General features: G+C 44.4%; 1 long non-coding RNA gene across 1 annotated transcript; it reads left to right on the plus strand.

Annotated features, from left to right (window-relative positions):
* Nucleotides 1-7851: 7851 nt before the first annotated feature.
* On the plus strand, nucleotides 7852-30900 carry LOC126106460 (uncharacterized). Its single transcript, XR_007523350.1, has 3 exons — nucleotides 7852-7883; nucleotides 14448-14495; nucleotides 30871-30900. It is a non-coding gene; the product is annotated as an uncharacterized LOC126106460 (long non-coding RNA).
* The last annotated feature ends 41189 nt before the right edge of the window (nucleotides 30901-72089 follow it).

The following is a 72089-nucleotide window of genomic DNA, read 5'->3' on the forward strand; positions in this document are numbered from 1 at the left end:
CGACCCAACCGCCCATGACCATTGCCCAGAACAACTCGAGCAGACTGGCGGCCTAGCACTCCGGACGACAGCCGGACACTGACTGTCCCACACTGATGGCTGACCAACTGACCAGACTCGCTCGGACTGACAGACTCCCTCGGCTGACCAACCGCCTCCGACTGCCGAACTGCCGAGCTAGTAGCGCCCCTTAAGGGCAGACGGCGGCGGTCTTGCACTGACATAATTGTAAATCCATATCTTTGCCATTTTTTGTTCAATCTCATTGAAATTTTGCACACGTATGTATAGAGATCTAATATGATTTGTTTTAAAAAATTCAGAATTTTTTAATAATCTAATGCAGTGAGATAATTTTGAATTTTTTATTGCATTATTATTTTAAGGTACACTTTCTCATAATTTCGAGGCAAATTTACCAAATTTTTCTAATGGTAAAATAATCTACACTAATAGGTGTACAATTAAGTGCAGTAACTTTTTGGTAAATTAATGCTATTATTTTCTGTGATGTTTTGGGTTCGAACGTTTTTTACAAGCAAACTTTTACATATATTATCAACCACAAAACTGTGTATAATATCTCGATTAAAATTTTGTTCCACTTAAATATTGCTTCAAACTAAAAGAATAGTTGTGCCAAATTTCATTGCAATCCTTCCAGTAGTTCCCAGAATGAGATTTTCACTCTACAGCGGAGTGTGCGCTGATATAAAACTTCCTGGCAGATTAAAACTGTGTGCCCGACCGTGACTCGAACTCGGGACCTTTGCCTTTCGCGGGCAAGTGCTCTACCATCTGAGCTACCGAAACACGACTCATGCCCCGTCCCCGCAGCTTTACTTCCGCCAGTACCTCGTCTCCTACCTTCCAAACTTTACAGAAGCTCTCCTGCGAACCTTGCAGAACTAGCACTCCTGGAAATTGAAATAAGAACACCGTGAATTCATTGTCCCAGGAAGGGGAAACTTTATTGACACATTCCTGGGGTCAGATACATCACATGATCACACTGACAGAACCACAGGCACACAGACACAGGCAACAGAGCATGCACAATGTCGGCACTAGTACAGTGTATATCCACCTTTCGCAGCAATGCAGGCTGCTATTCTCCCATGGAGTCGATCGTAGAGATGCTGGATGTAGTCCTGTGGAACGGCTTGCCATGCCATTTCCACCTGGCGCCTCAGTTGGACCAGCGTTCGTGCTGGACGTGCAGACCGCGTGAGACGACGCTTCATCCAGTCCCAAACATGCTCAATGGGGGACAGATCCGGAGATCTTGCTGGCCAGGGTAGTTGACTTACACCTTCTAGAGCACGTTGGGTGGCACGGGATACATGTGGACGTGCATTGTCCTGTTGGAACAGCAAGTTCCCTTGCCGGTCTAGGAATGGTAGAACGATGGGTTCGATGACGGTTTGGATGTACCGTGCACTATTCAGTGTCCCCTCGACGATCACCAGTGGTGTACGGCCAGTGTAGGAGATCGCTCCCCACACCATGATGCCGGGTGTTGGCCCTGTGTGCCTCGGTCATATGCAGTCCTGATTGTGGAGCTCACCTGCACGGCCCCAAACACGCATACGACCATCATTGGCACCAAGGCAGAAGCGACTCTCATCGCTGAAGACGACACGTCTCCATTCGTCCCTCCATTCACGCCTGTCGCGACACCACTGGAGGCGGGCTGCACGATGCTGGGGCGTGAGCGGAAGACGGCCTAACGGTGTGCGGGACCGTAGCCCAGCTTCATGGAGACGGTTGCGAATGGTCCTCGCCGATACCCCAGGAGCAACAGTGTCCCTAATTTGCTGGGAAGTGGCGGTGCGGTCCCCTACGGCACTGCGTAGGATCCTACGGTCTTGGTGTGCATCCGTGCATCGCTGCGGTCTGGTCCCAGGTCGACGGGCACGTGCACCTTCCGCCGACCACTGGCGACAACATCGATGTACTGTGGAGACCTCACGCCCCACGTGTTGAGCAATTCGGCGGTACGTCCACCCGGCCTCCCGCATGCCCACTATACGCCCTCGCTCAAAGTCCGTCAACTGCACATACGGTTCACGTCCACGCTGTCGCGGCATGCTACCAGTGTTAAAGACTGCGATGGAGCTCCGTATGCCACGGCAAACTGGCTGACACTGACGGCGGCGGTGCACAAATGCTGCGCAGCTAGCGCCATTCGACGGCCAACACCGCGGTTCCTGGTGTGTCCGCTGTGCCGTGCGTGTGATCATTGCTTGTACAGCCCTCTCGCAGTGTCCGGAACAAGTATGGTGGGTCTGACACACCGGTGTCAATGTGTTCTTTTTTCCATTTCCAGGAGTGTATATTCTGCCTCTGAATAATTGTAATTTGATATTTCGAGGTTGCTTTTCTGCTTATAATTTTAAATCTGTTTCGAAAGCGCTTTTAAGAATAAAATTCACATTTGTTGAATTGTGACTTGATTTTCGAGTGTGCTTTTCTGCTTATAATTTTAAATCTGTTTTGAAAAAGCTTTTATGAATAAAATTTCCATTGGTTGAAATTTAATTTGTTTCCATCAGTTACTGCTTGGCAACTACTTCCACGCTCACATAGTGTGTTAATGATCTTGATTAATCGCTAGTAAATAAAGTAGATTCTTTAAGAAAAGGTTTTGAAAGTAAATTTTCACGCTTCAGAGTAACTATAAAGAACTTTTAATTCCTTACGTACAAATCCATTTATCAGGGCGTAATGACACTGACATTATTATGTGCAAAATAAAGGAAACGTAACTATCAATTAGTACACAGTGTTAGAGTATTACAGTACAAAAGTCTTATAGCATTAACATCTGTTCGTTCCCTGAAGAGCGTACAACGTTGGAAAGCATTTTACAAACACTTTCCTTGCAAGCAGCACGCTGTGTTGACCGATAGTCAGCGTTGTTGCTACGGCAGCTGCACTGTATTTTCATTCCCTGCAATGGTGGCCCAGTTCTCCGGGTGTTTTCCTTTGTGCTTCCGCTATTTGACGTCACAATGCATTGCATCATCAATCCATTTGTTTTTCTAGAATTTTCAACGTCTTATTGTTACACCATTCACTACGACTTGTGGTAGTGACACTTAAGGCAACTGCACACGCCCCACATCATTAGAGAGCAGTCATCAAGGGTATACGAGTAGGCCTTCGGTGCCGGAAGCCCATATCGATGATGTTTCGTTGAATGGTGCTGACGCTGACTCTTGTTGATGGCCCAGTATTGGTATCTGCAGCAATTTGGTGAAGGGTTGCACTTTTGTCACTTCCATAGATTCTCTTCAGTCGTCGCTGGTCCCGTTCTTGCAGGATCTTTTCCCGGTCGCAGTGATGTCGGAGATTTGACGTTTTACCAGACTCCTGATATTGATGGTGCACTCGTCAAATGGTCGTGCGAGAAAATCCCCACTTCATCGCTACCTCGGACATGCTGTGTCTCATCGCTCATGTGCCGAATACAACACCACGTTCAAACTCACTCACATCTTGATAATCTGCCATTGCTGCAGCAGTAACCGATCTGACAACTGCGCCAGACACGTGTTGTTGTGTTTAGGCTTTCGACCGCAGCGCCGTATTCTGCCTGCCTGCATATCCCTGTATTTGAATACGCATGCCTGTACCAGTTTCTTTGGCGCTTACAGTGTAGCACCGACAGCATTTGGGAGCATCGATAGCGAATAAATTAATATGAGACGTGAGTGATCCCCCATGGTACGCAAAACAGTGCCACTAAAATGAGTTACGATGTTCGCTTCCCTAACCAAGTACATAAATATCGATGGGCAGTACACAGGACACACAGGAGCAGTAACTGAATTATGTAGTATATAAAAGTTCTGATGCAGAGCACGTATTGCTTGCATATAAACGTCGGATAGTTATGTACTTGATGTACTTGACGTACTTGAGGACAATATTATGGAAATGGAAGAGGATGTAGATGAAGATGAAATGGGAGATACGACACTGCGTGAAGAGTTTGACAGAGCACTGAAAGACCTGAGTCGAAACAAGGCCCCGGGAATAGACAACATTCCATTACAACTACTGACGGCCTTGGGAGAGCCAGTCCTGACAAAACTCTACCATCTGGTGAGCAAGATGTATGAGACAGGCGAAATACCCTCAGACGTCAAGAAGAATATAATAATTCCAATCCCAAAGAAAGCAGGTGTTGACAGATGTGAAAATTACCGAACTACTTATTAAAGTCACGGCTGCAAAATACTAATGCGAATTCTTTACAGACGAATGGAAAAACTGATAGAAGCCGACCTCGGGGAAGATCAGTTTGGATTCCATAGAAATGTTGGAGCACTTGAGGCAATACTGACCCTACGACTTATCTTGGAAGCTAGATCAAGGAAAGGCAAACCTACGTTTCTAGCATTTGTAGACTTACATAAAGCCTTTGACAATGTTGACTGGAATGCTCTCTTTCAAATTCTGAAGGTGGCAGGGGTAAAATACAGGGAGCGAAAGGCTATTTACAATTCGTACAGAAACCAGATGGCAGTTATAAGAGTTGAGGGACATGAATGAGAAGCAGTGGTCGGGAAGGGAGTGAGACAGGGTTGTAGCCTCTCCCCGATGTTATTCAATCTGTATATTGAGCAAGCAGTAAAGGAAACAAAAGAAACGTTTGGAGTAGGAATTAAAATCCATGGAGAAGAAATAAAAACATTGAGGTTCGCCGATGACATTGTAATTCTGTCAGAGACAGCAAAGGACTTGGAAGAGCAGTTGAGCGGAATGGACAGTGTCTTGAAAGGAGGGTATAAGATTAACATCAACAAAAGCAAAACGAGGATAATGGAATGTAGTCGAATTAAGTCGGGTGATGCTGAGGGAATTAGATTAGGAAATGAGTTTTGCTATTTGGGGAGCAAAATAACTGATGATGGTCGAAGTAGAGAGAATATAAACTGTAGACTGGCAATGGCAAGGAAAGCGTTTCTGAGGAAGAGAAATTTGTTAACATCGAGTATAGATTTAAGTGTCAGGAAGTCGTTTCTGAAAGTATTTGTATGGAGTGTAGCCATGTATGGAAGTGAAACATGGACGATAAATAGTTTGGACAGGAAGCGAATAGAAGCTTTCGAAATGTGGTGCTACAGAAGAATGCTGAAGATTAGATGGGTAGATCACGTAACTAATGAGGAGGTATTGAATAGAATTGGGGAGAAGAGAAGTTTGTGGCACAACTTGACTAGAAGAAGGGACCGGTTGGTAGGACATGTCCTGAGGCATCAAGGGATCACAAATTTAGCATTAGAGGGTAAAAATCGTAGAGGGAGACCAAGAGATGAATACACTAAGCAGATTCAGAAGGATGTAGGTTGCAGTAAGTACTGGGAGATGAAGAAGCTTGCACAGGACAGAGTAGCATGGAGAGCTGCATCAAACCAGTCTCAGGACTGAAGACAACAACAACAGTTATTGATTTTATATCAGTCCCACTGCCTAGTTCATCTGGACGACTTAGAAGAATTACACCGTGGACAAGAGGTGCAGAAAACGAGACGGGGCCGAGACAGAATTGGTCAAAAGTATTATGAAACCGGTTCTGGCGCTGCAGTCCGGAACCGCGGGACTGCTACGGTCGCAGGTTCGAATCCTGCCTCGGGCATGGGTGTGTGTGATGTCTTTAGGTTAGTTAGGTTTAAGTAGTTCTAAGTTCTAGGAGACTTATGACCTAAGATGTTGAGTCCCATAGTGCTCAGAGCCATTTGAACCATTTATTATGAAACCATTCCATAGGGACGATTAGAACTGTGAGGTCACCCGTGTGAGTACTAAAAGGAATATGTTATGTTTCGTTTAGACGATAAGTCGCGCAAATATAGACGCTGTTAATTCAATTAAATATGTAGTGATAACTCTTAAGAAGAGTTTAACTTGCAACGGTCGCAGAGATAAAGTTGTGGGAAAGCCGATGCAAGGAGTGCGTTTTATTGGCAGATCTCTCAGGAGATGCGACAGGTGTACTAAAGAAACTGCCTACACTACGGTTATCCCTCCTCTTCTGCAGTGTTGCTGCGCGGTGTGGGATCCTAACCGGACAGGACAGGCGGACGAGGAAATCGGAAAAGTTCAAAGAACGGCAGCTCATTTTGTGGCATCACGAAAGAGAGGAGGGCTGTCACGGATATGATACGCGACTTGGAGTGACAGTCATTAAAACAAAACAGTTTTTCGTTGCGGTGAGGTATTTCCATAAAATTTCAGTCACCAACTTTCTGCTCTCCGTGTGTTAATATTTTATTGTCGCCAGTCTAAACACGGAGACACGATCAACGTAATAGAATAAGAAAAGTCAGAGCTCGCACGGACAGATTTAGGTGTTCGACTTTAAAGCCCGTTCTGTTCGATTGTGGAGAACGGTACAGAAGTAGTGTGAAGGTGGTCCGATGAATAACGTGCCAGATAACTTTGAACTGTAACGTAGTTGAAAGGACCTGGCAGATTAAAACTGTGTGCCGGGCCGAGACTCGAACTCGGGACCTTTGCCTTTCGCGGGCAAGTGCTCTACCAGCTGAGCATCCAAAGCACGACTCACGCCCCGTCCTCACAGCTTTACTTCTGCCAGTACCTCGTCTCCTACCTTCCAAACATCACAGAAGCTCTCCTGCGAACTTTGCAGAACTGGCGCTCCTGACAGAAAGGATATTGCGTAGACATGGCTAAGCTATATCAGTGCACACTCCACTGCAGAGTGAAAATCTCATTCTGGAAACATCCCCCAGGCTGTGGCTAAGCCATGTCTCCGCTGTATCCTTTCTTTCAGGAGTGCTAGTTCTGCAAGGTTCGCAGGAGACCTTCTGTAAAGTTCGGAAGGCAGGAGACAAGGTACTGGCAGAAGTAAAGCTGTGAGGACAGAGCGTGAGTCGTGCTTGGGTAGCTCAGATGGTAGAGCACTTGCCCGTGAAAGGCAAAGGTCCCGAGTTCGAGTCTCGACCCGGCACAGAGTTTTAATCTGCCAGGAAGTTTCATATCAGCGCACACTCCGCTCCAGAGTGAAAATCTCATTCTGGAAACATCTCCCAGGGTGTGGCTAAGCCATGTCTCCACAATATCCATTCTTTCATTTCAGGAGTGCTAGTTCTGCAAGGTTCGCAGGAGAGCTTCTGTTAAGTTTGGAAGGTAGGAGACGAGGTACTGGCAGAAGTAAAGCTGTGAAGACTGGGCGTGAGTAGTGCCTGGGTAGCTCAGTTGGTAAAGCACTTGCGCGCGAAAGGCAAAGGTCCCGAGTTCGAGTCTCGGTCCGGCACACAGTTTTAATCTGCAAGGAAGTTTCATATCAGCGCACTCTCCGCTTCAGAGTGAAAATCTCATTCTGTAGCGTAGTTATTTAGTTGTTGGTGATAAATGATTTCTTTGTTTGTCTTATGTGCACTGTCACAGCAGATAATTTCACAAGGCAACGAGGAGTGAAATTCAGGAAGATGAGACAGAACTTGCATGTCTCCAAAGTGAGAGTGGCTTGTAAGAGAAAAAGACTCTGAAATGTGCTTCTTGATTAGTGTTGATCTCGTTTAACTATTTAACCCTGTACGACCGTGAGGAATTTTCCACAAATCGCTTTGTGTGTCCACTTATGACTGCCTGTTGTGCAATCAGGAAAGTTTTGCTTGCTTCGAATAGCATGATACGAGTTTTTCGTGAGATTAAGATAGCGCACGTGCTAAAAAACTGTCGAGATGGAATGAGGTACTGAGATAAGACACATATGAACTGATAGCAATACTGGATTTATCACAAACAAAGTGTCAGGGCAGCACTAGTGAAGTGGAAACTTGGAGCTGCGCAACGAGCCCAGTGCTGCCAAAGATACGACAAGCGTTCCACAAGTTCTCGGCGTAGAGGTGAGTAGTTTGAGAGAGTGTTTCCACTTGCTCAGACGGAAAACCTAGCCAGGTGATCCACAAGTAGGTTCCGTTGATGAAACGTGGCGCACTGCGGAGGAGTTTTCAGTGTGCGTCGCGTAAACGATTGGCTAGGAATTCAGACACCCACTGTGTCGTGTGTGAGGTTCACGGGGACGAAGCAGTCACTCAGTCTGCGGTATGCAGACTGTGGCTAATGTTCGTCGAAGGGTTTCAAAAATATTCGCTGTGAAGGCTGAAGAGCGGGCAGTTTCAAAATGACAGAGTAACCGTTGGAAAATGTTCTCTTATGACGCTTAGATGTCATACACTGGATGGATTACATTAGTGTCTTAACAGTTTAGTTTCTGTGTGATCTACGTAGCTAAAGGGTTTGTCCAGGTCGCAGAAAACGCTCACAGACTAATTTCTCTCGAACAGAAGCGAAATGCCTCAACGAACTGCACGAAGAAAGGCCGCGAAGCAGTATACACACTTGTGTAATCAAAATGAAATAAGATACTGAGCTGTGACAGATGTATGGCTACACTGCGGTCTTGAGACGAAAGTAATTTTAAGGAGCGAGTCAAGAGTCGGAAGCTTCAGAGGCAAACAGTCCTGCGACAGACACTGAAAGCTTTCGACAGTTTGCCGCCGCGGGGGTGACGAGTTCGAACGTGTGTAGCACATGGCCAGCATCCACTAACGCAGACGGCCAAACTGGGCCACATGATCCACAGAATGCATTTCGGATCGGTTTTGACCACGTGTGACACGAATATGCGGCTGTGTTGGCTGGGATTTCAGATATTCATTGTGACATCTGTTGAGATGTCCGTAGTACCACAGGCAAGTGTAATAAGACCGCTGGTTTTTACAATATGTATATAAATAATCTAGTAGAAAAGATCGGGTGCTCTTTAAGGCTATTCGCAAATGTTGCAGTTGTCTGTACCGAAGCAGCAACGCCAGAAGGTAGTAAGAATTTGCAGAACGACCTGTAGAGAATTCATGAATGTTGTGTTGACGCTGAGCGTAAATAAATGTAACATACTGCTCATACGTAGAAAAATAAATCCACCACTGTCCAGCTGCACTATTGATGGGAAACTGCTCGAGACACCGTCTGCCATAAAATGTCAAGGCGCAACTGTCCAGAGCGGCCTCCTACATCTACATCTACATTTATACCCCGCAAGCTACCCAACGATGTGTGGCGGAGGGCACTTAACGTGCCACTGTCATTACCTCCCTTTCCTGTTCCAGTCGCGTATGGTTCGCAGGGAGAACGACTGCCGGAAAGCCTCCGTGCGCGCTCGAATCTCTCTGATTTTATATTTGTGATCTCCTCGGGAGGTATAAGTAAGGGGAAGCAATATATTCGATACCTCATCCAGAAACGCACCCTCTCGAAACCTGGACAGCAAGCTACACGGCGATGCAGAGCGCCTCTCTTGCAGAGTCTGCCACTTGAGTTTGCTAAACATCTCCGTAACGCTATCACGCTTACCAAATAACCCTGTGACGAAACGCGCCGCTCTTCTTTGGATCTTCTCCAACTCCTCTGTCAACTCTACCTGGTACGGATCCCACACTGATGAGCAATACTCAAGTATAGGTCGAACGAGTGTTTTCTAAGCCACCTCCTTTGTTGATGGACTACATTTTATAAGGACTCTCCCAATGAATCTCAACCTGGCACCCGCCTTACCAACAATAAATTTTATATGATCATTCCACTTCAAATCTTTCCGTACGCATACTCCTACATATTTTACAGAAGTGACTGCTACTAGTGTTTGTTCCGCTATCGTATAATCATATCACAAAGGATCCTTCTTTCTATGCATTCGCAATACATTACATTTGTCTATGTTAAGTGTCAGCTGCCACTCCCTACACCAAGTGCCTATTTGCTGCAGATCATCCTGCATTTCGCTGCAACTCTAGAAAGCTGCAACTTATCTGTATACTATAGCATCGTCCGCGAAATGCCGCATGGAACTTCCGACACTATCTACTAGATCATTTCTATACAGGGTGTTACAAAAAGGTACCGCCAAACTTTCATGAAACATTCCTCACACACAAAGAAAGAAAATATGTTTAGTGGACATGTGTCCGGAAACGCTTACTTTCCATGTTAGAGCTCATTTTATCACGTCTCTTCAAATCACATTAATCATGGAATGGAAACACACAGCAACAAAACGCACCAGCGTGACTTCCAACAGTTTCTTACAGGAAATGTTCATAATGTCCTCCGTTAGCGAAGATACATACATCGACCCTCCGTCGCATGGAATCCCTGATGCTCTGATGCAGCCCTGGAGAAAGGCGTACTGTATCACAGCCGTCCACAATACGAGCACGAAGAGTCTCTACATTTGGTACAGGGGTTGCGTAGACAAAAGCTTTCAAATGCCCCCATAAATGAAAGTCAAGAGGATTGAGGTCAGGAGAGCGTGGAGGCCGTGGAATTGGTCCGCCTCTACCAATCCATCGGTCACCGAATCTGTTGTTGAGAAGCGTACCAACACTTCGACTGAAATGTGCAGGAGCTCCATCGTGCATGAACCACATGTTGTGTCGTACTTGTCAAGGAACATGTTCTAGAAGCACAGGTAGAGTATCCTGTATGAAATCATGATAACGTGCTCCATTGAGCGTAGGTGGAAGAACATGGGGCCCAATCAAGACATCACTAACAATGCCTGCCCAAACGTTCACAGAAAATCTGTGTTGATGACGTGATTGCACAATTGCGTGCGGATTCTCGTCAGCCCACACATGTTGATTGTGAAAATTTACAATTTGATCACGTTGGAATGAAGCCTCATCCGTAAAGAGAACATTTGCACTGAAGTGAGGATTGACACATTGTTGGATGAACCATTCGCAGAAGTGTACCCGTGGAGGCCAATCAGCTGCTGATAGTGCCTGCACACGCTGTACATGGTACGGAAACAACTGGTTCTCCCGTAGCACTCTCCATACAGTGACGTGGTCAACGTTACCTTGTACAGCAGCAACTTCTCTGACGCTGACATTAGGGTTATCGTCAACTGCACGAAGAATTGCCTCGTCCATAGCAGGTGTCCTCATCGTTCTAGGTCTTCCACAGTTGAGAATCATAGGCTGGAATGTTCAGTGCTCCCTAAGACGCCGATCAATTGCTTGGAACGTCTTCCTGTCGGGACACCTTCGTTCTGGTAATCTGTCTCGATACAAACGTACCGCGCCACGGCTATTGCCCCGTGCTAATCCGTACATCAAATGGGCATCTGCCAACTCCGTATTTGTAAACATTGGACTGACTGCAAAACCACGTTCGTGACGAACACTAACCTGTTGATGCTACGTACTGATGTGTGTAATGCTAGTACTGTAGAGCAATGAGTCGCATGTCAACACAAGCACCGAAGTCAACATTACCTTCCTTCAATTGGGCCAACTGGCGGTGAATCGAGGAAGTACAGTACATACTGACGAAACTAAAATGAGCTCTAACATGGAAATTAAGCGTTTCCGGACATATATCCACATAACATCTTTTGTTTATTTGTGTGTGAGAATTAGTGTAACTGTTCATTCTAATAAAGCCACCCTGTTAAGAGAAAAATTTCGGTGCTACCATTTGTTTCCCCCTTGTTCCCCTTCCACAGCTCAAATGTCTAATTCGTCCCTACAAATCTCTACATCTGAATCATACCCCGCAAGCCACATAACGGTGTGTGACGGAGGTTACTTTCGGTACTACTTTCTGGTCCTTCCAACCCTGTTCCACTCGCAAATAGTGAGTGAGTAGAATGGTTGTCGGTAAGTCTCGAGTATTGGCTCTAATTTCTCGAATCTTCTCCTCGTGGTCGATGCGTGAGATGTATGTGGGAGAAGTAATATGTTGTCCGACTCCTCCTGAAAAGTGCTGTCCCGAGATTTCAACATTAAATCTCTGCGTGATGCACATCGCCTCTCTTGTAACGTCTGCCAGTGGAGTTTGTTTTAGCATATCCGTAACGCTCTCTCACCAGCTGAACGATCCCGTGGCGAAATGAGCCGCTCTTGGTTGGACTTGTCTATCTCCTCTATCCGTTCTAGCTGATGAGGATCCCAGACAGATGAACAGTACCCAAGAATCTGGCGAAAAAGCGCCTTATATGCCACTTCTTCCGTGGATGAGTTACATTGCCTTAAGATTTTTCCCAGTAATCTGAGTCCGGTGTCTGCTTTTCCCACTACCTGTTTTATGTGGTATTTCGACTTAAGGCCTGCTGCTTCACAATATACAGGGTGCTACAAAAAGGTACGGCCGCGGACCTCTCGTTCCGCAGCTGCTCACGCTAACCACAGGACAAGGCGCTCCTGAGCTCACACTTTCTTGATGTTGCCTACCTTGCGCATGGACCACTCAGTTTGTAAATTTTGCTTATTTTTTTCATAGTGCCACACAACTTACTCCTGTTTTCTCGATTGATCTGTGTTCAGTTTTTCAAGGCCTATCCATTGTGCCAACTTATAACTAAATCTGAGGGTGGTGCGATGGAGAGGTTCCCTTGTCAGTACTGATTTCGTCAGTGTAGAAAAGAGGCGTTTTGTAAATAACGACTGTCGCGTTTCCATTATAACTGTGATGGCAGATTACGAAGCAAAGTGCGTACTCGAATTAACGTTTCAGAGTATGAGCAGAAAGGTCAGGGGTACTCCTAGGTCCTTCAAGAACACGAGCAGCACCAAAGGTCATGGAACGGAGAATTTGCCTCCCACTTTAATCCATATGTTATTTATTGGTTGTGAGAAAAGGCATAGTACCCACTGAGCAATAGCTAACAAGGGAACCTCCCCATCGCACCCCCCTCAGATTTAGTTATAATTTGGCACAGTGGATAGGCCTTGAAAAACTAAGCACAGATCAGTCGAGAAAACAGGAAGAAGTTGTGTGGAACTATGAAAAAATAAGCAAAATATATAAACTGAGTAGTCCATGGGCAACATATGCAACATCAAGGCATATCTGGGCACAGGAGCGCCGTGGTCCCGTGGTTAGCGTGAGCAGCTGCGGAGTGAAAGATCCTTGGTTCAAGTCTACCCTTGAGCGAGAAGTTTACTTACTTTGTTTTTGCAAGTTATAATCCGTCCGTTCGGTCATTGACGTCTCTGTTCACTGTAATAAGTTTAGTGTGCGTGTTTTGCGACCGCACCGCAAAACCGTGCGATTAGAAGACGAAAGGACGTGCCTCTCCAATGGGAACCGAAAACATTTGATCCAGGAAAACACGTCTGATATATTCTATGCAACACTGGCGGCGGCATGTGCGTCACATGACAGGAATATGTTGTCGACCCATCTAACTTGCACACTTGGCGAATGGGTAAAAAGATTCTTCTACTTTGCCCGATTTAGGTTTTCTTGTGGATGTGATAATCACTCCCAAAAAAGTGATGAAAACAGAAGAGTGTATCACGTAAACTGCAAGAAATGAATGCAACAGTTTCGCAGTCGCACAGTTTTCTCTGTGCTCTGTCAAATCACATGTTTTTAACGTTTTCAAATTTTTCCGCGTGTAGACCGTCAAATCGTGCATATGTCCGAGCAAATCTGAACACGTCCTGGAATTTTGAAGAGCGAAATTGATTATGTGTGAGTGATTGAACTCTGATAATTGTCTGAAAATAAAAATTAAACCTTTTTACTGGAGGGAAGACTTGAACCATGGACCTCTAGTTCCGTAGCTGCTCACGCTAACCACGGGACCACGGCGCTCCTGTGCCCACAATATCGTTGATGTTGCCTATGGTGCCCACGGGCAACTCAGTCTGTATATTTTGCTTATTTTTTTCATAGTTCCACACAACTTGTTCGTGTTTTCTCGATTGACCTGTGTTCAGTTTTTCAATGCCTATCCACTGTGCCACATTAAAACATAATCTGAGGGGGGTGCGATGGGGAGGTTCCCTTGTAACTACTAACACTGCACATTAGTTTACTTTACAAATATTTAACGCACGCTAACTTCGTGCACAGATACAAGGAGTTTCGGAGAACCACGCTCATCGTCATGATCCAAAACACAAACTGAAGAGAATACTGACGCCTTTTTCCACGGTTAACACACAGACCATTGGTTCCAAACCACGTACCGGTCACTCTGAGGTAATCTTGACTTTGATGATTTAATGCTGCTACATCATTCCAGCTATAACAAATACAGTGTGTACTTACACAACACAATGAGAGCGGTGTGGTGACACATGTCATATGAGTAATTTGTTGATGTGAAAAATGCGAACAACACTATGGTTCGGCATCCAGGTTAGGGTGCGGGTCCACCGGTAAGTGACAGGGTCAGTCAGTTCAGAAGCCACAGAGAGGCAAGGACACACCATCACCAGTAGCAACGTGCCCAGCGTTCGTACCAAGCTTCATACTGAGCACTGGACTACTACTCATAACTCACAAACGAGACATTTTGAACTTCGATAGCCTTACACCAGGACTGTGGAAGGTGGCAGGCGTACAATCTGAGTACTTTCAGTGCTAATAATGCTGTTTTTTATGTTTTACAGGATGTCATTCATCAAGGAGCGAGCTGACCTGCTGAAGAGGGGAACCGGGTGAGTAACGCTGAAAGAAGTTGGTCAAAATTCATGAGATCCGTCTCGTTCTTCTGGGGTGTGAACTTCTAATCTTGCTTGTTTCACCCTCAGTGAGCTTTACACTGTGTGGTCAATAGTATCCAGACACCTGGCTGAAAATGACTTAACACGTTCGTGTAATACTGGAATTCAATGTGGTTTGGCCCACACTTAGCCTTGATGACAGCTTACACTCTCGCAGGCATACGTTCAATCAGGTGCTGGAAGGTTTCTTGGGGAATGACCACCCATTCTTCACGGAGTGCTGCACTGAGGAGAAGTCGGTGAGGCCAGGCACGAAGTTGGCTTTCCAAAACATCCCAAAGGTGTTCTATAGGATTCAGGTCAGGACTCTGTGCAGGCCAGTCCATGTTATTGCCGTGTAACCACTCCGCCACAGGTCGTGCATTATGAACAGGTGCTCGATCGTGTTGAAAGATGGATTCGCCATCCTCGAATTGCTCTTCAACAGTGGGAAGCAAGAAGGTGCTTAAAACATCAATGTAGGCCTGTGCTGTGATAGTGCCACGCAAAACAACAAGGGCAGCAAACCCCTCCATGAAAAACACGACCACACCGCAACACCACCGCCTCCGATTTTTACTGTTTGCACTACACACGCTGGCAGACGACGTTCACCGGGCATTCGCCATACCCACACCCTGCCATCGGATCGCCACATTGTGTCACGTGATTCGTCACTCCACATAACGTTTTTCCACTGTTCAATCGTCCAATGTTTACGCTCGTTACACCAAGCGAGGCGTCGTTTGGCATTTACCGGCGTGATGAGTAGCCGCTCGACCATGAAAGCCAGGATTTCTCACCTCCCGCCTAACTATCATAGTACTTGCAGTGGATCCTGATGCAGTTTGGAATTCCTGTGTGATGGTCTGGACAGATGTCTGCCTATTACACATTACGACCCTCTTCAGCTGTCGGCAGTCTCTGTCAGTCAACAGAGGAGGTTGGCCTGTACCTTTTGTACTGTACGTGTTCTTTCACGCTCCAATTTCACTATCACATCGGAGACAGTGGACCAAGGTATGTTTAGGAGTGTGGAAATCTCGCGTAGTGACGTATGACACAAGTGACACCCAATCCCCTGATCATGTTCGAAGTCCGTGAGTTTCGCGGAGCGCCCCATTCTGCTCTCTCACGATGTCTAATGACTACTGTGGTCGCTGATATGGAGTACCTGGCAGTAGCTGGCAGCACAATGCACCTAATATGAAAAACGTATGTTTTTGTGGGTGTCCGGATACTTTTGATCATGCAGCGTATGTTATTCTGTGTGCACAGTAGTGACAACATTCGCGTGAGTGACTAACTTTTCCTTTTTCTTGTTTTGTTTCGAGCAATATTATTCAGTGGCTATACGAGACTCGCAATCACTGGACGATGATTCGGACGCCCATCTGATCTAGGTTTTCCTGTGATTTCCGTAAACCACTCAAGGCAAGTGCGAGGGTGATTCGTTTGAAAAGATCTAGGTGGTTTCCTTCCCTAACGCGAGCTTCTGTGCTGTCTATAATGAGGCCATCTTCGATGGGATGCAAACCTTCATCTTCACCCCGCCATAGTTTTCATAGTTCCAAAAAAGAGGAAACCATGTTGGCAATGATGATGGGATGTGGTATGGAGGCGATGGTGACATATTTTCATTGAAACGAACAAAAAGGGAAAACAGCGTTGGTAGCGTATGGGGTTTCGCGAAATTTGGTTATGGAATCGAAAGTTAGACATGGTGTCTCAGGCTGTTAATACATGATGCACGAAATTGATGATGATGTCACCCACTGCAATAGAGCATTCGTTGACCAAAAACAGGGCGAGAAATGGCGAAGCAGGAAAGCTATTTCCGTTTTCAACACGACACAGCTTACTTCGTCTTTGTCACCCATTACGTACACAGCCATCGACACCCCTGTGTACTGGTTCTGCACACAATGTATTTTGTCGAGAGTAGTAGGTATGGTACAGGATTTCATCTGCCTCTGGACAGAACGCTCCTAAACCTTTTGGTGTCAGCGTTTACTTGCTATCACAGTTATTAGGAGGCTAACATGTTTATTTAATGGCCCACATTGTAACGCAGCTGTCGCTAAAGCTGATCGAGATTGTGAATAGAAATATTTTTTATACGTGTACCTAACTTTCCATTTTCCATTGCATTTTTCTCTATTTTAACGTGTCCTGGCAGTATCAACCCCGTTGCACGGACAGGGTTCCCGTACGTTCACCATTGGGCCACTGAAATAGACTACATATTTTGCACCATGATACAGGGTGATAATTATTGAACTATATGAAAAAAAAGGCAAACCTACGTTTCTAGCATTTATAGACTTAGAGAAAGCTTTTGACAATGTTGACTGAAATACTCTCTTTCAAATTCCAAAGGTGGCAGGAGTAAAATACAGGGAGCGTAAGGCTATTTACAATTTGTACAGAAACCAGATTGCAGTTATAAGAGTCGAGGGACTAGAAAGGGAAGCAGTTGTAGGGAAGGGAGTAAGACAGGGTTGTAGCCTCTCCCCAATGTTATTCAATCTGTATATTGAGCAAGCAGTGAAGGAAACAAAAGAAAAATTCGGAGGAGGTATTAAAATCCATGGAGAAGAAATAAAAACTTTGAGGTTCGCCGATGACATCGTAATTGTGTCAGAGACAGCAAAGGACTTGGAAGAGCAGTTGAATGGAATGGATAGCGTCTTGAAAGGAGGGTATAAGATGAACATCAACAAAAGGAAAACGAGGATAATGGAATGTAGTCGAATTAAGTCGGGTGATGCTGAGGGAATTAGATTAGGAAATGAGACACTTAAAGTAGTAAAGGAGTTTTGCTATTTGGGGAGCAAAATAACTGATGATGGTCGAAGTAGAGAGGATATAAAATGTAGACTGGCAATGGCAAGGAAAGCGTTCCTGAAGAAGAGAAATTTGTTAACATCGAGTATAGATTTAAGTGTCAGGAAGTCATTTCTGAAAGTATTTGTATGGTGTGTAGCCATGTATGGAAGTGAAACATGGACGATAAATAGTTTGGACAAGAAGAGAATAGAAGCTTTCGAAATGTGGTGCTACAGAAGAATGCTGAAGATTAGATGGGTAGATCACATAACTAATGAGGAAGTATTGAATATCATTGGGGAGAAGTTTGTGGCACAACTTGACCAGAAGAAGGGATCGGTTGGTAGGACATGTTCTGAGGCATCAAGGGATCACCAATTTAGTATTGGAGGGCAGCGTGGAGGGTAAAAATCGTAGAGGGAGACCAAGAGATGAATACACTAAGCAGATTCAGAAGGATGTAGGCTGCAGTACGTACTGGGAGGTGAAGAAGCTTGCACAGGATAGAGTAGCATGGAGAGCTGCATCAAACCTGTCTCAGGACTGAAGACCACAACAACAACAACATGAAAAAAAAAGCCACCCATCCACTTTAGACCTTGTCACTGGTGGGGAGGCCTGTGTGCCTCAGCATCTTGTCGAAATCAGGGTCACTTTGAATAATGGGGATGGTATCATCTTCCAAATTCTTCACGTATCGATGGGTGGCCACTGTGCCATCAAGTAATATCGCACCGATTATTCCGGGACTGGACACTGCACAGCACACAGTGACCCACTGAGTGTGGAGAGACTTCCAGATCGCGAAGTGCCACTTCTCGTTTCTCCAAGTGCGCAAATTTTCCTTACTGACGAACCTATCCAAATGAAAGTGGGCTTCGTCACTAAGCCAAACATGCATGCGTATACTAATTCCCATCACGCCTCGCGGCTAACCGTGCAGTTTGAACATCCTAATGGAAACCGTTCTGACGTTCTGACGTTTTATTTCATATCTTTCAATGATCGCCAACGTGTGCTTTTAACATGGTCAATATTCCTGGTGTTCCATAAGCTTTGAGTAAGCTTTCGTATGAAAAGTGTAGTTCAGTTAGTGGGGGAAAGCTTTTCTCCATCCACTGGTACGCCATTCCGGCTCACGCTCGCTTCGCGACCACGTACGCAATTGTCAACACGCAACCGTGTCGCATTCTCAGAGGCTCAATGTCTCTTTCTGCTTGCTCGTAAAATTGGCTGCAGGTTGTTGCTATTTTCCTCGCAAGCGCTTACACACGTCCGAGCTAGCAGCTGTGCTGTCAACATTTAGCGTGACTGCACCTGTGTCCCGTTCTGAAAAACAACCGGCAGCACGACTGCACGCTCACTTGCGTCAGTGCTGCCCTCTTTTAGCCTGCAAGGAAATCACAGTTTTCTAACAAGCACGTACAGTCCTGCGATTACCCACCGGGTTGGCCGAGAGCGCTAGATGTGCTGCTTCCTGGACTCGGGTAGGTGTGCCAGCCCCAGATCGAATCCGCCCGGCGGGTTAACGACAACAGCCGGTCTGCCGCCCAGCCTGGATGTTGTTTTTAGGCGGTTTTCCACGTCCCACCAGGTGAACACCAGGCTGGTCCCACATCGCGCCTCAGTTCTCAGCACTATGGGAGTTAACATCTGAGGCCATGTGGTGTGCGTACTGTAAGACCTTCAGTACACACACCATCAGATTATTTCACTTGTCGCTCTAACAAAGTAGGCGAGTGTCAGCAGTATGTCTCGTGGTCTAATCGTGGCGTGTTTACCTTCTGCCGTTAGGTCAGACGATAGAAATGCCACTTGCACGCTTAGAGTAGCAGATTGACGATGACCAACTTAAAACAGAGCTTGATTGATTTCCACACACATTTATTAAAATAATAACAAGCATAAAAATAACTTAACTTGGTTCTGGATGCTATTTACAATTGACAATCTGAAATTCCTTTGGTCTTGGTACGTTGATCTTATTCTCATATATCTCTGATACTTGACAAAGCGTCTATACATTTCTCTTCATGGCTATGTACAGGAATATGATGATCTTATTAGGCGCAGACTGAAACTTGACCACAGACTAATGCAGACTGATGCAGACTGACTAATCAGAGGTCTGTACACGCGTTATAATACCTCGAGCGTTCAGGTATCACTGCACGAGTGTGATCCGCGAGGAGAAAAGGTTCTGCGTTAGCAGCAATCTCATTGGCTGCGTTTCATATTAATACGTGGATCGGCGGAAGCAGAATTTGGTCCGTCTCTATGGCAGCGCCATCTCGTAGTGCGGAGACAGACGAGCGCTGCGCTTGCGCTGTTGTGCTTAGTGGGGCGCGCTCTAGTGTGAAAGTTGTGTACGCGCTGACTACGTGGAAGTATGTACACAACAGACCATCAGTCCCCTAGAACTTAGAACTGGTTAAACCTAACTAACCTAAGGACATCACACACATCCATGCCCGAGGCAGGATTCGAACCTGCGACCGTAGCGATCGCATGGTTCCAGACTGAAGCGCCTAGAACCTCTCGGCCACCAACGGCCGGCGCGCCTCAGTTACACAGCTTGCAGACATCTGAACACATTCGCACTTTTCCATGGATTACACTAGTTACAGACAGTTGGCGTACACTCATTCCATTCCAGGGGGTACGGTTTGACGGCCAGAAGGGCATCCGGCCGCCCTTTAAACTTGCCAAATCCGATTAAGCATGCCAACCGTACGTAACCACGGGAAAACGGCAGAAGCGATAGATAGTCCTGCGATTACCCAACACTGTTCCGTCATCCCGCATGAACGGACCTTGTCCTTCCTCGGACAGTCAACTACAGAGAGTGTTTGCTTCAGAAACTTCTGCTTCTTCTTCTTCATCTTCTTCTTCTGATAATCAGTTTAAATTTAAACTTGTTTCGATTTCACAAATCACATCCCTGGTCATTACTATTAACTTTGCTAAAGATCGCAAACACTGAAAATTTGAACTCCTAACAGACTCATTTGATGAAATTCAAGCTTTGTCACAGATAACGTTGCACTCAAATATACTAAAATTCAAGAGCTGTAGGTAACATGGAGTCATGTAAGAAATTCTCAGAAGCTGTGGAGCTGATCTCATAGAAAACCGTTAAAATTGCAGTTATTGCTTGTATGCGGCATGGCAGAAAGAATACGTATTAAAATTTGTAGATTATTTTGGGGGTCCACGGGGTGTGAAGTTTAGTACACGGAGCCCCTGTCTCTGGCAGCAGAAACGCCTGGCGATGGCGTCAAACTAAGCTTGCATCACAGGATTCTGCGCCAAAGTTCGCCAGATGCGGCAGCTGCCGGTCTCTCGACGACCCACGACTCACTGAGGCTCGAGAAACAATACTTTAGAGAACTTGGGTCCACGGCTACGTATGTTTCCAAGCAGTAGGAGCTCCAGACGATGCGCTGGCCAGGGAAAGAGTCGGGCGCACTGTCTATTGGGGTCGAAGAGTCACTGTGGCAATGGGCAGGCTGAGTAGTGTGGTCCCGAACTGGTGAGGTCCAGTCGATTCACTGAGGCTCGAGAAACAACACTTTAGAGAACTTGGGTCCACGGCTACGTGGGGTCTGCGCTCCACTCGAACCCAAACACAGGCACTTCCCAATTGAAATCGAGACTCACTTGACCAGACCAAAGTTCTCCAGTCATTTAGCGTCCAACCAATATGGTGACGAGCACGCCAGAGGCGCTGCAGGCGACATCGTGCTGTTGGCAAAGACGATAGCACGCTTCTACATCTACATCTACATCCATAATCCGCGAGCCATCTGACGGTGTGTGGCGGAGGGTACCTTGAGTACCTCTGTCGGTTCTCCCTTTTATTCCAGTCTCGTATTGTTCGTGGAAAGAAGGATTGTCGGTATGCCTCTGTGTGGGCTCTAATCTCTCTGATCCTCATGGTCTCTTCGCGAGATATACGTAGGAGGGAGCAATATACTGCTTCACTCCTCGGTGAAGGTATGTTCTCGAAACTTCAACAAAAGCCCGTACCGAGCTACTGAGCGTCTATCCTGCAGAGTCTTCCACTCGAGTTTATCTGTCATCTCCGTAACGCTTTCGCGATTTCTAAATGATCCTGTAACGAAGCGCGCTGCTCTCCGTTGGATCCTCTCTATCTCTTCTATCAACCCTATCTGGTACGGATCCCACACTGCTGAGCAGTATTCAAGCAGTTGGCGAACAAGCGTACTGTAACCTATATCCTTTGTTTTCGGATTGCATTTGCTTAGGATTCTTCCAATGAGTCTCAGTCTGGCATCTGCTTTACCGACGATTGATTCTATATGGTCATTCCATTTTAAATAACTCCCAGATAATTTATGGAATTAACTGCTTCCAGTTGCTGACCTGCTATATTGTAGCTAAATGATAAGGGATTTTTCTTTCAATGTATTCGCACACTTCTCTACATTGAGATTCAATTGCCATTCCCTGCACCACGCGTCAATTCGCTGCAGATCCTCCTGCATTTCAGTACAATTTTCCATTGTTACAACCTCTCGATATACCACAGCATCATCCGCAAAAAGCCTCAGTGAACCTTCGATGTCATCCACAAGGTCTTTTATGTATATTGTGAATAGCAAACGGTCCTACGACACTCCCCTGCGGCACACCTGAAATCACTCTTAATTCGGAAGACTTCTCTCCATTGAGAATGACGTGGTGCGTTCTGTTATCTAGGAACTCTTCAATCCAATCACACAATTGGTCTGATAGTCCATATGCTCTTACTTTGTTCATTAAACGACTGTGGGGAACTGTATCGAACGCCTTGCGGAAGTCGAGAAACACGGCATCTACCTGTGAACCCATGTCTATGGCCCTCTGAGTGTCGTCGACGAATAGCGCGATCTGGGTTTCACGCGATCGTCTTTTTCGAAACCCATGTTGATTCCTACAGAGTAGATTTCTAGTCTCCAGAAAAGTCATTATACACGAACATAATACGTGTTCCAACATTCTACAGCTGATCGACGTTAGAGATATAGGTCTATAGTTCTGCACATCTGTTCGACGTCCCTTCTTGAAAACGGAAATGACCTGTGCCCTTTTCCAATCCTTTGGAACGCTACGCTCTTCTAGAGACCTACGGTACACCGCTGCAAGAAGGGGGCCAAGTTCATTCGCGTACTCTGTGTTAAATTGAACTGGTATCCCATCAGGTCCAGCGGCCTTTCCTCTTTTGAGCGATTTTAATTGTTTCTCTATCACTCTGTCGTCTATTTCGATATCTACCATTTTGTCATCTGCGCGACAATCTAGAGAAGGAACTACAGTGCAGTCTTCCCCTGTGGCGTCTCTGGTAGCAAAAACGCCTGGGGATGGCGTCATAGCCGTCACAGCCCCGTCATTAACGAATTCCGCCGCAGTCTCCTAACAGATACGTTGGTCGCACGCCTGATATTGACTTCTGCGGCTGCATCACGCAGTGTTGCCTGTCTGTCAGTACTGACAGCTCTACGGAAACGCCGCTTTTCTCGGTCGTCTCATTTCCTAATCTAATTCCCTCAGCATCACCCGACTTAAATCGACTAAATTCTATTATCCTCGTTTTGATTTTGTTGATGTTCATGTTATATCCTCCTTTCAAGACGCTATTCATTCCGTTCAACTGCTCTTCCAAGTCCTTTGCTGTGTCTGACAGAATTACAATGTCATCGGCGAACCTCAAAGTTTTTTTATCTGCTCAATGGATTTTAATACCAACTCCGAATTTTTCTTTTGTTTCCTTCACTGCTTGCTCAGTATACAGATTGAATAACATCGGGGAGAGGCTGCAACCCTGTCTCACTCCCTTCCCAACCACTGCTTCCCTGCATCACGTTTTCCAATATTTCTACGGAATCCAACCTGATCTTCCCCGAGGTCGGCTTCTACCAGTTTTTCCATTCGTCTGTAAAGAATTCGCGTTAGTATTTTGCAGCTGTGACTTATTAAACTGATAGTTCGGTAATTTTCGCATCTGTCAACACCATAAGCACGCTTAATTTGGCTACAGGCCTCTTGCGACGAAAGGTGGCAGAAGCCTTCGGCAAATCTACAAATACGGAATCAATTGGAAACCCTTTGTCACTAACGCTGCACACTTCGTGTGAGTGACGACCTAGCTGTGTTTCGCAGGGACGATGTTTTCTAAATTGGTGTTGACTATGTTAATTTGACAGTTATCTTCGAGGTAGTTCGTAATGTTCGAACACAATATATGTTCAAAAATCCTGCAGCATATCGCAGTTAGTGATATGGACTTGTAATTTAGTGTATATTATTGTATTGTATGTTAACTGGGGACCTAAAAACGACGGAGAGGCTCCGACCCGCCGCAGCCGCAGTGGTCCACAACCCCACGACGGCTACCGCAGTCCACTTCGCCCCTCCGCCGCCCCTCACCGAACCCAGGGTTATTGTGCGGTTCGGCCCCCGGTGGACCGCCCAGGGAACGTCTCACCCCAGACGAGTGCAACCCCTATGTTTGCGTGGTAGAGTAATGGTGGTGTACGCGTACGTGGAGAACTTGTTCGCCGACATAGTGTAACTGAGGCGGAATAAGGGGAACGAGCACGCATTCGCCAAGGCAGATCGAAAACCGCCTAAAAACCATCTGCAGACTGGCCGGTTCACCGGGGTGTGCGGACATTTGCCACGCCGGACATTTGCCACGATTTTACCTGCTCCGAAGGGTTGGGTTCCTTTTCTCCCCCTCTTCCTCCTCATAGCTTACTGAGCCTTTCCGCTGGTTTTCTTAACATAGGACCAGAATCTCTTTGGATTTTTCGCCACATGTCTAGAGAGAGTTTCGTTGTGGAAACTATTAAATGCATCTCGCATGGAAATCCGCACCAAATTTCTAGCTACAGTAAAACTTCGCCAATCTTGGAGATTTTGCGCTCGTCTAAATTATACGTGCCTTTTTCGGTGCTCCTGCAGCAGCTTTCTGTCGTGTTTTGTGTACCATGGGAGATCAGTTCCGTCTCTTATTAATTTATTTGGTGTGAATCTCTCGAGTGCTGTTGATACTATTTCTGTGAACTTAAGCCACATATAGTCTTCACATACATAGTTTGGAAGGATTGGAGACTGTCTCTTAGAAAGGCGTCAACCGAATTTTTAGTTTGTTTTATAAATATATAAATTTCGCGTTTAGTTTTGGTGAATTTCTTTGTTACGGCATTGAGCCTCGCTACGACTGTATGTTCACTAATCCCTGTAGCCGCCGTGATGCTCAGGATTATTTGTGGCTAAGAGGTCAAGTGTGTTCTCGTAAGCATTTACAATTTGAATGGCCTCGTGAACTAATTGTTCAAAATAATTTTATAAAAAGCATTTAGAACAATTATGGAAGTGGTTTTCTATCTACAGTAGCGTCTGAAAATGTATTTTTGTCAACATACGGAAGGTAGATTGAAGTCACTGCCAACTATAATTGTATGAGTAGGGTACCTATTTGCGATGAGACTCGAGGTTTCTTTGAAATGTTCAGCAACTGTTTCATCTGAGACCGGGGGTCGGTAAAAGAAACCGGTTATTAATTTATTCCGGTTGTCGAATATAACCTCTGTCCATACTAAGTCACAGGAACTACCTGCTTCAATGTCGCTTGTGAGCTGGAACACACATTACATTATTTTTCCTCAAGTTGTGCTTCTTGTTTCTGTTCTAGTCGAGATCATTACAATTAAGGCTTTTCCCTCCAAAACCTAGGAGGCTTTGTCTGTGACCCTGTAAATACCAGAGCTAAACAATGTAGAACAACAACGTATGTTACAAGCATAGCATTCTGTATTACTTCATTTCCTAGTTTCTAACATTTTAAAATTGTACGTCGACTTTAGATGACATGTCAATCATAGATGTTCTTATCTCTGCTTATGACCGTACTTTCAGTCATGTTTTGAACATTGTCCCGCTACACTTTATTAACTAATGTTTCGCCGCAAGGGATATCGGATTTTAGAGAGTAAATTAATATGGAGTATGTCGTTCTTCTTTTCAAACATTCACATACCCATTTCTTCTTTCCTTATCGTCTTTTGGGCATGCAGTTGTGACAATTAAAGTAGGCACAAATGCAGCGATCAAAAAGAAATGATTAGCCTACATTCGCATTCTCTTTACATCGTTCCTTTCTTGTTGCTCCCATGCCGATGGACTGTTTCTATCGCAATCAGGAAGTGTGAAAGGAAGCTACCGTACAGACAGAGGGATCTATATTTATACTTGGCAGAACTAATTACGTACTGGTACATGATCGTCGGAATTGCTTTCGTTTCCCAAAAGATATACATATTTCGATTTCGGAAAAGAAGCTCTGTATCTCGCCAAGATGTCGAAGAAGAAGGTACTGGTTGTATCGAGTAAGATGTGGAGGCGGCGGTTTGAAAGCGGAAGGGAATGTACCATGTCCAATCAATAAGGACAGAGACATATAAAAGTTCCATTACAAACAGTGCGGCACAAATTTGGAACACTTCTCCGCATAAGATAAACATTATTTCATCATTCCCACATTTTATTAAAACCGCAAGGTCAGTCTTACTTGATCACTGTTCATACCCAGTAGCAGAATCTTTGCAACATCTGAATTACGAAGCGTAAAAGAAAAAGGAGCAAAATATCTTTATGGAAGTAGCGCAAGCTGTCCTGTAGATTAAGCCAATCGAACAAAGTCACCCCTCAAAAAAAGGTGAACTTATATTTACATAACATCAAATATCATAGTATATACTTATATTAAACTAATAATAAAGTATCAGAACGTAATAAAAACGCTAATAATAAGAAATAAAATACAGGAGTGTCAAGAGGCGAACCACCGCCCCAACTAACAACTAAATACAAGACAGTTACACTACTCATTACGCTAAACCAACAACACACAGGCACATCTCGCAAGTAATCCAAGTATGTTATCCGTTGCAGAAAACATCGTAGATACGTTACTAATTGAAATTTAATTATAACAAATTGTACAAGAACAATGCATTTTGGGTGGATCATCCTTGTGTCACTGCCTTCAAATAGCCTACTCTCATAAGACGCAAGGTACAATAATTCTTTTGCCACGAATATGATGTTTCTCGTTATTTTACTGGAACGAATCACAGAGTTAACAACGGGTTTTCCAACGATTCTGAATTTGCTGATGCTCAGAAACGGCATATATACTAGGGTGTCCATTTCATTTTCATTGAAAAAGGGGACATTTAAAATAAATTAGAGAAAAACCTGGGACAATGAAGGAAAAAAACGGGACTTAAATATTGTATTGACTGAATTTAATACACATACAAGGTTACCTTTACAGCGTGCACTCATATGATCCCAAATCATCATCATCATCTTGGACAGTTTCCAGCCACTGGCTGGGTCTGTCGGGAACACAAGCCCCTCCATCGTGTTCTGTCTTTCCACCATTCCCCCTCTTCCACCTTCGTCCAGTTCTCTCCTTTTCTCATCACACATTCCTTCACTCCCTTCACCCATCTATCTCTTGGTCTTCCTCTGGGCCTCTTCCCCTCCAGTTGCAGATCAAACATCCTCTTTGGAATTCTTCCCTCATCCATTCTCTTCATGTGTCCATACCACTGCAGTCTTGATTTTTCTATCCTGTCCTGTACTGGTTCCTCCTTTAGTCTTTCCCTCACATACACATTTCGCAATCTGTCTCGTCTTGTTACACCCAACCTGCTCCTCTGGAACTTCATTTCACTAGCCTGTATTCTACTTTTGTCGCTTTTGTGCATTACCCATGTCTCACTTCCGTATGCCAATATGGGGACAAAGTAGGTTCGGTATATAATTCCCTTGGATTTCTGTGGCACCTCCTTGCTCCAAATAAGCCCCCTAATGCATTTGTAGAACTGCCCTGCTTTTCTGCACCTTTCATTTATTTCCATTGCGTTTCCCCCCTTACTTTCAATCACGCTTCCCAGGTACTTGAAGTTCTCTACCACTTGTATTTTTTCCCCTCCACAAGTTATATCCGCATTTGGCCTATCCTTCTTCCTTGTTGTGACAATTATTTCACTTTTCTTTGCAGAGAAATGCATTCCATATTGTGCTGCCGTTGCCTCCCATGCATCTAACTGCTCTTGCACCTCCTTCTCGCAATTTCCCCATAACATCAGGTAATCGGCAAAAAGCACTGCTTTCATTTTATGATCTCCAATTGCATCTGATACTTGCTGTAGGATTTCATCCATAACAATAATAAACAATACAGGCGAAAGTGCACTTCCCTGTCGCAGCCCATTTTCCAGCTTGAACCATGCAGTACGTTCCCTCCCCACTTTCACACAACTCTCACTTCCCTCATACATTTTTCTGACTATTCGTGTTATCTCTTCATCTATCCCTTTTGCATTCAGCACTACCCAGAGCTTGTCCCTACAGATACTGTCATACGCCTTCTCAATATCTAAAAAGGCCATGATTAAGTCCTTCCCGTACTCATAGTGCCTTTCCTGCAGTTGCCTTACCGCAAATATGAGGTCCGTTGTTGATCTTCCCGGTCTGAAACCGTACTGCTCCTCTTGCAGTCTACTTTCAATACTGCTTCTTATTCTCTTCTCCAGGATCCTTTCATAGATTTTTCCACAGTGGCATAGCAGGGTGATTCCTCTGTAGTTCTCACATCTCCTTTTATCCCCTTTCTTGAAGATCGGGACTATAATTCCTTTCTTCCAATCCTCAGGAATTCTGTTCTCCTTCCACACCACCCTCAGCACTCTGTATAGCCACTGGGTTCCTACTTCTCCTGCTGTTCGTATCATATCCACTGTTACTTCGTCCCAACCTGGTGCCTTGCCCCCTTTATCCTCTTTATGGCTTCTTCCACTTCATTCCAAGTTAGATCATCAATTTCCCCACTATTATAATCGTCTGCTGCCTTAGGCTCTCCATCGCTGTTAGTTACCCGCTTGGCGGCATTCAACAGATCTTCAAAGTACTCCTTCCAAATCTTTTTGAGCTCCTGCATTTCCTCCACAACTCTTCCATTATTATCCATGATTCTCAGGCACTCGCTTCTGTCGTTCCTCTTATTTCTTACCATGGTGTAAAGTACTTTTTTGTTCCCTTCGCTGTCCTCTTCTAACATTCTTGTCCATTTTTCCATCCACTTCTTCTTCTCCGCCCTTACTATGGTCTGTGCCGCTTTCTTGCTTTCCTTATATTTTATCCTAGCTTCCTCTGTTCGGGTCTGAAACCATTCTCTGAAGGTTTTGTTCTTTCGAAGTACTGCCTCTTTACATATGTTGTTCCACCATGGGGTTTCCCTACTTCTCCTCTTTGTGCTAGTTCTTCCGCACACAGTCTCAGCTGCCTCAATTAGAGCCCTCTTAAAATCTCCCCATTCTTCTTCCACTGTTCTCTGATCTTCCTTTGGCAGCTTCTTCCTGATCAGTGTCTGGTACTGGGTCCTCCGTTCATCCTCTTTCAGCATCCATGTCCTGTATATCTGTTGCCCTCCTATCTTTTTTCTCTCTCAGGGTGGCTACCAACAGCCGATGGTCACTGTCTAAGGCCTCAGATGGAATGACCTTAACATCTGTGAGGCTGCTCATCATCTGCCTATCCACTAGTACATAGTCTACTACTGAAGTTTGGGACCAGTCCCCACTGTAACAAGTTATTTTGTGACTACTTCTCTTCTTGTACCAGGAATTTGCGATCGCCAGCCCATTCCTCTTGCAGAATTCCAGCAACAATTTTCTTTCTCTATTTCGGTTCCCCCAGCCCTCTGGTCCCATTACCTCCTCGAATCCTTTCCTGTCTGTGCCAACATGTGCATTAAGGTCCCCTATTATAATCTGATTTCCTCCATTTAGCTGCTTTTGCATGTCATCTTCAAATTCCTCCTTCTCCTTTTTTGTACACCCCACCTGTGGGGCATATGATTGGATGATTTCAATGCTTTTTCCTTTCACTCGTACTCTGGCTTTTATCATTCGATCATTGATACCTTCCACCTCCTCCTGCAGACCCTCTCTGACCACTATTGCCTCTCTATTTCTTCCCCTCTCATTCCCTATCCAGTACAGTTTACATCCTTTACTTAGTGGTTTTTCACCAACTCCTCTCCACCTAGTCTCAGCAAGTCCCAAGATGTCCAATTTCCTCCTTTCCATCATTTCTACAATTTCTTCTAACTTCCCAGTTAGAGTCCTTACGTTTAAGGTGCCCAGTCGTAAACCATCTCGTAATCCTTTTCCATTGCTTGGTCGGTTTCCTTTAAATCCGTTCCGTGATCCGAGGCATCTTCCCTTTTTAAAAGCAGTTGATTTATCCACTACTGGCTTGCTAGGCCTATCGCACTTTTTACAATTATTCTGCCACACTATCACCGTACTTTTCACTTTTATGTACTTTATCAAGAAGTGCATTTTCGTTTGAAATTGTATCACAAGAGTCAGTACACGATACACCATTAAAGTGTGTTTTGACAATGAGCAAGGCCCTCACTGTTTAAACTTTCATTCTGTTTTTTTTTTTTTTTTCATCTGACCACAAAGAGCTCACTAACGAAAGCACACGTTCCATAGCAGCATTTGACCCAGGAATTGCCAGACAAAGCTCTACCAAATGAATCATGTTTTTCATGTTAATGTTTTTACTTTTGAAATAAGCAGATACGTTACACCACGTTGCACTAACACTTTCTTTGTCTCCTACTTCACTTTTTATGAGGTGCTGTGCACACGAAAATTCATAGAACAGTTCGTCTTCATCGACAGGAAAATTTGGTACAATACTTTTAACAAAAACACAACAGTCCTGAATATTATTACTCTGTAGCTGCTCCTTTTCAGTATTAACTCAGTCAAATGCTTTAAAAGGTGTGAGAAATGGTAAACACCATTCTTTAATATTTAAAATTGCTTGCGATTTTTGACAGTTCGGTGCGTGTTTGGGGTATGCTGAAAGTCATCACACGCCTCCTAGCGCTAAATAATTGCGCAGTTAATAACTAGTCAAACAACGAGTAATGTAAAATACTCTAGCCAAGCGGAATCATAAAAAAAGGGGACATTTGAGCGTCCCCAAAAAAACTTTCGGGACAGCGGGACATTTTGGTAAAAAACGCTTGAAACGATGCCAATATGGCGCCTCACAACTCTGTACCGAAGGGAGACGGCGTGCGTGTGACGTAGGTGGCATTGCGCCATCTCATAGGTCAACGCTCAGAATATCTGACATGCCAGATATTGCTCCGCACCTTCGGAAAGACTCACGAACGTGCTATTCCACGCTATGACGTCAGAAACTCGGCACGCTCGACGTTCAACGTTCGGATGCACGGTCCGTGTGCCGACGGCTTTAGACCGCACGGCCAACCTGGCGGATTTAGTGGATTACTTCTGTTGCCTATACCTAACGGGTAACTTGCCTTTGGAAAACGTAGAGACACATTGTATGACGAAGTGTGCCGAGCGAACAATGCAACGGGAGGTCTTTGTTTCAGGGCGGCCCAGCTGAAGTACGAGAAGACGGGTGGCTACGCCACCGGCGAAGGCGACCGCTACGAGGAGCGCTGCTTGGCCCTGCTGTTTCTGAGGGGCGTCCGGGAGGGGCTGCAGTTCGCCCTCTCGGCCAACGACGCCGCCGGCGGCAAGTTTGACGACGCCATCCTCTGCTGGAGCAGCAACCAAAGCCCCGGCGCGTGTACTCTGCTGGCGCAACTGAAGCACAAGACGTCCGCCAAGCAGACAACAGTTACCAAGGCGAGCCTCATGAGCCCCAAGGGGAATAAGAAGGGCGGTAAAGATTTCTCTATAGAGGCGTACCACGAATCTTACGAGAAAATCAGGAACTCTTTAGAGGCTGGCAGTTACGCACTTGTATTGTCTACAAATCTCGACCTGGACGAAGACGCACGGCATATGTTTGTGGAACACGAGGCGGAATCAGTTCCTGGGTTGCAACTTCTTCAAGCGGGCGGTTCTTCCTACAGACTTAGAGAAGACAATAAGGATGTCAGGAGTGTAGTGCACGATGACGAGCAATTTCTGCAAAACTTTTACTTTTTCTTTCGTCAGAGCAACGCTACAACAATAGAGAGCTACATTTATGAAGAGTTGAAACAGTTGCTCGGCGCCGGTGAAAGCTCCTGCGTACGTATGTGTGGAGATTTATGCAGAAGCGTAAGGGAGTGGATGAACGCGGAGAGCGTTTGTCTCACCGCCGACTGGAAAAACTGGCACAATATTGTTGGGGCGTACGTTAGGAATGACGTGACAACTTGCAACAGCGTAGTGACTCGAATAAAGTACGACTGTGTAGGACCTCTTGAGGCGCACATCCTGGGTTCGAATCCAGCTTGGATCAGGCCAGCAGGCGAGGAAGTGTCGTCGCTCTCCGCAACCAAAGTTCATCAAATAATCTGTGGTGAAACACACGTCATGGTCAGCATGACGCGTCTGAGGGAGTTGGAAGAAAAAATTCTTTGTTGCTGGGGCCCGTTCTGCCGATGGCTGGTAAGTTTCAGTCTTGTGGTGTCCGTACTGTAAGACCTTCGGTACACACACCATCAGATTATTTGACTTGTCGCTCTAACGAAGTAGGCGAGTGTCAGCAATATGTCTCGTGGTCTTATTGTGGCGTGCTTACCTTCTGCCGTTAGGTCAGACGATAGAAATGCCACTTGCACGCTTAGAGTAGCAGATTGACGGTGACCAACTTTAAACAGAACTTGATTAATTTTCACACACATTTATTAAAATAATAAGCATAAAAATTACTTAACTTGGTTCTCGATGCTATTTTCAATTCACAATCTCAAGATCCTTTGGTATTGGTACGTTAATGTTATTCTCACATATCTGTGATACTTGACAAAAGTGTCTATACATTTATCTTCATGGCTATGTACAGGAATATGATAATGTTATTAGACGCAGACTGAAACTTGACTACAGACTAATGCAGACTGGTACAGACTGGTGCACACAAATACAGACTGACTAATCGGAGGTCTGTACACTCGTTATAATACCTCGAGCGTTCAGGTATCAAGTGCGAGTGTGATCCGTGAGGAGAAAATGTTCTACGTTAGCAGCAATCTCATTGGCTGCGTTACATATTAATACACGGATCGGTGGAAGCAGAATTTGGTCCGTCTCTAAGGCAGCGCCATCTCGTGGTGCGGAGACGGATGAGCACTGCACCTGCGCTGTTGTGCTTAGCGGGGCGCGCTCTATGGGGAAAGTTGTGTATACGCTGACTACGGGGAACTACATACACAACAAGTCTAGCTTGCATTTATGACTACTCAGTTGAATACAGCCACGTAAATGGAAAGTGTTGCACCACGAGGCACCAGTCTCGGGTTTCTCAAGCTTTGTGGAGATATTCATCACTTAATGGGCACTACATGATTAAGTGTCGGTGTCACGTCTGGGCGCCACAGGCAAGAATACAGCCTCGTATTCTTCGCGCCGTGGATGCCATCCACCTCTGAATGTCGACTTGAGGAATTCTTGTCTTGCGAAACATGTACCGTGTCTGTACGTGGAGAGGGCTGTCTCCCAAAAAAAGAAAAAAAAATTGGCTCTGAGCACAATCACAATGGGACTTAACTGCTGTGGTCATGTGGTCATCAGTCGCCTAGAACTTAGAACTACTTAAACCTAACTAACCTAAGGACATCACACACATCCATGCCCGAGACAGGATTCGAACCTGCGACTGTAGCAGTCACGCGGTTCCAGACTGTAGCGCCTAGAACCGCACGGCCACTCCGGCCGGCGGTACTCAGCAGACCAGTCGAGTATCCGTACACTCCTCGAGCATTTTGGTCTCTCATTATCCTGCTGGAATACGCTATTTTGTATACTACTGACTGACAACAGAGTTTTTTTTTTTAAACACTTTATTGATACAAGATATTAATACAATTGAAAACAAGTATTATGATACAAGTGATTCATGAACAACATTATGTTATACTCACTAACCCACCACCTTATTTAATTATTATTACACAGGGTGGCGCAGCGGAGCGGGAAATTTTGAACGTTACGGTTGGCAGCACTGTAACGCCGGCAGAAGTTCGAAACTTTGCACAATTGATGTGAACGCATTGCCATTTAGTAATCATGGAGAATTGGACTGGTGCGGAATGTGCAGTAGCTTTGAGAGCGTTTTACAAAAATTGTGATAGTGCGACTGCCGCGCAGAGAACATTTCGACAGCATTACCAGATTGGACGTCATGGGCGTGAACCATCTGCGCATGCGATTACAACGTGGGTGCGTAATTTTGAAGAAACAGGAACTGCCTTGAAAAACAAACCTCCAGGTGGCATTCCAATGGTACGTACCCCAGAGAACATTGCAGCTGCTTGAGCTGCAATTGAGAGAAGTCCTCGCCGCTCCGTTCGACAGCATGCATCTTCGCTAGGGATTAAGCGATGAAGCTTACAAAGAATACTGCACGAATTAGACTTCCATCCCTATAAGTTGCAGGTTGTGCAACTCTTACATGAACGAGACCCAGCGTCACGTATGGAGTTTAGTAGCCAGATATTGGCTAAAATCAACGAGGACGCGAATTTCCATTTCCACCTGAACAAACAGAATTTTTGTTACTGGGCGCTGTACAATTCTTGTGAGTTTCACCAGCGACCACTACATAGCGCCAAGGTCACAATATGGTGTGCTGTATAATGTCATGGTGTTATCGGCCCTTATTTTTTTGAACGTGAGGATGGTAGTGGAGTGACGGTAACATCCGCTCGATATGTTGAAATGCTTCAAACATTCTTTACACCGAGACTGTACGAGCTTAATCTTAACGTCGAAAACATGTGGTTTCAGCAGGACGGAGCCAAGTCACACACTGCTCGACAATCGATGGCAGCAGTTCGTCAATTGTTTGGAAGACGCATTATTTCACGTAACGGTGACATTGCATGGCCTGCGAGATCCCCTGATCTTAGTGTGTGCGACTTCTGCCTGTGGGGATATCTCGAAGGCAAGGTGTACCGTACACGTCCTGCAACAATCCATGAACGGAAGGAGAACATTGAAAACGAAATCACTGCCATTCCGTAAGATTTGCTACACCGCGCATTCCAGAGTTTTCATAACAGGCTGTGAACGCCGAATGGGAGCACATCTTTCCGATGTCATCTTTAAAAAGTAAGCCGGCCGGTGTGCCGTGAGGTTCTAAGCGCATCAGTTTGGAACCGTGTCACCGCTACAGTCGCAGGTTCGAATCCTGCCTCGGGCATGGATGTGTGTGATGTCCTTAGGTTAGTTAGGTTTAAGTAGTTCTAAGTTCTAGGGGACTGATGACCTCAGTAGTTAAGTCCCATAGTGCTCCGAGCCATTTGAACCATTTTTTTTTTTTTACAAAGTAAAGAGACACTTTTGGACATTTTGATTGTAAAGACGTACTGAATAATGGCATACTGAATACATTCACTTTCGTTAATAAATTACTAGTTTTGTGAATTTATTCATGGAAATGACGTTATTTCGAAATTTCCCGTTTCCCTGCGCCACCCTGTACATAACAAAGCAGCTTATACTAATTGGTTAATGATGGCACTTGCTATGGACAGGGTTAATCTAACTGTTTGGCTACACTGGGTTATTCTGAGACTATCTACCCTGCAGCGTTGCAGATGTGCCAGATGATGTACAAACCTACTATTAAGGCCCGCTCACAGAGCTAATCCCAGTGAGCGAGCCCCCGGCATTGGGCTGGCCATCTACTTCAAAATCGCTGCAGTCCCTACCTATGTTAGTAATGTTAAGAGTTTACCATTCGTGCGACATTCTGGCTATAATTCACCCTCCCCGTCAACAATTACCGTATCAGTCCTGTTGACACATCCAGCACCCCCCGCTGCGTGACTGCACGGGATGGAGCGGTATGGGCATCAAGAATCAACCAGTCATTCTACAGGCACGCTGACATGGATCTGACAGTCAGCAGTTGAACCGAGTTTCATCTTCAAAGAGCACAAGATGCAATTCAGTGTGCTAGCTGAGTGTGGATCGACACGTTGAAAGATTTTGTTGCTTGTAGGCTAGTGTGAGTGGTTAAAGTGCTATACCACCCAGTTTCCGGTAATCTCTTCCCGACAGTTCATGGTGACACTCTGCTTGTAATCTCTGCCTCGATTTCAGCTGTTGTCAACCATCTGCTCGTCAGTCAGGCAAACAATCGTACAGGGTGGCCCACTGGTCGTGACCGGGCCAAGTATCTCACGAAATAAGCGTCAAACGAAGAAACTACAAAGAACGAAACTTGTCTAGCTTGAAGGGGGAAACCAGATGGCGCTATGCTTGGCCCGCTAGATCGCGCTGCCATAGGTCAAACGGATATCACCTGCGTTTTCTTAAATAGAAACCCCCATCCACGATATTTCGACTGGGGGCTCTCCGCCTAAGTACTTCTGATCTTTTAGCTAGTTTTGACGTGGTGTCTCTTTTTACAAAGGTACCTCTTGCAGACTCTTTGGCACTGATTGGCAATAAGTTTCAGGTGGGAATCACTGCTTTGTTTCGCCACGCTCTCTCCTCAACATATTTTATGTTCAACCAGGAATATTTTGAACAGATTGACGGCGTCGCCATGGGTAGCCCCTGGTCTCCCTTGGTGGCCAAGCTTTTTATGGAGGATTCTGAGGAGAGAGCACTTGAATGAGCAGCCCTCAAACCAACTGTTTTTTGGAGGTACGTGGATGACACTTTCGTAGTGTGGCCTCATGGAGAAGAAAAATTAATGGAGGTTTTAGATCACCTCAACTCCATTCATGAGAAGATTCGGTTTACCATGGAATTCGAGAAAAATGGTTGCCTCCCTTTCTTGGATCTGCTAGTTAGACGGAAGAGTGACGGTTCTCTGGGGCATTCGGTTTATCGGAAGCCCACACATACTGATTTGTATTTAAATTCGTTCAGCTGTCATCACCCATCGCAAACAATGAGTGTACTTAAAACACTTGCACACAGAGCTGATGTAGTGTCAGATGCAGATAGTTTGCCTGAAGAGCTTGCCCATCTGAAGAGGGTTTTCAAAGAGAATGGATATTCCACCCGGCAAATTAGCAAGGCACTTGCAATTAAGCCAAAGAAACAGAGAGTGGAGAAATAAGAGAGCACGCCTACTAAAGCTTTAGCTTTTCTTCCCTTTGTTGGCAACATTTCCTTCAAAATTGTAAGAATCCTCCACGGTTTCGAAGTGAAAGTAATTTTCCGTCCACCATCGAAGATTTCCGACCTGCTGGGATCAGTGAAAGACGATCTGGTATTGTGGAAGGCGGGAATTTATAAAATACCTTGTCAGTGCGGCATGTCATATGTAGGACAAACATTGCGAACGGTGGAAGAACGTTGCACTGAACATCAGCACTGTACTCGCCTTTTGCAGCCTAGCAAGTCTGCAATTGCTGAGCATTGCATTTACACTGGACACTCAATGGAGTATGAGAAGACAACCATTTTGGCCACAGCAACATCCTTTTCGGACTCCGTCATAAAAGAATCAGTCGAAATTCGCATGACAGACAATCTTATCAACCGTGACAATGGCTACCAGCTAGATAATGCGTGGAGCCCCGTCATCTCTAAGATCTGCTCCAGACGAAGACGTCAGAGTACTCCGACGGCCGCGGCAGTTGACAACGCCGAAGGCAGCTGAGTTCTGCAGTTCCACCAGCGAGGGCGCTGCCGCCGGGCGGTGTGGTTCCTCTGTCAATACGATTTTGACGCATGCGCGGAATACTCGCTGCACGCTGTATATTACGGAACGGAGGGCGTCTTCGTCAGTCTTCGATGGCTCACCCGAGGATGGCTGGCAGTTGTCCAGTCGAAATATCGTAGACGGAAGCTAACGACGACCGGCTGCAAGCCCGAAATCTTTCTGAATACTTAGTTCGCCGGGAAAAAAATTTTAATTTTCGCAGAAGCCCCCAGTTTTTATTACATTTTAGTGTAGTACTTTTTTCGCTTTCTGATAGATGGCCTTTTAATAGTCACAAACACATGGCACACAATTTTAGACGAACAGTTGGTAACAGGTAGGTTATTTAAATTAAAATACAGAACGTAGGTACGTTTGAACATTTTATTTCGGTTGTTCCAATCTGATACACGCACTTTTGTGAACTTATCATTTCTGAGAACGCATGCTGTTACAGCGTGATTACCTGTAAATACGACATTAATGCAATAAACTCTCAAAATCATGTCCGTCAACCTGAATGCATTTGGTAATACATGTAACGACACTCCTCTCAACAGCGAGTAGTTCGCCTTCCGTAATGTTCGCACTTGCATTGACAATGCGCTGACGCATGTTGTCAGGCGTTGTCGGAGGATCGCGATAGCAAATATCCTTCAACTTTCCCCACAGAAAGAAATACGAGGACGTCAGGTCCGGTGAACGTGCGGGCCATGGTATGGTGCTCCGACGACCAATTCACCTGTCATGAAATATGCTATTCAATACCGCTTCAACAGCACGCGAGCTATGTGCCGGACATCCATCTTGTTGGAAGTACATCGCCATTCTGTCATGCAGTGAAACATCTTGTAGTAACATCGGTAGAACATTACGTAAGAAATCAGCATACATTCTACCATTTAGACTGCCATCGATAAAATGGGGTCCAATTATCCTTCCTCCCATACATTAACCCTCCAAGGTCGCTGATGTTCCACTTGTCGTAGCCGTCGTGGATTTTCCGTTGCCCAATAGTGCATATTACGCCAGTTTACGTTACCGCTGTTGGTGAATGACCCTTCGTCGCTAAATAGAACGCGTGCAAAAAGTCTGTCATCGTCCCGTAATTTCTCTTGTGCCCAGTGGCAGAACTGTACACGACGTTCAAAGTCGTCGCCATGCAATCCATGGTGCGTATAAATATGGTACGGGTGGAATCGATGTTGACGTAGCATTCTCAACACCGACGTTTTTGAGATTCCCGATTCACGCGCAATTTGTCTGCTACTGACATGCGGATTAGCCACGACAGCAGCTAAAACACCGACTTGGGCATCATTTGTTGCAGGTCGTGGTTGACGTTTCACATGTGGCTGAACACTTCCTGTTTCCTTAAATAACCTAACTATCCGGCGAACGGTCCGGACACTTGGATGATGTCGTCCAGAATACCGAGCAGCATACATAGCACACGCCCGTTGGGCATTTTGGTCACAATAGCCAAATAGCCATACATCAACACGATATCGACCTTTTCCGTAATTGGTAAACGGCCCATTTTAATACAGGTAATGTATCACGAAGCAAATAGCGTCCGCACTGGCGGAATGTTACGTGATACTACGTACTCAAATGTTTCTGACTATTACAGCGCCATCTAACACAAAGCGAAAAGAGTGGTCCAACTAAAACATCCACATTTCTTTACGTACTGCACGAATATGTAATAAAAATGGGGGTTCCTATTTTAAAAAAACCCAGTTGATATCCGTTTGACTTATGGCAGCGCCATCTAGCGGGCCAACCATAGCGCCATCTGGTTTCCCCCTGCAACCTAGACGAGTTTCGTTCTTTATAGTTTTTTCGTTTGACGCTTATTTCGTGAGGTATTTGGCCCGATCACTATGAATGGACCAGCCTGTATAGTCCCGTCGTTGTGCAATCCATTTGGAAGCACCTGTGTCTGTTAGTCCTGCCAGGCGGCTGTCCTGAGTTCGTTTCGTCACCAACCGTTGTAGAGTGGTTCCACTGCAGACAACTGTCTCTGAGATTTGTCTGTGTGAAGCTCCCATGTCCACTATGGCAATCAACCAACATGCCAATGATCTGCGCGTTTACAGCCACCGGACTTTTTGTGAAACAATCTCTACCTGAAAAGTAACGTAACGTGATACACACCCAACAGCCATCACGCACTCTCTCCTTGCTTCATCCATAGGAATGACTATTTTTTTCTGTATTGAAAGGCTTGAGCCGTCCGGAGTGACCCAGCGGTTCTAGGCGCTACAGTCTGGAATCGCGCGACCGCTCCGGTCGCAGGTTCGAATCCTGCCTCTGGTATGGATGAGTGTGATGTCCTTAGGTTAGTTAGGTTTAAGTTGTTCTAAGTTCTAGGGGACTGACGATCTCAGCAATTATGTCCCATAGTGCTCAGAGACATTTGAACCATTTTTGAAAGGCTTGAAATATAAGCTCGTAAGGGTGAGATTTTGGTCAACACATCCCTCAGACGCGGAAATACGAGAGTATCAGTTTGAAGGCGTTCGGTCAGGGTGTTCACGGTGTAGCATTGTCCATTTTCGTCAGTGTTTAAGGGGACAACGCGTGAACGGGCTGCAATTTTAGCTTTATGTCCACCTTCATGGTGCAACTGATCTATAAATGAGAGGTAGCTCAAATCTCTTACACACCGTTAGGGTCATTAGTCAAAGCATTTACCAAAAACTCACTGAGATATTTATTATATTTTGGTACAGACAACAATATTTATAATAGTATAAAAAACGGAACACTATTTCACAGCAGTACAATTTTCTTAGGAAACACTGACTGCACAGCTTGCAAAAAGAGGCAGAGTACAGACAACATTTACAAACGTGTTTTATGCCTCCAATGTCCTTCCCTGACGCTGATCTGTGAGAAATACAAGTAATTTATTTTACTACAACAAAAAATATTTAAAAATGTAGCTCAAATATGACCGACATCATCATCATGTTATAAATTTTTCAGGAAATAGTAGGCAAGGGAGGTAGAGGAGGACATTCTAAATATCTGTACCAATTTTTGTGACTTTAACTTTAGTCATTTAGGAGAAAAGTGTACCTGAGTGATGAAAATTCAAGTTTTCGGTAAATCGCAAAAGAAGATTTACAGATTTATTAACTTATCACTATACTCGTTTGAAACATTCCAGCTGCACACTCCTGTTTCCCTATCCTTCATACTCTTTCTCTTCGTTCTTTTCTTTATCCTCGACTCTTCTGCTTCTGCAGCTGTCTCTGCTTCGGTTACCCGCCGCTTATCCATAGCAGCTAGAGCTGAAGCCGTATGCCTTCCCCTCTGGATATTCAATTTCTTCCTAACATTGATCCTTGAAATTGCACCATCATTGATGTTATTATTGCATCCTTTACACCAATCATCAGCGCTGTCAGCCCAACAAATACAGTTTTGGGTATTCTCTCCCATATACAGCTCCTGGAGCTTTCATTTGCATTCTGAGAGAGACCGTGCATACATTTCCTAAGTAGATTTTTATTTGCCAGTTCCCTATATACAGGAGGTTACAAAAAGGTACGGCCAAACGTCCCGGAAACATTCCTCACACACAAAGAAAGAAAATATTTTATCTGGAAATGTCTCCGGAAACGCTTACTTTCCATGTTAGAGCTCATTTTATAACGTCTCTTCAAATCATATTAATCATGGAATGGAAACACACAGCAACAGAACGTACCAGCGTGACTTCAAACACTTTGTTGCAGGAAATGTTCAAAATGTCCTCCGTTAGCGAGGATACATGCATCGACCCTCCGTCGCATGTAATCAGTGATGCGCTGATGCAGCCCTGGAGAATGGCGTATTGAATCACAGCCGTCCACAATACGAGCACGAAGAGTCTCTATGATTGGTACCGGGGTTGCGTAGACAACAGCTTCAAATGCGCCCATAAATGAAAGTCAAGAGGGCTGAGGTCAGGAGAGCGTGGAGGCCACGGAATTGGTCCGCCTCTACCAATCCATCGGTCACCGAATCTGTTGTTGAGAAGCGTACGAACACTTCGATTGAAATGTGCAGGAGCTCCATCGTGCATGAACCACTTGTTGTGTCGTACTTGTTAAAGCACACGTTCTAGCAGCACAGGTAGAGTATCCTGTATGAAATCATGATAACGTGCTCCATTGAGCGTAGGTGTAAGAACATGGGGCCCAATCAAGTCATCGCCAACAATGCCTGCCCGAAAGTTCACAGAAAATCTGTGTTGCGATTGCACAACTGCGTGCGGATTCTCGTCAGCCCACACATGTTGATTGTGAAAATTTACAATTTGATCACGTTGGAATGAAGCCTCATCCGTAAAGAGAACATTTGCACTGAAATGAGGATTGACACATTGTTGGATGAACCATTCGCAGAAGTGTACCCGTGGAGGCCAATCAGCTGCTGATAGTGCCTGCACACGCTGTACATGGTACGGAAACAACTGGTTCTCCCGTAGCACTCTCCATACAGTGACGTGGTCAACGTTACCTTGTACAGCAGCAACTTCTCTGACGCTGACATTAGGGTTACCGTCAACTGCACGAAGAATTGCCTCGTCCATTGCAGGTGTCCTCGTCGTTCTAGGTCTTCCCCAGACGCGAGTCATAGGCTGGAATGTTCCGTGCTCCCTACGACGCCGATCAATTGCTTCGAACGTCTTCCTGTCGGGACACCTTCGTTCTGGAAATCTGTCTCGATACAAACGTACCGCGCCGCGGCTATTGCCCCGTGCTAATCCGTACATTAAATAGGCATCTGCCAACTCCGGATTTGTAAACATTGCACTGTGCAAAACCACGTTCGTGATGAACACTAACCTGTTGATGCGACGTACTGATGTGCTTGATGCTAGTACTGTAGAGCAATGAGCCGCATGTCAACACAAGCACCGAAGTCAACATTACCTTCCTTCAATTGGCCCAACTGGCGGTGAATCGAGGAAGTGCAGTATATACTGACGAATCTAAAATGAGCTCTAACATGGAAATTAAGCGTTTCCGGACACATGTCCACATAACATCTTTTCTTTATTTGTGTGTGAGGAATGTTTCCTGAAAGTTTGGCCGTACCTTTTCGTAACACCCTGTATAGGCCTAACTGCCTCCATTACATCAAGTAGTAAGGAATGCTTGTGGGTATATTGTATGCCTGTAGCATTGCTCAACCAGTACGTGCACCACGAATCTTCCCCTTTTGGAAACAAACCATGTTGTGGGGTTTCATCTGTTGACACTCTCTCGAAACCATTTTGCCCAAACAGCTCGTCTCATGTTTTCCAAATCTCCTACATTTCTCCTTATTGATAGTCCATTATATTGAGTCAAACAGTCAATTTCACTTTTTGTAAGAAGACCTGGACCACCTATGTGTTTTCCTTCTGACGGTTTTTATCCACTCAAGTCTTTACATAATTTTCTCAGCGGAACTCCCACTCTTGTTAGTAGTACATCCCAACACATTAAAACTTTTCTGTCAGACCATAGGTCTGTCATTAACAACAGGAGTGTGTCCTTTATAGTCTCCATCCCCAAGTAGCCTACATACTTTACACCATGATTGACCTAAAAATGTTCAGAACATGTTTCGTTTCCATGTTTCTATTTGGGCCATAAAAGTTCTTTACACAAACGTGGGTGGCAATAATTTGCACTGTAATGTCGACTATCAGTTACTGGCGATGTGATAGTATCACTGTGTTTCTTACACGAATTACAGGCAATCACTAACCGACTTCAAAAACCTTTCCTTGCTGAAATGTCCTCGGAAACGTCAATACTATCTTCACAATTGCAGTACTTACATTTCACAGCACTCTTCAAAAGTCTTGACAGGATATTTAGGTTTACAATAACATTTCCGTCGCTATTGCTGCTCACAATACTACTAGACTTGTTCTTATTACATTCAGAAAGCGAAAGTTTACGTCTAGAAACACTGCCTGTGGACACAGTTTCCACGGGCGCCTTTTGAAGCAACTGATGTGTATTATTCGGTTGGAATTGGTTGCAGCGAAACTTTCGTGTGATGCTAAATTTCTTTACTCTCGGCATTTGTAGCACGGGAAACACACACGAAGAAACAAAACAACACACAATAACTACAAAACCACACGCGTATATTCTCAGATCTCTGTTTACATTGCAACCATGCCTTCTGGACACGCCTGTACTTTCGTTCCTGGTTCAGTGCCTTCTAGAATACACCTGTGTTAACGATCCATAACTAACGACGGAGAAAACGGAAGAACAAAATAACGCATCACGTATTCTGAGGTACTTCGAACTGAGAGATGGGCGTGGCCCCTGTGCAACATTACGTTCAACCTCAATTTTAGAACGAACGGAAAACCATAATGCCCGTGAACTATACATTTTTGAAATAAGCACGAAATGCTCTTTTCTATAGACCAAGAATTTTTTTTTCAAATTTCTGGTCATTTTCACGAGTATGTCCTCTTAACTGTATGTACTTGATATACACAGGAGTCAATCAAAATTATCGAAACGTCAATGTTTGTGGCGCTAATAATTCTATTTTGAAACTTCTCTATTGGTCCGTGTTCGCATGCGAAAACAACAATATGGGAATTGGGTCAACGTTAAATACCAAAACACTTTTGATATTTATCTATTTATTCCCAAACTAGTTTCAGCGACAAATATCGCCATCATCAATGGGTTCTTTGATTCTGAAAGAACCACTTACCCATCACACACAGAGACACAAATAAGCAACAGAAGTCGTCAGAACTGCCCCTACAATTGTCATAACCTTCTCGCAGTATGCGATACATTTCTGGCGACACACGCGAATAGCAGGTTGGCATAAGAAGGTGCGAAAGTTGTGTCTTTCTGTGTCTAAAAGTAGCTGCAAGCCGCCCAACGACTGTGAGTACATGGCGCACAACCTGGTACGCGTCAAAACTGTATCCACAACACTACGGCAATCCCAGTTGTATAACTCTGACAAAATACATAAGGTCATGTTTTTATATTTGTTTACCAACAACCGCTCATGCGGCTGCAGATGACATGATGTACGCAAATAAAAACGGGAACAGCAAAATGCAGAAAACATGCCAGAGACAGCGGTAACAATCGCAAAAAACATGCTGTAACGTACAGTAAAGAAGATATTATGAAGTTTTTCCAGAAAACAATGTTTTCAACCGAACAGGCATGTAACAATATTTTGCAATGCAATATTTGTCGCTGAAACTAGTTTGGGAATAAATAGGTAAATAAATAACAAAAGTGTTTTGCTTCAAACAGGACCCACAATCCCATACTGTTGTTTGTGGCACTATTCGTTGTTCTGTTAATATCACTAGCCACACAAACGTATTAAAAATTGGATATCTACATAGATATGGGATCAGAAGGTAATCAATGCATTTTAACATATGTTGTTTTGACATTTTTCTAATGAAACTAAAATCCGTGAATTTCACGTGACAATGAAGCAGTGACAAGTTGTACACCGAAACTGCACTGCATGGGTGTGGTCGCAGCCCTAACTCAGTCTGAGGGTCGTTGTTTGAGACCATTGCAGTCCTCACCCTTAGCGTACAGCTGATGTTACCTGTATGTTTGGAAAAGCCTCTGTATCAGACTATTCCTTCCATGTTTCCAGTCTCCTTTGGCAGTCAGTGGATGTGCACCACAAGCCTAATTTGGCATGCAGTACTTACGTAGCCATCAGAATTAAAGCTAGCTCCGAACTGTCTTCCGCTTCTTAATCACCTGTGTTTCATCTCTGCATGAGCACGTATCTTCGCAACCCCAACACCAGTAAGCACTGAGGTATGTAGGGTAACCCACACGACCATAGCTGGGGAGTACTGCTTATGTTCAAGAATGGTTCAAATGGCTCTGAGCACTATGCGACTTAACTTCTGAGGTCATCAGTCGCCTAGAACTTAGAACTAATTAAACCTAACTTGTAAGGTGTCAGGGAAATCCAACACCTTCCATGAAAACCCTGACATGATAAGCGAATCCAGTAGTATGCCACATAGCTCCGAATAAATCGTGACATTAAATTATGCAAAGTAATACGAGTAACGAATCAGCAAATGGAATACCACAGACTCACACAAGAATGCCTAAATGCATGTCATACCTTCCCACCGTGAGACAGACGCAGTTCCGAGGGGAGAAACGAGAACAGAAGCCGAGAGCGGAACCGTGTTAAGCTGGAAGGTCCTACGATAAGGGACGGACACCCACGTCGCCAGCTAACCGCTAGGACCACACCCTAGCTGCAAGTTTTAGCGTGAGACTTTTTCGCGTCTCTGTTACGTCAGGACCACCCCCCAGCCCATGTTAAAAGATAGAGCCCTCCAGAAGAACAGTATAGATCTTACGATAACGTTATAAGGACCACACCAGCTGCAAGTTTTAGCGTGAGAATGTTTCGTGTCTCCCCACCACGAAAAGTATAACGTTTCTCATTGGATAGACAGAATTTTTGTAGGCAGAGCTGAAGGTTAACATTGAGACCCTGATTGGTCAGATGAAAACATAGCCAGATAGTTTTTTTTAAACCAACTTCGGTAAATTGTAGTAAGGAGAAGTTAGGAAGGAGTTGCTTCCGAGACGGCGAGATAAGCGGAGCTGTGCTGTTCGCCGCCGCCTGACGAACACAGACAAGGTAATGAACGCACGCGATGTCGCATAACAGCGCATAAAACTTCACTCAGAACTGCAGAAGACTCATCTGTTACACCCCCTTTTTGCGTAATACTAGTGTCGATCGTCAATTAAAGCTCATGGTGTTCACATTTGCCACTTGAAGTAAAAATCTGAAACGTGATGGTTTTTCTGTTATATAGTTATTGAGAAGCCACATCAGCCACTGTAATTTACGACAAGTTAGATAAGTAATTAAAGATAATTGAGGGTCACTGTAGACCATTTTGATAATTTTCTCTCTTGTGAAACTTAATTTAAACCTAGATTATAGATGTGATATGGCATAGGTCATCCTTCGATCCATTGTAGAACTTGGAAACCCATTCAGGGAATATTCGTTCACATTTTTGTTGAACGCAGTTGGTTTTTACCATCCTGTATTAAAACCTTTCCTTTTATCAATAGTGCAATTTATAAACGATGTTTTGTGAGTAGAATAAAATTTCCAAAGGTAAACTTAACTGCTTTTTCGACGTTATTTTACCAACTAACTAAAAATAGGAAAGCCTTGAACCCCTTCCACTAAATTTAGTTAGTATTAAGATTCTTTTACAGGGAGTGCAGTGGAGCTGACGCTGAAATCATTACGTATTTGGTTATATCATCGCTAGTCTCACTGAACTCTTCTGAACTCTACATGTCACATGTGGTCTGGCGTCTCCTTACTAGCAACAGGTCCCAGGTTCAAACTAGTCAATTCCCTAAAAAACACGCTCAGAGCGTCGTTGCGCGAAAGTGGCAGGGAGACACGATATAGAACAAACAGACACCACGCAGAATGTTAGAGCCTCTCTGGCATTACTTAGTACGCGGCTGGTTAAACGGCGCCGTACCCGACGGGTACACAGCACACACATCCATGCCCGAGGCAGGATTCGAAGCTGCGACCGTAGCGGCCGCCCGGTTCCATACTGTAGCGCCTAGAACTTGTAGCAGTGCTGTAAATGATTACCGTGTCAGAAAGAGTGACACAGGTAACCGTACATAGTGCAAACATTTTTTCTCACGGAACTGCGAGTTGCAGCAAAAAGCAGCTCATGTCCTTCCCTCATGACTCCCATCATGCACTTAGCACGTGCGACAGCTAGAGACCCTGCCACCATGGCATGTGGTTTGCCAGGCCCTTCCAGCGCAGAAACAGCTACTACAAGACGTTATAAGTTGTTATCCTCGTGAAAGCAACGCTGATAGTTTTATTTAAATCCTAGCATGATCACAAATCCAAATAAATTGCCTGGGGGCAGATTCTGATTGTGAAAGTCTGCAGTCAAAAGCAGTGCTGGCCAGTTTACTCTAGTCCTCTACAAAAATTCTTCTGACCAATACACTCAGTTTGAGCATCTGGTGCCTTTATTACTGCCCAACCAAATATGGCCTCCTAGTCGCCTTGATTTCCAAATACGGAGAGTCCCTGTCAGAATCTCCCAGAACTGTCGCCCAGTTAGTTTTCTTTTTGCGACTTTAATGTCTGGGCGGGAGAGCCAGCCCATGTCGCTCAGTTGGTGGTGATGGGTTCACTCACCTTGTGGTGATTTTCTTCTTCTGCAGTCACGTCCTCACGCCTTCCCTATTAAAAACGAATGATTTTCTTCTACTTGGAAATAAATCGTAGAACCAGTAGCATTATACGAATACAAAGGGTGCAACTTGTAGTTTTCTGTCTCAGGGTAACTGAGCGATTAATTGAAAGGTAATTTGTGACTGGAAACTTCACTAAATTGGCGCTTAAGATCTTCTGGGTTGTTAGGCGGTGTGTTATTTCTTGTGGTGTCTACAGTACATTGAGCGCCGTAAGGGACCAGTGTCGTCTTCTCTTATGAAGAGGGAGCTTTCCCGCACTTGCACTGGACAAGTAGCACTATGAGGTAAAAACATTTTCGTCTTCCAGTGGTGGGCCATCGGCATTGGATAGTAAGCGAAGTTTTCCCACGTTAATTCCAAAGAATGGTGTTACCTGCTAAAACGCCTGTGGGTACCAATGGTGGGCTAAAGTCATTGGTTGGAAATGGGTTATCCCAGAAATTATGCTGGAGAAACGTTATTGGTTAAAATTCCTCCTGCCGCTATCAGTGGCTCATCATCATCGCCTGCAAGCGAACAGGGAAGAAAATGAGAGAGGGAATCTTCATCCAAAATACAGTTGTTGTTTTTGTGGTCTTCAGTCCAGAGACTGGTTTGATGCAGCTCTCCATGCTACTCTATCCTGTGCAAGGTTCTTCATCTTCCAGTGCCTACTGCAACCTACATCTTTATCTGTTTAGTGTATTCATCTCTTGGTCTCCCTCTACGATATTTACCCTCCACGCTGGCCTCACATACTAAATTGGTGATGCCTCAGAACATGTCCTACCAACCGATCACTTCTTCTAGTCATGTTCTGCCACAAATTTCTCTTCTCTCCAATCCTATTCAACACCTCCTCATTAGTTATGTGATCTACCTATCTAATTATCAGCATTCTTCTGTAGAACCACATTTCGAAAGCTTCCATTCTCTTTTTGTCTAAACTATTTATTGTCCACGTTTCCTTTCCATACATGGCTACACTCCATAAAAATACTTTCAGAAACGTCTTCCTGACACTTAAATCTATACTCGATGTTAACAAATTTCTCTTCTTCAGAAACGCTTTCCGTGCCATTGCCAGTCTACATTTTATATCCTCTCTACTTCGACCATCATCAGTTATTTTGCTCCCCAAATAGCGAAACTCATTTACTACTTTAAGCGTCTCATTTTCTAATCTAATTCCCGCAGCATCACCCGATTTAATTCGACAATATTCCATTATCCTAGTTTTGCTTTTGTTGATGTTCATCTTATATCCTTTTTTCAAGACACTGTCCATTCCCTTCAGCTGCTCTTGCAGGTCCTTTGCTATCTCTGACAGAATTACAATGTCTCGGCGATCCTCAAAGTTTTTATTTCTTCTCCATGGATTTTACTTCCTGCTCCAAATTTTTCTTTTGTTTCATTTACTGCTTGCTGAATATACAGATTGCATAACTTCGGGGATAGGCTACAACCCTGTCTCACTACCTTCAAACCACTGCTTCCCTTTCATGCCCCTCGACTCTTATAACTGCCATCTGGTTTCTGAACAAATTGTAAATGGCCTTTCGCTCCATGTATTTTACGCCTGCCACCTTCAGAATTTGAAAGATAGTATTCCAGTCAAAATTGTCAAAAGCTTTCTCTAAGTCTACAAATGCTAGAAACGTAGGTTTGCCTTTCCTTAATCTATTTTCTAAGATAAATCGTAGGGTCAGTATTGCCTCACGTGTTCCAACATTTCTATGGAATCTAAACTGATCTTCCCCGAGGTCGGCTTCTACCAGTTTTTCCATTCGTCTGTAAAGAATTCGTGTTAGTGTCTTGCAGCCGTGGCTTATTAAACTGATAGTTCAGTAATTTTCACATCTGTCAACACCTACTTTCTTGGGGATTGGAATTATTATATTCTTCTGAGGGTATTTCGCCTGTCTCATACATCTTACTCACTAGATGTATACTTTTGTTAGGCCTTGCTCTCCCAAGGCTGTCAGTAGTTCTAATGGAATGTTGTCTACTCCTGGGACCTTGTTTCGACTTAGGTCTTTCAGTGTTCTGTCAAACTCTTCACGCAGTATCATATCTCCCATTTCATCTTCATCTATATTCTCTTCCATTTCCATAATATTGTCTTCAAGAACATCGTCCTTGTATAGACCCTCTATATACTACTTCCACTTTTCTGCTTTCCCTTCTTTGCTTAGAACTGGGTTTCCATCTGAGCCCTTGATATTCATGCAAGTGGTGCTATTTTCTCCAAAGGTCTCTTTAATTTTCCTGTATCCAGTATCTATCTTACCCCTAGTCATATGCGTCTCCACATCCTTACATTTGTCCTCTAGCCTTCCATGCTTAGCCATTTTGCACTTCCTGTCGATCACATTTTTGAGACGTTTGTATTCCTTTTTGCCTGCTTCATTTACTGCATTTTTATATTTTATCCTTTCATCAATTAAATGCAATATCTCTTCTGTTACCCAAGATTTTCTATTACCCTTCGTCTTTTTACCTACTTGATCCTCTGCTACCTTCACTGTTTCATCTCTCAAACCTACCCATTCTTCTTCTACTGTCTTTCTTTCCCCCATTCTTGTCAATCGTTCCCTAATTCTCTCCCTGAAGCCCTTTACAACCTCTGGTTCTTTCAGTTTATCCAGGTCCCCATCTGCTAAAATTCCCACCTTTTTGCAGTTTCTTCAGTTTTAATCTTCAGTTCATAACCAATAGATTGTGGTCAGAGTCCACATCTGCCCACGAAAGTGTCTTACAATTTAAAACTTGGTTCCTGAATCACTGTCTTACCATTCTAGAGACCATCCAGTATCTCCAGGCTTCTTCCATGTATACAAACTTCTTTTATGATTCTTGAACCAAGTGTTAGCTATGATTAAGTTATGCTCCGTGGAAAATTCTACCAGGCGCCTTCCTCTTTCATTCCTTTCTCCCATTCCACATTCATCTACTACGTTTCCTCCTCTTCCTTTTCCTACTATCGAGTTCCAGTCACCCAAGACTAAAATTTTCGTCTCCCTTCACTATCTGAATAATTTCTTTTATCTCATCATACATTGCATCAATCTCTTCGTCATCTGCGCAGCTGGTTGGCATATAAACGTGTACTACTGTGGTAGGTGTGGGCTTCGTATCTATCTTGGCCACAATGATGCGTTCACTATGCTGTTTGTAGTAGCTTACCCGCATTCCTATTTTCCTATTCATTATTAAACCTACTCCTGCATTACTCCTATTTGATTTTGTATTTATAACCCTATATTCATCTGACCAGAAGTCTTGTTCCTCCTGCCACCGAACTACAATAATTCCCACTATATCTAACTTTAGCTTATCCATTCCCCTTTTTAAATTTCCTAACCTACCTGCCCGATTAAGGGATCTGACATTCCACGCTCCGATCCGTAGAACGCCAGTTTTCTCTTTGCTAATAACGACGTCCTCCTGAGTAGTCCCCGCCTGGAGATCCGAATGGGGGACCATTTTACCTCTGGAATATTTTACCCAAGAGGACGCCGCCATCATTTAGCCATACAGTAAAGCTGCATGCCCTCGGGAAAAATTACGGCTGTAGTTTCCCCTTGCTTTCAGCCGTTCATAGTACCAGCACAGCAAGGCCGTTTTGGTTAGTGTTACAAAACCAGATCAGCCAATCATCCAGACAGTTGCCCCTGAAACTACTGAAAAGGCTGCTGCCCCTCTTCAGGAACTAAAGGTTTGTTCAAATGGCTCTGAGCACTATGAGACTTAACATCTCAGGTCATCAGTCCCCTAGAACTTAGAACTAGTTAAACCTAACTAACCTAAGGACATCACACACAGCCATGCCCGAGGCAGGATTCGAACCTGCGACCGTAGCGGTCGCGCGGCTCCAGACTGGAGCGCCTGGATCCGCTCGGCCACCAGTAGCCGGCTAAGCACCTAGAACAAGAGGAGGAAGACAAGTGTAACTCCACATGTTGCGACATCATATCGTATTATTTCAGCCCAATTAAGGTCTGCAATGAACAAAGTCGGCTGCAAGAACAGTGGCAATATCATACTTTTTCTTTTCTTCCAGGTTGTTGTTGACGATGCGGAACACAGCTACGACACTCTACTTCGCATGGAGCAACTGGCTGGACCCGAGCGACGCCTTGTAATAGTGTCGTATAAGAAGGACGACTCGTTTCTAGACTCATGCAAGTCAGGTGATATTAGTGAAGAGAGCTGGAAGGAGCTCATAGATGTCTCTGTCAGACTGAACAGTGACCAACATTCGTGCTGTCTGGGAGATCTCTGTGACGAAGAAAGTCTCAAAAAGATCTTAGATGGGAAACCTGAAGCAATACTCTCCCTATCGCAGCTGTCAGGCCCTTTGAGGATGGGTCAAGACTTGGATCCACTACCAGTGAACCACATTCCCAGAGAGCTCACATTTCGGAGGCGTGAAAAACACGAATTTTTCTCATTACTCGGAGACGGGGAAGTGTGCATCATGGATGAAGTATCCTATAAGCTCCTCACCAAGAAGTTTATTTTGAAGAATATTATCAACTTGGAAGACTTTGACAACTACCTCCGTGATTCAGACCCACTCTGGCCTCTCGTTGCCGTTACTAACAACATCGATCTTTCTGCAATTCGAATGATATGCAGTAGATATGCAGACATACGTGTGTATGTTCTAAATAACCTAGATGACGAATGGCTATACGTTGAAGAGCAATCAAGAAGCGTAATGCAAGTTCTGAATAGCTCGAATAATCGAGTTATCGTTGAAGGGAAACCAGGTATAGGGAAATCTACTATGTTGCTAGATATGGCAAGCCAGCTGAAGTGCCAGGATCCTTCGTGGTGGATCCTGAGAATAGACTTACTGAACTACTCGGAAGTCTTAGACAGTTGCATCAGCGGTCAGGAAGCCAGTAAGCTTATTTCGGAACGAGTGTTATACAACGACAGAAACCTGGGCGTACTGGAACACTCACTTCTTCAGCACTGTCTGCTGGAGTATCCTCGTATCATCTGCATGGCGGACGGCTTCGACGAGGTCTGCCCAGACTACGGAGACAAATGCTTGCAGGCTCTGCTTGAGTTGGCTCCACGCTGTGGGAAGCTGCTGGTGACGACTCGACCCTCCGTGATGGGCCGCCTCGAGGCTGCCCTGGATGTTTCGGCGCACACGCTGCCTGCTCTCAGTGATGACCAAGTGGACGAATTCCATAGGGCGTCCAGCTCAGATGTAGTAGTTACTGGTGTGGTTAGAGATCTGTTGAAGATCCCTCTGTTTTCAAAAATGTATGCAGACTCATTGGAAAGTGGAGCTGAGGTAGAGGACATTGTGAGCCTTTATGAAGCTTTTTTTGAAAGGAAATTGAAAAGACTGCACGAAGAGAAGTGGGGTGATAATTTATCCACACCTGGTAGAAGGAAAAAGATGAAGAGGGAATGGCAGGAGCACGAGAAGCTGTTGGGGTTTCTTGCAGTGACACACCTTCTCCCTAGAACTGAAGTACCTAGGCGAGAGCAACAGTCCACTGTAGATCGAGATGATCTCGTGAAGGCTGGAGTCATTTACCGATTTATTGATGATAAGCCAGTTTTCATTCACAGGACCTTTGCTGAGCATTTCTTAGCCAAGTGGTGCTTTACCGACGATGCAGCCAGTCAGTATAGAAATGTGTACCGCAGTGCTCTTGCCGACAGCAGCTTGGAGTTTTTCGTCGAGTCTTTCGACAGAATAGCGAGTAGGGGCCGACCGCTCCTGACGGCAGTGCTCAACGGCAGTGAGAGTGAGGTGAAATCGCTGCTAGAGAAGGGCGCTGAGCCCATGGAGAGGGATGAGATGGGACGCAGCTCACTGCACCTGGTACCAGCCTACACTGGCGACTCTTCGCTGCTGCGGCTGCTTGTGGAACGGCTGGAGGTGGCGGCGCTGACGAGGGAGGGAGGATCGGCATCAGGGGCAGCAGAAGCAGCAGTGTCACGGGGAGCCGCGGAGGCGAAGTCAGTATCCGAGGTGGATGAGGCGCTGAGATCCGTCGAACCCCACCGGGTGGCGACCGACTCGGATTCGGGAGAGGCTTCGGGGACACCTGGGGCGTTGGGTGTTGGGGAAGAGACGGGAGCAGTTGGTCCACTACAGTATGCGAAGGCAGCGAAGGCGGTGTCTGTGGCGATGGCTGCGGAGGACGGGCTGCTGCACTGGACGCCACTGCGCTACGCTGCGGAGCGCCGGCGCTGGTGGGCAGTGCCTGCGCTTCTGGAGATGGGCGCCGAGCTGCGTCACCTGGGAGACTTCCAGCGCGGTCTTTACACACCTGAGGAGCTGTGGCGCGTTTTCAAAGAAAATGGATACAGAGCACTGTTCGATCATATACTTGGCAAGAATCAGTCCGAGATTGTCAAACAGACAAACGAAAACAAGAGGCTTTTAGAGATCCAGGTAAAGTACACATATTTACTTTTTTGGGTTAACACAAAGCCTATTCCACAGGCTCCACAGAGAATATTCTATGAAGAGAAACAAATAAACCACATTTTAGGGCTATCTGCATCTCCATTACATAAAGATTTAACATATATCCTCTGCAAGCCAATGTGAAGTGTTTAGCAGAGAGTACTTAGCATGGAAGCACATGTTTCTTCCCATTCCAGGCAGGTATGGACACCATTAAGATTTATGCTTAAATGCCCTCTATAAATGGTGACATTACTCTGATCTCGTCTTCACGGTATGGGAGGGATATCTTGGGAGCTCAAGATTATTCATTTATTCTTTCCTTTGTATAATCTCTGGAAGTACTGTAATTGGGCTTTCGCGGGCTAATTTTCATCCGTCTTCAAGAGTCTGCAACATCAACTCTGTCAAACAAACCGGCGATTATTCGTGCCTCTCTTCTCTGTATACGTTGAATAACACCTGCTGGTCCTACCTGGTATGGGTCCCACACATTTGACTAATATTCTAACATAACACTCAGAGTTGACGCGTATGCAACATCATTTGCTACATTTCTGCCATTTTCATACCAATTAACGAAAATCTGCTACCATCATTACCTGTGTCTGATCGTAAGTTATCATTCCGCTTCACATTCCAACAATTTGTTACACCCAGTCATTTGTACAAGTAAAACCACTCAAGCTGTGACTCACTGATATTATAGTCATAGGATACTGTTTTCGTGAATTTTACGAACTGCACAGTTCTACACTATCTCACATTTGAGACAAGAAGCTAATCCTTGCACCACTTTGAAATGTTATCAACATCTGACAGGATATCAGTGCAGCATATTTCACACAATACTTCGCTGTAACCAAATACACCGTCTGCAAAGAGATTAGTATCGTCTTGTTCGTCGACGACGTGGGCCTCAACATATTTCGCTGGACCACATCTAAAGTTGTCTCTACTTCTGCCAATGACTGTCGATCTGAGGCAACATATTACATCCCTCCCACCAAGAAACCCTCAATCTAATAACAAATTTCGTTTGATGCCATTCTATATGCATTGACATAGTACCGAATCCAAAGCTTTTCGGGCGTCAAGAAGTACTGCATTCGCCTGATTGTCTGGGTTCATAGCTTTCGGGGTATTATGTGAGAAAAATGCAACGCGGGTTTTTCTTGATCAATGTTTTCGAAATCCATACCATAGACAGACACAATATCACAAAATAATGTATCAGTAAGGTGCAAATTACGAAGTCCTTTGGGTTATTTGTTCCAAGACTTTTTGGTCAAAATTTTACAGGTGTTTGGGGATCCCAAAATGAGTATCGCTGAGTGGGGATAGAGTTTTCCGAGAGAAATATTTGGTTTATTAACATAAACGAGTTACACATTATAGCAGCAACTTAAGCCCGTGCTGACTGTTGTAAATGAGCACCGTCAGTACTGTTACAAGCATTACACCCGCTCATTGCTGCACGTTGTGACAGGAGGCTAGAATCATGCCAGGCAGCTATTTTACAGGTTCTGTTAGGGTGTTCATACGCAAACGTTTTCATTTAAACTCATAGAAAAAAACAGGCATGGGAGTAGGATCTAGTGGTGGTGTGAGAAAGAGAAAGTCCACCCCCTTCGAATCCAGCAAAGTGTGTGTTTGTTGCTTACACAGTAATATGGAAGTGGGATGATGCAGGCTACCACTGACGCCACATCCTCTCCGTCCTCTCATAGACTACAAGAGGTACAGCCTCCAACAGCTGAGGCACTATACATCGAGTGAACAGCAGGTAATGTCCCTCTGCGAAACAGAGTGGTAAGTAATAAAATCCTATTAGTTATTGTTCTACAACTGCGACTCACAATTTCACTGTTGTTAGTTACCCCCAACAGAATACGATTTCGTTGTGCATAATTTTCCACACACACACACACAAGGGTCTTCCAAATGGTACGGCCAAACTTTCAGGAAACATTCCTCACACACAGAGAAAGAAAATATGTTATGTGGACATGTGTCCGGAAACGCTTACTTTCCATGTTAGAGCTCATTTTATTACTTCTCTTCAAATCACATCAATCATGGAATGGAAACACACAGCAACAGAACGTACCAGCGTGACTTCAAACACTTGGTTACAGGAAATGTTCAAAATGTCCTCCGTTAGCGAGGATACACGCATCCACCCTCCGTCGCATGGAATCCCTGATGCGCTGATGCAGCCCTGGAGAATGGCGTATTGTATCACAATACGAGCACGAAGAGTCTCTACATGTGGTACCGGGGTTGCGTAGACAAGAGCTTTCAAATGCCCCCATAAATGAAAGTCAAGAGGGTTGAGGTCAGGAGAGCGTGGAGGCCATGGAATTGGTCCGCCTATACCAATCCATCGGTCACTGTTGTTGAGAAGCGTACCAACACTTCGACTGAAATGTGCAGGAGCTCCATCGTGCATGAACCACATGTTGTGTCGCACTAGCACATGTTCTAGCAGCACAGGTAGAGTAACCCGTAGGAATTCATGATATCGTGCTCCATTGAGCGTAGGTGGAAGAACATACTGACGAAACTAAAATGAGCTCTAACATGGAAATTAAGCGTTTCCAGACACATGTCCACATAACAACTTTTCTTTATTTGTGTGTGAGGAATGTTTGCTGAAAGTTTGGCCGTACCTTTTTGTAACACCCTGTATATATATTCTCTTTGTCGGAATATGTGGCGAAATACACATCGGGTGTAAAAACAAGTGGTAATAAACGTAGTTCACCTCGAAGAGCGACATCCATTAACATAACGCTCGAACCCCCTACACCCGCCTCAGGGCGGAAGGGATGCAATCTTAAAGTGGAACCCTTATTTTTTATTGCGGATTTGGATTCTCCGTGAAAAGTGAAAAAATATGTAATTTTTGTATGAAAAATTTCTTTCATTTCTTAATATATGGCGCTGTAATCGGCAAATATGGAAATGAATTGAGAATTGTTGCAAAACGGTATTATCTCAAACAAATACACATACGATTATGACAATTGAAGTGCTTTTTCGATATTTTTGATAATGCTATTATGTGAGACGTTCCACAGTCGAATGATGTACAGACAGTGATCATGCACTGAGTACAAGGTCAGACTGTGCATGTTGCTTCAATGTTAACGATTGCAGGAAGGGGAGATATCATTGACGCGTATTTTGAGGCTCAAAGAAATGTTGACGAAGCTCAACAAAGGTATGCTGCTCCGTTCCCCGATAGGAATGTTCCGTCTGCGACGACGTTTCGCTCTAATGTCCACCTGTTTATTGAAACGGAAAGTGGTACAGCTGGAGAAAGAGTCCGACCGCTGCCTGTGACAAACCAAACTAACGCAGTGGATGTCTTAGCTGAGGTTGCTGCAGATCCTCACATCTCGGCAATTTGCGCGAGGTTCAGGAATTTCGCAAAGAAGAGTTCTACGCACACTGCATGCACACAGATGACATCGATTTCATTTATCGGTGCGCCGAGAACTGCATGGTGACGATTTTCATAGCCGCCTGAACTTCTGCAACTGGACACAGGAACTACTGGCAGTCAATGAGAATTTCATTTCACAGTTACTTTTCGCAGGTCAACCCAATCTTACGAATCGTGGTCAGGCGAACCGACATAATATGCATTATTGGTCAGTGGAGAATCCCCACTGGGTAAGGCAAGTTGAACATCAACGCCCATGGAGTGTCAACGTTTGTTGCGGTATTTTAGGTACGCAGGTAACTGGCCCATACTTCATAGAAGGTAATCTGACTGCTCAAATTTACAGCGACATTGTGGATAATGTTCTACCGATACTAATGGACGATGTTCCACTTCAAACGAGACCGGATGAATGGTTTCAACACGATGGACGCCCAGCGCCTTATTCACGACTACCTCGAGAAGTTCCTAATCGAATCTATCATGATCGATGGATTGGACGAGGAGGTCCTCTAAAGTGGGCTGCGTGATACCCCCTTTGACTTCTGCCGATTTTTGCATCCGGGGATCACGAAAAGAGACAGTTTACATGGATGTACCAACAACTCCCGAAGATATGCGGCAGCGAATTAGAAATGAATGCGCAAACATTAGCGCAGAGACACTAATACAAGTCGGATTGTCGTTCAGGCACAGAGCTGCAGTGTGACAATTAGAGACTATGGACAACATTTCGAAATATGCTGCACTGAAACACTTGTGGGAGGCAAAGGGACTCACAGTAATCAAGCACCCCAAGACAGTGGGAGGCAATGGGTCTGACCAAAATCAAGCATCTGAGATTGTGAGACGCAAGTGGCCTCACCAAAATCAAGCACCCGAGATAGTGAGAGGCAATGGGACTCACCAAAATGAAGCACCCAAGATAGTGAGAGGCAAGGGGTCTCACCAAAATCAAGCACCCGAGATTGTGAGAGGTAAGGGGGTACACCAAAATAAAGCACGACGAGATAGTGAGAGACAATGGGACTCACCAAAATCAACAACCCCAAGATAGTGAGAGGCAAGGAGACTCACAGTAATCAAGCACCACGACATAGTGAGAGGCAATGGGACTCACCTTCAATCAAGAACCTGAGCTTGTGAGAGGCAAGCACCAATATCAAGCACCTCAAGGTATTGAGAGACAAGGGGACTTGCAGTAATTAAGCACCCGCCATAGTGAGAGGCAATGGGACTCACCAAAATCAAGCACCTGAGATTGTGAGAGGCAAGGGGGCCCACCAACATCAAGCACCTCCAGATAGCGAGAGGCAAGGGGACTCCCAGTAATCAAGCACCTCGACATAGTGAGAGGCAATGGGACTCACCAAAATCAAGCACCTGAGATTGTGAGAGGCAAGGGGGCCCACCAACATCAAGCACCTCCAGATAGCGAGAGGCAAGGGGACTCCCAGTAATCAAGCACCTCGACATAGTGAGAGGCAATGGGACTCACCTTCAATCAAGAACCTGAGCTTGTGAGAGGCAAGGGGGCTCATTAATATCAAGCACCTCAAGGTATTGAGAGACAAGAGGACACAGTAATTAAGCACCCGCCATAGTGAGAGGCAATGGGACTCACCAAAATAAAGCATCTGAGATTCTGAGAGGCAAGGGGACTCACCACAATCAAGCACCCCAAGACAGTGAGAGGCAAGTGGACTTACCAAAATCAAGCTCTCGAGATAGTGAGAGGCAATGGGACTCACCGAATTCAAGCACCCAAGATAGTGAGAGGCAAGGGGTCTCACCAAAATCAAGAACCTGAGATTGTGAGAGGCAAGGGGGCTCACCAATATCAAGCACCTCAAGGTATTGAGAGACAATGGGACTCGCAGTAATCAAGTACCCTGACATAGTGAGTGGCAATGGGCCTCACCAAAATCAAGCATCCAAAACTGTGAGAGGCAAGGGGCCTCACCAAAATCAAGCATCGAAGATTGTGAGAGGCAAGTGACTCACCAAAATCAAGCACCCCAAGACACTGAGAGGCAAGGGGACTCACCAAAATCAAGCACCCAAGATAGTGAGAGGCAATGGGACTCACCAAAATCAAGCACTCGAGATTGTGAGAGTCAAGGGGGCACACTAAAATCAAACACCCCATGATAGTGGTAGGCAAGGGTTCTCACAGAAATCAAGCACCCCGAGGTAGTAAGAGACATTGGGACTCACCAAAATCAAGCACCTAAGATAGTGAGAGGCAAGGGGCCTCAGCAAAATCAAGCACCCGAGACTGTGAGAGGCAAGGGGGCTCACCAACATCAAGCACCCCAAGACACTGAGAGGGAATGGGGCTCACCAAAATGAAGCACCGGAGACTGTGAGAGGCAAGGGGTCTCACCAAACTCAAGCACCTGAGATAGTGAGAGGCACGGGGGTTCATCAAAACCAAGCACCTGAGAGTGTGAGAGGCAATGTGATTCACCAAAATCAAGTACCCAAGATAGTGAGAGGCAAGGGGACTCACCAAAATCAAGCACCCAAGATAGTTAGAGGCAAGGGGACTCACCAAAATCCAGCACACCAAGATAGTGAGACACAAGGAGACTCACAGTAATCAAGCACCCTGAGATAGAGACAATGGGGCTCACCAGAATCAAGCACCCAAGATAGTGAGAGGCAAGGGGACTCACCAAAATCAACCACACCAAGACAGTGAGAGGCAAGGGGACTCACCAAAATCAAGCACCCAAGACTGTGTGAGGCAAGGGGTCCTACCAAAATCAAGCACTTGAGATAGTGAGAGGCAATGGTCCTCACCAAAATCAAGTACCTGAGATAGTGAGAGGGAATGGGATTCACCAAAATCAAGCATCCGAGATTGTGAGAGGCAAGGTGACTCTCTAAACCAAGCACCTGAGATAGTGAGAGGCAATGGGTCTCACCAAAACAAGCAATGAGATAGTGAGAGGCGATGGACCTTACCAAAATCAAGCAGCCCAAGACGGTGAGAGAAATGGGAACTCACCAAATACAAGCACCCGAGATTGTGAGAAGCAAGAGGTCTCAACAAAATCAACCACCCCAAGATAGTGAGAGACAAGGGGACTCACAGTAATGGTTCAAATGGCTCTGAGCACTATGGGACTTAACATCTATGGTCATCAGTCCCCTAGAACTTAGAACTACTTAAACCTAACTAACCTAAGGACATCACACAACATCCAGTCATCACAAGGCAGAGAATATCCCTGACCCCGCCGGGACTCACAGTAATCAAGCACCACGAGATAGTGAGAGGATTTTGACTCACCAAAATCAAGCACTCGAGATAGTGAGAGGCAATGGGACTCGCCAAAGTCAAGCACCCAAGATAGTGAGAGGCAAGGGGGTTCATCAAAATCAAGCTCCCAAGATTGTGAGAGGGAAGTGGGCTCTTCAAAATCAAGCACCCCAAGATAGTGGCAGGCAAGGGGACTCGCAGCAATCAAGTACCACGAGGTAGTGAGATGCAAGGGGGCTCACCAAAATTTCGTGAGTCGATCCTTGGCACTCGTCCAGGATATCATCATGAAAACATGGCTGAAACATACAATTATTGCGTAGCAAACGACGGAAGCCATGGCGAGGCTTAGACAAGCCAATGCGCCAGGACGTGAGATGCATGTGGCCAGTGAAGGGTTGTGGTGTTGTCAGCGGCTGCTGTGGCGACTCTCAGCGTCGCACGGCCGCTGGAACGGTGACGGCAGTAGCTCGCCGATGACGCTCCCTCCATCAGGCGGGGGCGGGCTAGAGACTTTGTAAAATGTAAACTTTCACTGCCAGAAATGACACAATCAATAAAATATTCCTGGCCATCATGCTGCAGTCGAATGAATTTCGCAACACAACGTTTCGTCATCATTTTCGAAGGACACTTTCATGGAGGGCCGCAGCTTTTTTCGGGTTTATTCGATTTGCACCCTCGCTCGCTACTCACTGCAGCAAAATTCTTTGCTCCCGTGCAGTGGTGTGCCGTCACGTGGTTTGAACATAAGAGTGCAAATGGGCGCTATTGGTTGCCGTTCTCCGCCATTGATAGGACACCATGGTGGAAAACTGGTACACGTCCTCTTCAGAAGCCGGATCCAGATGTCAACCAATTTTACTCTCTCCTCCGTCCTGTTGAAATATCTGGTGCATTTGACAATGTCTATGGCCTCTCTGAATGGCCTTTCATGGAACCCGCTTGTCGCTGCGAGTACCTGAGCCCTACCAAAATGAAAGTAATGGTCTTTTGGCTGCAAAACATGTTCCGCAACAGTATCTCTTCCCGCGATTGCGACTATGATTGGCCACGTTTAGGTGATCCTGCATCTCCCGGGTTGATTTCCAGATTACCGCGAAGTTCTGTTTTTTCACGATTTTCCCTTTGCGGTCAGTAAATTCCCTACTGAAAGGCAGGAAAAGTTTCGATTTCAAAGGATCGCTCTCACGTTTGCCTGGCGGTCTTCAGGATCTCTTTACCTCTCATTATTCTGGAGCAATACGTTGCTGAGGTGTTTTAATTCCCCGCAAGCAGGTCTGCTTCACAGATGTTCCTTGCTTTATCCGACAACGTTTTTATAATGCCACGCTTTTGTCGTCGATCGTGGTTCGAATCTTGGTGTCGGTAACAGTCTCCGAGCGTGGGTTCTCAGTAAACTGTGTGGCCTCAGCTACCATCTTCTCCCTTGAAAAGTAGCACACCAAGAGAAGTTAATCTTCTGCCTGCAGCTTCCTCCATGGTAAATGGAAATGAACGTTTGGCGTCATTGGCCGGGAGGCCCCTTACGGGGCAGTTCCGGCCGCCTTGGTGGAGGTCTTACTACATTCTACTCCACACTGGATGACCTGCGCGCCGGATGGGGATGAAATGATGATGAAGACAACACGGCACCCAGACCCTGAGCGGAGAAAATCCGCGACCCAGTCGGGAATCGCACCCGGGCCCGGAGGACGGCAGTCCATCACGCTGACCACTCAGCTATCGGGGCGGACTTTCCTCCATGGTAAACTGAATCTTCGGATTAACACGGTTGAGATGTTTGCGAAAATGAGCTAGTTCCTCTCCGCCATGCCTCCACAAAACAAACATATCGTCTACGTAGCGGAACCAAATATTCGGTTTTTTGTTGGCACCTTCCAGTGCCTACTTCTCGAATTTTTCCATAATAAAATTCGCTATGGTTGGATTTGACGGTCTCCCTATAACCACGCCATTCAGCTGTTCATGGAACTCATCGTTCCGTTTGAAATAGGTGGTCGTGAGGCAAAATTTAAACAGCACTGCAATTTCGGGGCGAAAACTCCGATTCAGCTGTTGTAACATCTCGTTGAGATGAAGCATAGTAAATAACGATGCAACATCAAAATTAAGTATTCCCGAAATCTCATAGAACAACTAATGTGCCCTCTGGCTGGACCACTATGCGAATTAATTAACTGATAAAATGTGCCGAATTCTTGGTATAGGAGTCCGGCCGGCCCACGTATGGTAGTAATAATGTTATCAAAGACTTGACAATTAAATATGTGTGTTAACCAATGGCACTCACTATAGGTCTCATCGGTAGTTGTTTTTTTTTTTTTTTTTGCGTCCTCGGCAATCCATAAGCTGGTGGTGGTAGCCAACTGAACTGAACTGACTCTTCTGTAGCTCTGTTGGACAGAGGACGTTTCATCAGCCGTGTAACAGTTCTAACAACTTTGTCAGTTTTCTCTACGTCTGCGGATCTACTAAGTCGTTAATCTTACTACAGTAGTTTGGCACATCTAAAACAAGCCTTACATTTCACTTGTTAGAGGGGAAAATGATAATGCTGTCGTCCTGATTCAGGCGTTTATGGCATTCCTCTCACCCACAGTTAAATTACTTTTTGGAGGCTTTGCGTGGGCCAATACTTCCACAGCACTGCGAATGCCTGCTTACACACTGGCCTTTAGTTCTTCCGTGGGCACAACTCGCGGACTGATGGCAATGGCAAATCCGTTAATCATATCAACAGATTTTCCATAACTGTCTTATCTTTTCCTTTTAAATACAGTACTTTTTCATGTGATACAGATGCATTGATGGATACCTTGTGGAAAAGGTCTCCACTCGCTCCCTCTCAATTAGGACACCCAAACTGACAATCAATAATCCTTTTCACAGGTTCACTTTGTCGTGGCCAAAATTACCCACAGCCACCAGAAGCGTGAAATCTCCATTTACTTCCGGCATACGTACAATGCTTCTATGTAAAAAACAATGTGAAGTATCTATTTCGTCACTGTGATCCAATTCCTCTATAATATACAAAACATCATTTGGTAGATCTGTATCCACACTCTATGAGAGCAATTTTCCCATACCTATTGATACTTTATCATGCAAACTGAGCTTTAATGAACGTGAATGCAGTTTACTTGGTTCCACCGTCATGACTTCAACGGTGTGCAGTAGAAGATCAACTTTTGCATGATGCTCATACATACAATCCAGCCTTAGGATTGTACAGTACACCCCCCAACCTCCCAATTGCGTGGGGAAATACTTCCATATATACTTGAAAAAAGAGACAGCATTGGTCGTATATTTTTTACTATCGCAAAATCGATTTTCCGTCACTGAGTGACCATCTTCAGTGCTAGAAGTTAAAAATTTTTTCACATTACGATCAGAGAGTACAACATAGAAAATTACAATTACATCTGCATATGAACATAACACTTGTTAGAAACAAACCTATATTGTATAACTTAAATTAGGATGCACTGTTGTCACTAAGCTTACGGCAATCACATAGACTGAGGTCGCTGTTTACCTGCACTTGTTCAGCAGACCTCGGTGTGACGGGGCTTGACACGCCCTCTATGTGACATGTGTCACGTGAAGACATAGTATTACTGTTTTTGCGAATTATTAACACTAAATAACTCTTGTACTTTTGTGAATGGTGTAGTAATACAAATTTAAAATGTACGTACAACACATAGCAGACGCAGGGGAATATCTAAAATACATTGGCGTATTGTTTTTTATAAACTATAAAACATAAAATAGATCGATGATAAGTTGTTAGAGTGCAGAACATATGAAAAGCAAAAGATAATGCAAAAGAATAATAAATGAATAACATAAAAAGAGGCGTAACATAGGTTTTTTTAAAAAAAACATAATACCCACCATCTGGCGTGGGAAGTTAGAAGTACAACGTTCGTAATTTATGTAACAAACGTTAATACCAAGGAGTCAGATATATAAAAAATAATAACGTTAATACTAGGAGTCAAATATATAAAAAAATAATAACAGTACGAAACTGCCGTTACCTAATAATTAAAATGCCGTGCAAATATAAGCTGCGAACAAGTAGTATACATCAATCATCGAGAAACCATCATGAGGAAGGACAAGTAATAGTGTCACTTATACCAAAATATACATCGTACTTTAGAGAAATTAAACATAGACTATGCACGATATCCAGCACTTATTCAAATAGCAAAGGAATTGTTAACATACATTAAAAATAATTACGTAAAGTGATAACCGGTTTGTATTACTTTGTGTCAACACCTACGAGATGTCGACTGTAGTAAAATTATGTTCAGTAGGCGTCCATAAGTTCTGCAAATTACAGAACAAAGAAGGAAGAAGCATCTTTTAAAAAACCGAAATTAGTAATGTTATTAAAACAAACTGAAAACATGTGTGTCAATGTGTTGAGATGGTTGAAATAGCGGCCATTATACTTGTTCTCGTAGCGACTATGACTGAGGCGTTGTATATAAGGGATAACAAGCAGCTGACTATGAATTGATAATTGTGATAATTGACCACAAGTTGACTTTATTTCATAGGAAATCGGAGAAGCATTCCCAAAAATGTGTGCTTCTCGATATCGTTTGCTCGTTAAGTAGCACGATATCTGGAGCTTTATTATGACAAAAGATCTCCATCTCTTCCATAAGGTCGAGGAGGCGACCTTTTTTACCCTTGTGCAACAACTTCAATTGCGATGTCAAATCTGGAGTTGTATGACCAGCTGCTACCAGATGTGCTGCGAAATTCGATTTTTCAGCAATATCTTTCCTCTCAAGTGCAACGTGCTCACGGAACCTTGTTTCTAATTTTCGTCCGGTTTGCCCTATGTAACCTGCATTACACGTGGCACACATAAGTTTGTAAACACCTGATTCATGTAAGACTTTGCGTTCATGAATGTTATTCCTTAAAAGTACGCCCAGTCTGTTCGCCGTCGAGAAACCTACATTTATATTTCTCTTCTTGAATACACTGGCAATTTTATTGGAAATGCGGACTGGTTTTGATGAGAAGTGAAATTAGGAAACTGTTTTTTAAAAAAAGTGTTATTAATTCTCAACTGTTCGAAGCACACGCCAATTTGGGTGAACTTGTCTCTCCTTTAACCTTAGATTTGCTACTCTCAAGAGTAAATGAGATTGTGAATAATGTAGTTAGTAAAGTAAGAGCTAAACATGTCAAAAAAATAGCTAAGCTAATGGGACAAGGGAAAAGACAAATGTTAAATGGCGAACATAAATATAACTTCTATCCTAGAGTTAAAAATTTAACGGATATAGTATTTAATCAGGAAGAAAAGGAACTTTTGAATAAAGGTTTTAAGTACAACATACATAAACAATTAGATAGGAAGGCAATTAAGAATACACTAGTGCAGGTAAAATTCGGGATGGATAGTTGTAAAATACTCGTAAATAAGGTAGAACAGAATAAAATGGCTGTAGCGGTAGAAAAGCTATTAAAGAACGAGGTAGAAAAAGAAAATAACCAAAACAGGAGCGACCATTTGACAGTGAAAAGCTTGAATAATAAATTACAAGAAAGTAATGCAATTGTCACAAAGGCAGACAAAGGGAATTCTGTTATTATTGTTACAAAAGAAATGTATGTAGAAAAAACTTTACAATTTTTTCAAGAAAACGGTATTACATCAATTGCGAGAGACCCAACGAATGAGATCCAAAGAAAGTTAAATGAAAAACTTAAATCACTTTCAAATATAATAACCCCTCGTGAGATACAGTATCTCAAGATAATGAATCCAAAAATTCCTAAGCTACGATCACAATTCAAGGTTCATAAGCAATCTAATCCCGTTAGACCGATAGTTGATGGGAGAGGGGGCCCGTTGGTGAATATTGCGAAAAAATGCCTAACTATTTTGAATAAACATTATAAATTTGTGCAACAGTTCTCGATTAAAAATAGTACCCAATTAGTAGAGAAAATAAAAGATATACCTATTACAGACACTATGACGTTTCTTTCGCTGGACATTGTCAATTTATATACGAATATCCCGATTGATGAAACAATAACTTGTCCTTCCTCATGATGGTTTCTCGATGATTGATGTATACTACTTGTTCGCAGCTTATATTTGCACGGCATTTTAATTATTAAGTAACGGCAGTTTCGTACTGTTATTATTTTTTTATATATTTGACTCCTAGTATTAACGTTATTATTTTTTATATATCTGACTCCTTGGTATTAACGTTTGTTACATAAATTACGAACGTTGTACTTCTAACTTCCCACGCCAGATGGTGGGTATTATGTTTTTTTTAAAAAAACCTGTGTTACGCCTCTTTTTATGTTATTCATTTATTATTCTTTTGCATTATCTTTTGCTTTTCATATGTTCTGCACTCTAACAACTTATCATCGATCTATTTTATGTTTTATAGTTTATAAAAAACAATACGCCAATGTATTTTAGATATTCCCCTGCGTCTGCTATGTGTTGTACGTACATTTTAAATTTGTATTACTACACCATTCACAAAAGTACAAGAGTTATTTAGTGTTAATAATTCGCAAAAACAGTAATACTATGTCTTCACGTGACACATGTCACATAGAGGGCGTGTCAAGCCCCGTCACACCGAGGTCTGCTGAACAAGTGCAGGTAAACAGCGACCTCAGTCTATGTGATTGCCGTAAGCTTAGTGACAACAGTGCATCCTAATTTAAGTTATACAATATAGGTTTGTTTCTAACAAGTGTTATGTTCATATGCAGATGTAATTGTGATTTTCTATGTTGTACTCTCTGATCGTAATGTGAAAAAATTTTTAACTTCTAGCACTGAAGATGGTCACTCAGTGACGGAAAATCGATTTTGCGATAGTAAAAAATATACGACCAATGCTGTCTCTTTTTTCAAGTATACCTGTTATCTGGTGGTAGTGCACAACACAACATAGAGTCGCTAATCAATAAAACTTCCATATATTCCTGAACACTCCCTACTCTAGTAGAGAAACTGTCCAATGTTGCTACGAGTGATGCCACAAGATTGTCCCCTACTCCACACAATCTATAGCATGGAGAACCCATTCCCTCCCTACCCAGCAGGTCTAGAGTAGTCGCTCACACATGACCTCCTGTGCCCACTAAAAACTTACGTTGCATCCCTTTCATCACACCGACCAAGTAACAACCTTGCCTTTGCAGCATTATGCTTTACTGGGAATGTCATCTGGCAGTTTATGAATTCCTATTGCCGTTTAACGTACTCCTACATCATTGTCCACTTTGCATTTTATGTCAGGATCCAGCACCTAATGCACCACCTCCCCACACTCATAGTATTGCGATTGGCAGAATTATTTCCGAGTACAGACCACATGTCCACACCTATAAAAACTCTGTTTATCCTGCATCCAAGGACATCAAACGGACCCACTTGGAGCAGGAGACGCACCACAGGACATTTTATTTTCTACTGTCTATACTTTTACAAATAAATTCATAAAACTTTGTCAGCATGACCAGGGAGGATTCAGAATTCACACTCATTGCAGTGGAAGTGCAAAAACATAACAAAATAATTTTTTTTAGATATGAAATTTCATCGTTTTTTCACTTACTGTTGGCTGCATTTGTTGCTATAGGTGCATTTTTCTTCACAAGTAAGAGAGATTCTTTGATGAATATTGCACAGCATGCAAACCATACTTACAGGTGTATGAAACTCTAGAATCTATTAAAAACTGTGGTGATAATTGAGATAATTAACAACAAAATTTGATTTTTCTCTAAACATAAAGTTTAAAACGTAACAGCTCATTCATTTTTTCATAAATTAAATAGATTCTAGAGTTTCAGACACCTGTAAGCATAGTTTGTATGCTGGGCAAAATTCATCGAACAGTCCCTCTTACTTATGAAGAAAAATGTACCTATAGTAACAAATGCAGCCAATAGTAAGTGAAAAAATGATGAAATCTGACATGTAAAAAAAATTATTTTGTTATCTTTTTGAACTTCCGCTGCTACGAGTGTCAATCCTGAATCCTTCCTGGTGATGCTGACAAAGTTTTATAAATTTACTTGTAAAAGTATACACAGTGGAAATTAAAATGTCCTGTGGTGCCTCTCCTGCTCCAAGTCGGCCGGTTTGACGTCCTGTCCCCACCTTAATGGCAGTAGCCAAATCCTTTGGATTCTCCATCCGTAGCCTCCTCAACAAATCAGGTGACAGTCCTCTCAAAAACACATCTAACAGTCTGTGTTCTGCAGGTTGCAGAATTATTTTATCCGCATCCTAGGTTAACTAATAAGTTGTGCATTCATTTGCCTACTTGTGTCCAAGAATATTTCCACTGACTCGTTTCGCTTTTGGGGAATCTCGTTAAATTATTCCCCAAATAATCTAGTATTATGCTGCGTGCAGAATCGCAATTGGATCCATTCCTGAGTTGTTCAGATGCGTATGCCTTATTCAGCCCTTCATGATACATATATGCCTTTGCCTCACTCAGTAGCTATAGCTTGGTGATGTGCAAATGTACGTCATCTGATCAACTACCCAGACTTCCAATAGCTTCCAGATATTCCAGATAGTGACACATCCTCAGTCAGTTTACTCTCCCCTCCACCCCCCCCCCCCCCAAAAAAAGAGCCACTGTTCTAGTTGCAATAGGATCGAGAGAAGGTACACAAATGAAGTTCTTACCTCTACTGCCCCAGCTAGTTAACCCTGTATTATGGTTGGTCATAGCCCATCGGGACTCCGATAACGTGCCTTGTACCCATACTGTCAGCTTGCGCTACACGCTTCCTGCATATACTGGGTGATCAAAAAGTTGGTATAAATTTGAAAACTTAATAAACCACGGAGTAATGAAGACAGAGAGGTAAAAATTGACACACATGCTTGGAATGACATTGGATTTTATCAGAAACAAAAAAAAAAAACAAAGTATTGCTAGACGCGTGACAGATTCCTTGCACGCGTCGTTTGGTGATGATCGTGTGCTCAGCCGCCACTTTCGTCATGCTTGGCCTCCCAGGTCCCCAGACCTCAGTCCGTGCGATTATTGGCTTTGGGGTTACCTGAAGTCGCAAGTGTATCGTGATCGACCGACATCTCTAGGGATGCTGAAAGACAACATTCGACGCCAATGCCTCACCATAACTCCGGACATGCTTTACGGTGCTATTCACATCATTATTCCTCGACTACAGCTATTGTTGACGAATGATGGTGGACATATTGAGTATTTCCTGTAAAGAACATCATCTTTGCTTTGTCTTACTTTGTTATACTAGTTATTGCTGTTCTGATCAGATGAAGCACCATCTGTCGGACATTTTTTGAACGTTTGTATTTTTTTGGTTCTAATAAAACCCCATGTCATTCCAAGCATGTGTGTCAATTTGTACCTCTCTAGCTACATTATTCGGTGGTTTGTTCAGTTTTCAAATTTATACTGACTTTTTAATCACCTGGTACATAGCGATATGTGTGCCAAATTACGATGTTGACGCTTCACTGGTGATAAATAGTACTCTGTACAATAAACTGTAACAAATCTACAGGTCCCTCAGGTTTCACTAAATATGCTTTGAAATTCCTAACACGCCAATTCTATCCACTCTAGTAGTGTACAAGAACAGAGACACAGAGGCTACAAAAATATCAAGCCCACTTACCAAAACATTACTGTTGAAATGTACATTGCAGTTGGAGATGACGTCCTGAATGCAACTGCAGACATCAGTATTTTTAGTGGTACAATTTAAAGAGGCCAGGGGTGACAGGCCTCTGTGATGGGTGTTGGAACTGGGTTGGCGGAGGTCAGGCAACCAGTAGAATACCACCACATGGTTGCTAAAACATTCATTGACGGCTCAGCAAACTACAGCTGACGTAAGACTGCTCATAGAGGTCCATGCCCCGCTGTGTATCGCTGGAAAATGGGTGAAGGTGTCGGCAGACAGCCTGGCAACACATGTCCAGCCAAACAATGATGGCGAGGACGCTGACTCCGGCAGCTGGAGGCACCCTAGAAGAGGGAGCCTTGCTACTCAGACCGGGCATGTCGAGGCATGCGGATGCATGGTGTCGACCCAGTGTGAGTGAGCCGGCTCCCGGAAAAAGTGTCTGCGCATGCGAGAAGAGGTAGGCAGCGAGGAGTTTGCTCGTACAGGCGATAGCGACTGAATTGCTGCACGAGCCCGGGCTCAAACTGCAGACCACCAGGGCAGGGTGGCAGCAGTTGAAGCAGGCGCGCAGTTGGCATGCGGGCTCGAGGTCGCAAAGTCGGCAGCGTGCACCTCAATTCTCACAGCAGGGCCACATATAGCACTGGCAGAGCCCGGACGTGGTGATTTGTTGATCCACATAGACATACAGACTCATAGACTCTCACAGGTTCTCCCTTGTAGCTGGTGGCTAGTGGATTGTAATGCACCTGTCTAGAAATGTATTGTATTTACACTGACATGACAAATGTCACGGGATGCCTGCTAATATCTTTTCCGACATCCTTCTGCCTGGCTAGTGCTGAAACTCGATGTGAAATGGACTCAACAAGTCTTTGGAAGTCCCCTACAGGAATACTAAAGCCCCGCTGCCTCTATAGGCATCTATAACTTCGAAAGCGTTGCTGTGGCAGGATTTAGTGCACGAACTCACCTCTCCACTGTGTCCCAAAAATAATCGATGCGTTTCCATGTTGGGCGATGAGGGATGCCAAATCATTCGGTCGAATTGTTCGGAATGTTCTTCTAACCGTTCGTGGTCAATTGTGGCCTGGTGAAATGACGTCGATGTCTGAGAACACGGAGTACATGAAGGCCCACAAGTGGTCTGCTGGTAGCTGAACACAAGCATTTCCAGTAAATGATCGTTTCAGTTGGACCAGAGGAGCTGGTCCATTCCATGTAAACTCAGCCAACGCCATTATGGAGCAAACAACAGCTGCACAGTGCCTTGTTGATAGCTTGGGTCCATGGCTTCATTGTGTCTCCGCCACACTCCAACTCTAGCATTACCTCTTACCAAGTGAAATCGTGACTGTACTGGCAGTTGTTGCTACCTTATCCTGCGCAAGCTTCTTCATCTCCCAGTACCTACCAGAACCTACATCCTTCCGAATCTCCTTAGTGTATTCATCCTTTGGTCTCCGTCTACGATTTTTACCCTACACGCTGCCCTCCAATGCTAAATTGGTGATCCCTTGATGCCTCAGAACATGTCCTACCAACCGATCCATTCTTTTCGTCAAGTTGTGCCACAAATTTCTCTTCTCACCTATTCTATTCGGTACCTCCTCATTAGTTACATGATCTGCCCATCAAATCTTCAGCACTCTTCTGTAGCACCACATTTCGAAAGCTTCTATTCTCTTCTTGACCAAACTAGTTATCGTCCACGTTTCACTTCCATACATGGCTACACTCCATACAAATACTTTCAGAAACGACTTCCTGACACTTAAATCTATACTCGATGTTAACAAATTCCTCTTCTTCAGAAACACTT

Source organism: Schistocerca cancellata, chromosome 10 (assembly GCF_023864275.1).
Source record: "Schistocerca cancellata isolate TAMUIC-IGC-003103 chromosome 10, iqSchCanc2.1, whole genome shotgun sequence".
NCBI classification, from domain to species: Eukaryota; Metazoa; Arthropoda; class Insecta; order Orthoptera; family Acrididae; genus Schistocerca; species Schistocerca cancellata.